Source organism: Rhineura floridana, chromosome 3 (assembly GCF_030035675.1).
Source record: "Rhineura floridana isolate rRhiFlo1 chromosome 3, rRhiFlo1.hap2, whole genome shotgun sequence".
NCBI lineage: Eukaryota > Metazoa > Chordata > Lepidosauria > Squamata > Rhineuridae > Rhineura > Rhineura floridana.
The window spans coordinates 194,992,695-195,052,992 of NC_084482.1; the positions used below are offsets into that span (position 1 = coordinate 194,992,695).

The following is a 60,298-nucleotide window of genomic DNA, read 5'->3' on the forward strand; positions in this document are numbered from 1 at the left end:
TACCCCAAAGTATCTCTCCTTGCCATTGGTCCAAAAATCTGCAGTGGTTGCTATATATGCCACAGCACCCATTTGGTTTGCCAGAGTTTCTCTCATGTGGCATGCTCTCTTCTCAATTCTGTCTCTCACAGTCTTGGCACATATGATGGTGAGATCTTTTGGGAGTCCAGTGCGAACCAGACTAATGAATGATGGTTTGTCCACAGTCTGAAGTGGTAATGTCTCTTCTACAATGAAATCAATGATTTTCCTGTTGAGATTGCTCTGGGTGACAGCCTCCCTGCCGGATCCCCACCTCTCAAGGGTTGTCTGCTGCTGCTTTAGCATTTTGGAAGGAGGGGTGTCATGCATTGGTTCAGGATGGCCACATCTCCTTGACTTTATTGCTTCAATTGCTTTCAGCTTCTCAGGCTGTACCCTCTGAGGAAGAAGAACAAAGCATGAAACTAAGAAAAAATGGAAGAGGCATTTCACAATTTAAACATAAATAGAAAGTGGACACTCTTTGAGGACCAGCATGACAAAGGCTCACCTTCAAATATTTCTTCATATTGGATGAGGAGGAAACAACTGGTCTCAGAGTTTTGATCCTTGGAAGGCAGTAACTGTATCTTACAACAACATTTCTCCCACTCTGGCTCACAAATATACAAAGCTTTCTCAAAGCCAAACTATGGTACTTGCTTTTCTGCAGTTGTGGCTGTTGGCAACTGGCACTGCTTCATGTCCTCCTCCACCTCCTGCACAGGGCCTCGTTTGTGAACTTCACTTTCTAGTTTTGCCTCCTCAGGATCAACAAGCTGTGACTCAAGTGGCTGCACCAACTGGCTGTTGCTCTCAGCAGCAAACAACTGCAACAAGCAGTAATAAATAAGAGATAATGCTCCTATATGGGTGAACTTCAGCTGTAATGCAATGTGAAGTGTGTCCCCATCTCTTCCCCATCCTGCAGGATCCCCCCAGTCAAAGTGGAAATAAGCAGATTGATAGCACAATTAAAAGAGATCCTATCTGCATAATTTTTGCTCTCTGAATAACCCTGCCTGGGCCAGTCTAACCTACTAGCTCAGAGGGTTGTTGTGAGAATAAAATGAAGGGAGGGGGAGAGCCATGTACAATGATTTAAGGTAGGATTCGATGATAATGATTATGATGATAATAAATATGCAGCATTTCAAATTATAGAGCCATGAGAGTGGCTGAATATTATAGCCAGCATGGATTTTTCACATTCTGCAATGTTAAATTGAAAATACCCCCATGCCATTCTGATGCTTCCCATAAGCTCATTTCGAAACAAAACCTTACAAAACATATAGTCCTGACCTCAGAAATACTTGCTTAACAACCCTCTAAATTTTCATGGTGATACACAAAACAGTGAAAAAAAGAAAACAAAGTGATGGGCATTCAAAAACATGTATGAAAAAGAAAAGGGAGGAGCCCAGAATGCCAAAAAATGGGAAAGTCAAAAACTGTATCTTCAAAATAATATTTATTGTATAAACAATTCTAGAATATGCCCAACGCGTTTCAGCCCAATCAGGGCTTTCATCAGGGGCTATAAATGTAATAATAAAAGACAAGAATCAGGACAGACATATTTCAATTGCTCATTGTAATTATGATCTATTAATCTTAAATATAATATCCCAAAATATTCTTTAACAATGAATTTCTTATACAGAACCATAACTTTATGTATAAAAGATAAATTTAAAAGACATAGTTTATATTTGTATACAGATTAAATAGAAAAAAAAATTATATTAAAACAAAGTGATTATATTATTTAAATAATTAAATAACATAAGCCAAATAATTTCAAATTGCTTAATAAATGTATGACATTCATAAATTCATTATAAAAAACTTTTTTGTTTATACTTACATATTGATTAGTTCTGGAAAAAATTTCTTATATTAAAGCAAATTAACTGCAACCACTTATGAGAACCAACATAGATAAAGTATTTGTATATTGATTCCTGAAGGGAGAGTGTATGATATATATAAGTTGATTTGAAATTATACAACACTGTAACAGAGGGGGGGGGAAATTGTTGATTGATTTGACCTTTAAATGTGAGATTAACTACACCTGGACCACCTCTTATGTAAAAAATCAGATTGTAAGGGTTACATAAATAGTTTATAAATTTCTATAAGTTGTTATAAAAGAGGAACAAATGAAAAATCTTCATTTAGCCTATTAGGTATTACTGTTCTTAATCTCAAAATCCATTCTATTTCCTTCTTATTAAGCAAAAACAGGGGAGATGAACTTTGTATTTTTTGCAAAACCCAAAATTTTAACCCTGTGCTGACATAATGAGAACAATGAAGACAATGTGACACCATTGGTGCCCCTATTCTTTTGTTCTTGATATTACTTAAATGTTCCCCAATGCGTATTTTTATTTTCCTGGAAGTTTGTCCCACATACAATTTCAGACAACCACATTGAATCGCATAAATCACATGATCAGTATTACAGTTTGAAAAATAATATAATGTGTATTTTTTCTGATCAATAGGATTAATAAAATAAAAGGTTTTTGAGGTGTGTTTACACATTGTGCAATGGCCACAAGGGTAATGACCCACTGGTGGATTGATATTTGGAAAAATATGAACAGAAGAAGGAGTATGTTCTCTAAAATCACTCCTAATCAAAATATCTTTCAAATTTCTGGTTCTTTTATGTGAAAAAAGAGGTAAATGTTGACAGCCTGGAACATGTTGCACTATGTGCCAATTATTCTTTATACTATTTTGTATTTTGTTTGTTATATGGTTGTATGTTAGATTACAATGCATTCTAGAAATTGGTGTTCTTATAGTTTTTTGCAACACAACAGATCGTTTTTTGTGTATTGCTTTTTGTAAGTTTTGTTCTACTACTGAAGAAGGATATCCTCTGTTAATTAATTGTTGTTTTAAAGTGTTTGAATGTGAGAGGAAATCTTTCTCTAAAGTGCAATTTCTCTTAATTCTCAAAAATTGTCCATGGGGTAAATTATATCTAAGAGAAGGGGGATGGAAACTATCAAAACTAAGGTAAGTATTTTTATCTGTGGACTTCTTATAAATAGTAGTATGAAGATAATTATCTTTTTTACTAACTAATAAATCTAGAAAGTTGATTTCTGTTTTATCCCATTGGTAATCTAATTGAATATTAGTGTCCTTAGTATTTACTAAGTATTTACCCAACACAATGTTAAATTGAAAATACCCCCATGCCATTCTGATGCTTCCCATAAGCTCATTTCGAAACAAAACCTTACAAAACATATAGTCCTGACCTCAGAAATACTTGCTTAACAACCCTCTAAATTTTCATGGTGATACACAAAACAGTAACAGAAGGTAAAGCAAAGTAAATCAGACATATTTAAAGTGACCATCTGAACTATATCAACAGTCTTAATAATGTTGCTTCCTACCTGCCGAAACAAGATCAGCACAGCACATGTTTTGTTTCTATTATGTGGACTGATTGCAGGTGTTGCCATCACTCACCATATGCTCAGAGGCACATGTTACCAAATTCTTCCAAGCTACACAGCAAGTGGATTATGAAAGACCAACCCAAATTGTGTTTGCATTTTGACAAATTTGTAGGGCAGTACAATATCTCAGATAGGAGTTCAGGTCTCCTGCTCCCCTGGTGCATTCACTAAAGCTGCCTAATTTCCCTGCTTTTTAAAGTTTGATAGAAATATATGTGGGCTATAGGTACATTCTTAAACCGTAAAGGTTTTTGCCTATTAGTGAATTAATTCTGTATGAGAAGCATTCCATGCCAAGCTTGGAAAACCAAGGAGGAAGTATAAAATGTAGGCAAAATACTTTTGACAAAATGCCATTTATCTTTTATATCTGTCTATATATTCACTAATAGGCAAAAGAATCTTGCAGTCAGTAATAGGATTACAGGTACTTTGTTTTAAAATGAGCTTATGGGAAGGATCAGGATGATGTGGGTGGTATTTTCAATTGAAAATTGCAGAAAGCGAAAAATCCATGTTGACTATAGTATACAGCCGCTCCTGTATTATTAGTAATAAAGCTGATTGGTATGTAAAGGATTTTTTGTCTTTCCCTTTTCTTTTTTATTATTATTTCAGTATTACTTGGTAAATTTCTTTTCCTTAATAAATATTATTTTAAAAACATTATTAGTAATGATAATTAATTAATTCTGCACAAGCCCCTATGCACTGTTACAAAATTGCTTATGGGGAGGCATGGATGGTTTGAAATGGGTTTACTTTGGAACTTTGGGAGGAAAGAACTATATGGAACAAACTTCCCCTGCCAGCTACTAAGGCACTTGCGAGGCTTGCCTGCCCAAGGGAGGAGGGGAGGGAAACAGGCCACCACTGAGCTGTTTCATGCACTCAATGCAAGCACAGAATTAACATACACACTCTCAGCTAGCAAGCATCGTGGCTCAAGCACCCAGCATGCAAAAACCTTTAAGCATTTCAGATGGTGCAAAGTACCCACGAAGGGCAGTGCAAGCGGCTTCGCATGCTCAATGCAAGCACAGAATTAACACACACACACGTGCTCTCAGCTAGCAAGCATTGTACCTCACACGCACCCAAGCACCCTGCATGCAAAAAACTTTTAAGCATTTCAGATGGAGCAAAGCAGCCATGAACATGAACATGGACAAGAAAGTATTCACACACACCATCGTCACTCACCTCCACAGTTCCTCATCTCCATTCTGCTGCTGCCTCCTTCTCCTCCTGCATCCACATCCTTGTCCTCTGACTTTCTCCCTCCACTCCTTTCTTCATCATCCATTTTTAAGCAATTTTTCCCTCTCCGCTCCACCACTCTTTCGCTCTCCACCTCCTCCCTCAGTGCCTCCTAACACCCACAGAGGACAAGGGAAGAGCAACACTGCTAGAAGCCCATTATTCATCCACAAATCAGAGGAGCAGAAGACTCCCCCTGCTCCCCCCAAGTAACGCCCAAAAGTAATGCTGGAAACATTAAAGTTACAGCTCAAAAGTAATGAAATTACAAGTAATTTGTTATTTGTAACAAATTACTTCCAATCTCTGTCCACACCTATGAGTCCTCCTTTACAGAGGATAGTCCTCTATTTGAAGGGCTGTCTGATCCAAAGATAAAGAAGGGAGAGCAGCAGGGCCCTTGAGGTTGGCCATAAACCGTTCCACGTGGACAGCAGACTGAGCAGGAACACAGGTCACCTGCTCACAGTCTTCCCCACTAGGACAAGGTGGAATGACTTTCGATTTAAGTTATAGTAATTATGTCTAAATTGGCATCTATACATGCACATTGCCATATGCAAACCAGTTTGCTCTCTTTGGGTAATTGGCCACTCTATATCAACCCAAAGATGAAGCATGGCCAATGGTCAAGGCTGATGGGATCTAGATATGGAGGACTGCAGGTTCCCAATCTCAGCCTCTACTGGATCAAACATAATCCAGTAAATGCTGCATAAGCATCATCATTTCCATCAGCATAAGGGCACAAGCTGGATTCCACCCCTATTGTTTATACATTTTAGTATACAAAATTATTTATAATCCTAATGTAATTTGGATTCCTAATGACTTAACATTACCATTTTCTGGGTGCTGTAATGAGGTTAGCGAGGGTTTCCTATAGGCAGTCAATAGATGCACATGTGAATTTGAAAGGCCAAACCAACTTGATTGTTATTACAGTCAAAGACCAGTCCATACAGAATGTACAAGTGCGAAATAGAACAAAAGTAAAACAATGTAACTCGTGTACATAATAAAAGCAAGCAAAACAAACTACCAGCCTCTAAACTTCAATATTGGCTCGCATCTAATTCCCAGCCCTCGTTTCCTATTGCTCAGATGTGGACACAGGAACTTGCCTTATACTAAGCCTTGGCCATTGGTTCATCTAGGCCACCACTAACAGGCAGAAGTTCTCAAGGGTTTCAGACAAGGCTCTCTTTCAACCCTACCTGGGGAGGTCAGGGATGGAATCTGGGTCTTTCTGCATGCAAAGCAGATGCTCTACCGCTGAACTACAGCCCTCCCCCCAAGGCATTTGGGGCACTTCGCTTGGTGCAGTTGCGCTGAGTCCACTGGTAAGGAATCACAGTAGAAAGGCAAGACATCCCAGTACGCCCTTGTATCTGCTTGAGAACTAGAGGCCAGCTGAGTTACATGGAAACACACTGAGTATTCCCTGTACATTTTATGTTTTCAAATGCTGAATTCCAGAAAGAAAATGCCACTTCACACTTTGGAATTCACTGCCACAAGGTGTTTTATTAATTTATTTAAGTATTTTTAAGCCACACTTTCATACAAAATACCACAAGGCAGTATACAGAGAAAAAACACAGTATTGCAATAACAAACAATAACTTTGTCAAACATCAGTTAAACCTGGTTGGCAAAGAATCTCAGGTTTGAAAGGCCTGTCTGAATAATGCAGTTTTCAGAAGATGTCTGAAAGTGAGCGGGGATTATTCCTGCCGAACCTCTATTGGCAAAGAGTTCCACAGGGCAGTGGAAGTAAAGGCCACATCCCTGGTAAAGGCCAGTTGAACCTCAGGGGCATGGGGGGACCACTAAAAGTTCCCCGACAGAAGATGTGGAGATGGGCCACTGGTAGGGATGGAAAGATCTGTCAATTTCAGTTTCTCATTTTTCCAATGTTAAATTCAGTTCTGTACATTTCTGCAGTGATTTGCATTTTTTTTATTGGAAAAAAACTCTCATGAAAATTCTCCAGCATTTTAGTGTGAATTTCTCTAACACATTTTTGTATGGAGCTTTGACTAATTCACACATTTGTGTATGTTATTTTCACTCATATATTCATTTTTATGCACACGTTTCCCTAATATATGCATTTCTGTAAACATTGGTTGGTTGGCGAACTGCATTACAAAATTTGAACAAGTGCGAATTTTGAAGGATTGTCTGTGTTTCGGTTCTCATACTGTTTCAGAAAGTGCAAATTTGATAAATTTGGCTTGAAGTGTGAACTGAATCGAAATTCTCTCCCATTCCTAGCCTCTGGTTTAGATGGGTTCAAAGGGGGATTAAACAAATTTATGAAGGATAGGTTTATCAATGGCCATTAGCTGTGAGGCAGTACAGCCCTGAATACCAGTTGCAAGGGAACTTCACAAAAGGTGAGGAATGGGGGTTCATGGGTTCCCCCCCCCATAATTCAAGCAGTGCCTGGAAAAGTTTGTTTAAAATGATTGATTATACAAGAGTTGCAGCAACACACCTTCTCGCTCCCTCACATTCCTTTCCCAATGCAGTCATCTGGCCTCTTGTCCAACTTCTGTGCTGTACCCCTGGAGTTCTCACCACAATAGGTCAGGAAGAGAAAGTTGATGAAAAGAGCAAGGTTGACATAAACTCCATTGCCAAGTATAGGCATTCGGAGCCTGGATAAGGTTATAAAGGACACCTTATATCAGCTAACAAATGGCCATCTGCCAGCCCACAGGACATCTATTGTCTACCACTAGGTTTAGCAATGTTTCCAGCTAAGTACAATTCGCTCTTACACCAACTGAGAAGTTGGTTTTGTAAATCTGTTTACATAATTGCATCAGACTTGCTGTTTAAGAACTTCAAGGAACTGCCAAGTTCCTCTTCTAAAGGCTGTTGGGGCTGGCAACTAATGTTGAAAAGAGTTCTGGAAGATGGAGGATGAAGAAGGATACATGGCTATTGACCCAGCCACAAGGGCATCAAATCCAACAATACCTCCCAAGGAAACCAAAGGTAATTCACTTTACAAAAAATTGGTTTGTCCTTTTTAAGGACATTGTTGTAACTGAAAAGAAGCTTTTTTTTAAGCCTGTAGCAACTATTTGGGAGGAGTTTGACTTTGTCATGAACCCTGTCCACAGGACTTTATTTTTCTTCAACGAAAGCGTTAAATCATAGATAGCTTTGTGACATTTTCTGAGGATATTGAACAGTGGCGTCACTAGGGTTGGTGTCACCCGATGCGGCCCGCAGCACCTTCTCTCTCCGAGCGATTGCGTGCGCGGCAGAGCACACAGCCGAACGACAGGGCCCGGGAGCGTGCCGCCACCTCGTTGTCTGCCGCCGCTTCCAACTTCTAACAGCCAAGGAAAGCAGCTGGCGCGCCACGCGAACACTCTCATTGGTGCCTAGGGGGTGCCTATGGGGGGATGGCTCTAGGTGTCACCCCCATCTGGTGGTGTCACCCAGTGCGGCCCGCACCTGCCGCACCGCCCTAGTGACGCCCCTGATATTGAATCTGGCAGGTTAATACTTAACCTTAAAAGAAGCTCATTTTAATATCAGACTTGAATATTAGTTAGCGTGCATGATTTAAAGTGTCCCTCAAATGTTAAACTTCACATTTTATCAGAGGGGGTTGTTTTTGTTTTTGTTTGTGCAACATTAGCTGTCAGCCTTCCTCAGCAATCAAGCAAGGTTGGGAAATCATTGAGATTAAAAACAAATCTTGCTGTGTAGGGCAGAGCTAGATCCAGGTTTTGTGGGTTCCAAGTAAGGAGGGACAAATCTGTCAATTTTTGTTCCTCATTTTTCCGCTCTTAAGTTCACTTTACTTCATTTCTTTATCAGTTTTATTTTAAAAAGTCCTCGCAAAGAATTGCAAGCATTGTATAGCACACTGCCCCTAACATACACATGCAGGTATCTGTATGCAATTTCCCCCAATATAAACATTTTACAAATAATTTCCCCTAATAAAATGCAGTTTTGTAAGTTATTACATTGTTATGCACACTTTCCTCTAGTATGCACTTTTTGTTCACTCTTTTTGGCTGGAGAACTGCATCACAAAATTTAGAGCAGTGCAAATTCCAAAGGACAGCTATGTTTCAGTGCATGTATTGTTTCCGGAAGTGCAAATTAGGTAGGTTCACATTAAAGTGAACCAAATAATGAGTTGTCATTAACTAAGTCCTACACAGAGTAGACCCATTGAAATAAATGAACCTGTTAGTCATTTTTATAAACTTCAGTGGGTCTACCCTGAGTAGGAATGGCAGTGAATACCATCCCAAACTTCTCCCTGTCCTAGTTCCAAAGAGCCAGCATATTAGCGGACTATCTTGATCTAAAGAAAAATGTGGGAGCTGGGCTGGCCCCTGATCTCACCTTGGGCTTTGGATATGCTCAGATGTAGCAGCAAAGGCCCCACCAGATGACTGAGCATGCAGACTGCTGGCATCAACAGAGTGGGTCTGCTTCTCCTCTCTCCTTCTGCTGCAGCCTTATAGAATGGCTGCTCTCGTGTGTGTGTGTGTGTGTGTGTGTGTGTGTGAGAGAGAGAGAGAGAGAGAGAGGGCTTGATTGTATAGCTCCTATTTTATATCAGTGTAGCAAATAAAGGATGGGGAGACACCTAATTTACATCTCATGAATTCATTTTAATAAAAACATAGGGCCTAGTTATGTTTTCATTCCACAGGAAACAAAATGAAAGAAGGGAGGAGGAGATACTGAGTGTGGAGAGGGGAATGATTAATACACCCATTAAAAGCATCAGCACAAACATCTACAAGCACTAGAGAAATGGAGAGAAGACTTTTTTTTCTCCACTTTTCATATTATCAGCGGATTGTGTTAGTATGGATTTACAGGGAGGAAACTACGTGATAGCTTCTGTTTGCCTGTAATGCAAATTTAAAGGAGATGTGAGTAGCACCAAACACACAGTAAACCACCGTGAAGATGAGCCCAGAAAGAAAGAAAGAAAGAACCTTTCTTTTTTAAAAAAAAATCTATTTGGGAACTCTTCCATTGCTTTCTGAAAGACTACTGCCCTTGAGCACTTCCCCTGGCCAACCACCATCAGATCACATTTGTCTCCATTGACTGAACAGTAAAAATCACAGCTCCAATGCCTTCTGGTACTACCATGTACAAAAAACATACATCTGATGTACAGATCCTTTTGGATCATATTTTTTACAAGGAATCCCTTCAAAATCACCCTCAAATCGTAAGTCCATGGGAACACATGCTTCTGCAGAGGCTTTCCCTGGTGTCCATAGGGTGTCTTCCCCCACCCCTTCCCTCACTGAAATTGGGTTTGAAAGAAGCAGTCTATTGTAGGCAACATAATAGATTGTAGTGTATGATTGCTTGGAGTGCCCAGAAGCAGGCCCAATGCCAGCTGGCTGGGCACTGGCCAAGGGCCCCTGGTGCTGAAAGCATGTGCCCCATGACCCAAGGCTGGCACAGATCGCAGAGCAGCAGCTACCCTCCCAGACAACACCCCCCACCATTAGTGTGGGGTGATTGTGCAACTTCCTGCAGCACTACAGTGCAGCGTCAGCACACTATGTGTGTATACTTGCCATCACCCAAGATGGCAGCAGACCATCAACTGCCCCCCCATCTTGGGTTATAGCAGGTATGCACATGCAGTGCACTAATCGACTGATGTGGCCAGGCCTTTTTAAGCCCCTGACAGCAGTGTCTTGCCACCACCCATCACCATGGGCCCCTGGGTGTGGTGCCCAACGACCGATGCAGTCTGATGCTAGCCCTGCCCAGAACAGTTTCTCAAGATTGCAAATATGCCCACGGACCCAAAAGGTCAGTGACCCATCACATGGGTCACCTCTGTGCCCACAGATGTGTTCTGTGATTTGATTGTAGTTTTGTTGTTATCCTATGTAAAACTCAAGAAGATCTATGAGAATCCATGCATACAAAAATGTGTATATTAAGAGAAATTAGCACTAAAATGCTGAGGAATTTTCACGAGGACCTTTTAAATAAAAAACTGATGTGGAAATGTGGAGAACTAAACGTAAGACTAGAAATAGGGCGGGAACAGAGAAAGCAAAATTGACAGTGATGCAAAATGAACAGCGATGTTTACGGCAGCAGCAAGTTCGGTCACTGTAGGTTAACAAGTTCTGGCCCTTTCCCTCCTGGAGAAGTCTTCATTGCTGGGTGCCGGACTGTCACTATTTTGCGAATAGGATTCTAGCATATACGTACCAGTACGTTCAGGATGCGGCACTCTAGAACATAAAAATTGCTTCCAAAACGGAAAAAAAGTTTGGTTTTTTTTGTAGTAAGGAAAGTAACAGGAAATGTACTTGAAAGTGTGGGATAATTCCTTGATGCAATTATTACCTCCCTGCAAACAAACCAGAATGAACCTATAATGTTCTGCCATCTGCAGATGGCACACATCTGCCATGTACTACTGGTGCATTTGGTTTTAAAAGGTTCAATAGCTCTGGGCTCCTATCGGGAGGAAGGGTGGGACATAAATCAAATAAATAAACAGTGTTTGAGCCTCTTAGACGCAAAGAGGGAGCCAGTCCAGTTTAACCTGTTGCTTATGTGAGCAAATGCTTCCACACTTTCAGATGTTCTACATATGACCTCTACATATGAATTTTTTTTTAATTCACATTGGTGTCACCTAAATGCTTCTATGTATAGATCTTCATTGCTGAATTACAGGTATATGCACTGAAATCATTGGGCCTCTCTGTACAAGAATCAGTAACAGCCGCAGTGCACACCCAGTGGTGAGGAAGGAGCTACTGCTGATCTTCACCATGTACTTTGATTCCACAGATCCTTCCTCCAATCTTCTCTGGTGGAAAATTGGTCTTGGTATTTCACTGGCTGGAGTTGCTGTTCTCACACTGGTCTTGATCCTTCTCACTTTTCGAGGTAATTCCTACTTTGTTCCTTCTTGTTTCTAAGGGCTTGTCCCCCTCCTCCCCCATACAATTGCTGTAGTTTCTGTCATGCAACCAATAATACCATTTGCTATTCATTTGTTGAACAGGAACTAAACATTTTCCCTTTGCTTCTCCTACAAGGATATGGCATTTTTCCCAGCTCCCTTGCAGCAGATTTTCTATCTGCATCTCCTTCTTTCCCCTTTCTGGACAGCATCATCTGTTATAGATTATAATGTTCTTCATTTTGGGACAAGGGGGATGCATCTATGCTATTAGCCAACCACTGAGTCCATCTGCTATTGGAGCAGGCTTCCCCATTCTGGTGCCTCCCAGTTGTTTTTGACCCCAACTCCCATGAGCTCCAGCCAGCACAGCAAAAGGTCAGGAATGATGGGAATTGTAATTCAGCAACATCTGGAGAGCACCAGGTTAGGAAAGGCTGCTCTGGAGGAAAGAACGTAGATTATGCCATCAACTGCCAGGGCCCAGATTTTAATTGTATTCCACTTAGGGAGCCAACCTTGACTGAAAAGCAAAGTAGATTAATTTCCTTAATAAATAAATAATTCTCAAGCAACAATATTTTGTTGCTAAGGAAATGTGCCTCTTTCCTGATGTGATGTTTATAGCATTAAGTAACTTGCAGGACACCAAAAGGTAGCTTTATTTTACTGAACTGAGAGTCAAACAGGAAATAGGAAGTACAAAGACTATGTAGGGTAAGACTGGTACTGTACTCACACCAGGCAGCAAGCACGTTGGATGATGTTTTTGTCATGTTGTCCTTCCTTATTGTCAGTTTTCTAACCCATCATGTCTTTCAAGTTTTCCAGGGCTCTGCTGAAACAATCTTACAACATCCAGTGCTCTTCCCAGCAGACCTATGTGACTCACAAAACAGGAGTGTGCTGGAATATCTCTCAAAACTCCCAAGGCACAACACATGCAAAACTCCTTCTGCCTCATGTTTACGTAAGTACAGTTCTGTAGGTGAGCATGCAAGTATCAGCTGGGTGGGTCCTTTGATTCTGAAATACAAACATTGATCATATGTCTTCACACCATGGATGGAACCGTTCGCCCCGTGATATTGTGATATTGGCTGCTAACTTGGATGCTGTAGGAAGGATTGAACAAAAATTTAGAGCAGCCTTCCCCAACTTGGTGCTCCCCAGATGTTTTGGGGACTACAGCTCTCATCAGTCGATGGAAGCTGGTGTCCCCCAGACACTTTGGTCTTCAGGTTGAGGCAGGCTGTTTTAGAGCAGAGGTCTATCACAGCTATTAAGGTAAACAAGACTTTACTCTTTCAACAAGCCTTTTGAGACCTATCCCAATCTGCATCTGTTTTGGAATTGCTTTTTAATATGTTCTTAAACCTTCTTTTTAAAATGTTTTTAATCTTAGATGTTTTGAAAGCTTTTTTTTAAGTAACGTTTTTGAAGATGTTTTGTTTTAATGTGTTTTAAAGTTTGTTTTTATGATGTTTTAATGTTTTTGGTGCTTTTGTTTGCCGCCCTGGGCTCCTGCTGGGAGGAAGGGTGGGATATAAATTTAACAACGACAACGATGATGATGATGACGATGACAACAACAACAACAATAATAATAATACAGCAAAATGAAGGTAGGGCTCAGCTGAGGCCCAAGGCCCAAACCAAATCAGGCAGATTCAAAGGGATCTGGACGTTGTTCAAGTCAGGCTGAGACAGTCCCAGATTGCTGTGGGCTGCGTAGCCCAGAGCAATCTGGGGCCGTTGGGAGTGAAGCAGGAATGAGAGGCAGGCATCAGATGGGAAAAGGAGGAAAACCGTGTTGTGGCTGACAGCGAGAGACCTGACTGGCTGCGTCTTCCCAGGAGAAAGTAAGAGTTCTCACTCGGCCTCTCCTTCTTCCTGCCTAACACCCCACCCCCGGCAGCAGCCCCATGCAGGATGCAATTCTGCAGGATGCAAGGTGCTGCTTCTTCACAAGGGGCTTCCCTGTAGGAAAGGTGTTTGTGAGCAGGCAGCACCATGCACGACGGAATATTCCGCTTACCAGCTGGTAAGTGGAAGATTTATCCTGCACAATACAGGCTGCTGCTTGTTCGTGAGGGGCTTCCCTGCAGGCAAGGTTCTTGTGAATAAGCAGGATCAAACCCTTCTGCTCCTGGTAGGGAGACGGGGGAAGGAGACGCAGCATGTCCTCCCACCCCAGACTGTATGTTTAAGGATTAAAAATGTTGGTGTGTGTGCAGATATTTTGCGTGTCCAGGACTTTACAATTGAAGAGCAAGACAAGATCCACAGACAAAGAACTTGGTTTAAGAGTCCTTTACTCGGACATTAAGGCATACAGCAAGCAAATCACTCACTTCTCTCCAGCTACAAAAAAAACCCTAATTAAACATTAGCCCTGCTCACCAAATTGATCTGAGGCTGCATGTGGGGTGGGGCAGGTGGCCCCCGGGGCATCCCAGGGCTACTCTACCCAATCTAGGGCCCCTGGGGTGGGTTGGGGGGTGTCTCTACTACAGAGCTTTAAATGCAAGTACCATTTTCAGAAGTAATATGAGGCTGAATATCAGGCGCTGGGAACAAACAGCAGGGATGAGCTGGACCCTTAATTGATTTGATTGAGAGCTTCCTAGAGGCATTTGGCTGGCTGTCCATTGCTGCTGCTACAATTCTCAACTAGGTGACTCTTTCATTGAATGCAGAAGGGCTCCAGCTGGACCACAAGAACAAACTGACTAATTTGATTAATTTCTGATCAGAAGGGTGACACTACATCTGAGCAGCAAATAACTGAATAGATGGGATTATTTATTTTAAAACTTTTACACCCCACTCTTCAGTTGGACATGATGTCAATGTGGCTCTCCATGGAAAGAATTCCACAGATGTGGTGCCACCACCAAAGAGGTCCTTAACCTGATTTTCACCTGCCTCACCTCCAAAGGCTAAGGGTATCTGGTAAAGAGCCTCTGAAAACTACTTCAACAAATTGATTCAACATTTGGGCAAGTTATATAATTAGTACCTGCAAACTGTAATGGCTATTTTAATTAAAATTAATAACGGAGTATGTGGGAAAAATCATTTGAACAAGTTCAAATTTGAACAAGAAAGTAGATTCAGATTCCATTAGATGTTTTCATGCTGTGTGTTCAAATTATTTTTGATCCAGTACTCCTTGATTACTGTTAGCCATATTTTGTAGACTGACACTCTACAGTGTGTGTTGTTATAAATATGGTCATATTCATTGCAGTTCACTTGGCATGTTGTGAGCCACTTTGGGTACAATTGTGATGGCACCTTTCCAGCCACCCTGGGTCCTGTGCCACATGGGGAAGAGAGATCTGGCCACAACGACGTCTCCCCACCCTTTCCATGTTCATATAATACAGTCTAAAACAGTCTATATAACCAGAGTCTATTCAAACAGTTCATGTCAGCAAATAGTCCATTTCTTTCACAACAATATTTATTTATTTATTATTTTATTTATACCCCGCCCTTCCTTCCAGCAGGAGCCCAGGGCGCCAAACAGAAACACTAAAAACACTTTAAAACATTATAAAAAGACCTTAAAATACATTAAAACAAAACAACGTTAAAAACATTTTAAAAAACTTTAAAAACATATTTTAAAAGGGTTAAAGATATTAAAAGACATGTTAAAAGCAATTCTAACACAGACGCAAATATTGTGCGAAAGTGACATGCAAACAAAGGGATGACAACAGTGATGATTCCTGGACCCTAAATCATTAGGGAAGGGGCCATTTTGGACCAGAGGCACATTGCAAATTTTGAGAGTCCTAAGGGCACCAGGCACAAAATGGCTGCCATGGGTGGCATGGCCTAGCACATTATAGCTGTCATTAGGGTGCCATTCTCATGACACAAAATCTGAGAGAGTAAAACCATTGCTGATCCCCGTGCCCTCCCCTGACAACCTCACGTTTACCATGGGAAGCCAGCTATGTCCCACTAGTCCTGTGGAAACACAGCTGTTAAAGGCACAAGAACTCTGCTTTCCCCGATGCAAATCCTAAACCAAAGCATAGGCTGCTATTACTTCTGAAGTAGACATATATTTATTTATTACATTTATATCACACCTTTCTTCCAAAGAGCTCAGGGTCATACACATGGTTCTCTTCCCTCTCTATTTATCTTCACAACAACCCTGTGAGGTAAGTTAGGCTGAGAGACAGTGACTCGTTCAAGGTCACCCAGTGAGCTTCATGGCTGAGTGGGCATACCATTGTATGCCACGTACTATAAGTTAACTGTACAGTGAATTCTTAATGAGTGCCTGGACATCAGCTCCTGCACATCAGGAGACATACCTAAGTCTCTTTGCAAAGTTTTCACATTTTGCATTTGTCATTTGGGGAGAGATTCTTTTACATCCACTGGCAACACTCTCTCAGAACTTGAAATATGCCCACTAGTCCAAAAAGGTTGGCACCCCTTTTTCTAGGAGTACCTAATCTCAGGCAAACCCACCACAGGACAGATGCATCCAGGTTACTAGGGAAAAAAGAAGGGCAAACTATGGAGATCTCAAAGACTGCTAGAAAATAAGACAGAAGCAGGAAAACTTCACTAAAAGGGAGGGGGAAACAGCAGTTCTTTAGGACCCCAGGGGTTCTTATTCCTAGTGTCCTAACAACTCACTTATCAATCACATCTCTGACTTCACTCATTGGCTAAAATCACTGACAGGTGGGAGCATCCAGGTCATCTCATTTCACAAAAATTGCTTAAAAGGGTACCTGAACATTTTGCTTCGTAATTTTTTTTCTAGGAGGGATAGAGACTTAAAAAAAGAATGAAAAGCTCATAGTCTGGGGCCCTTTCTTGGGGGCACCAATGAAGGCACTGTGTTGGCAACACTGGATATAGGGCTTTAAACATGGAATCTTACTCTTTGGAAACAGGCTGGCAACCAGTTAAAAAAAAACTGGCAAGGTATTTCATTCAACTTGCCCCATTCAATAGTCTAGCAGCTATATTTTGGACCAATAGTAGCTTCCAAATCATATTCGAATACAGCTCCACATACTGCACATTACAGTAATAGAACATGTTAGACTTGCCATACAGCCCACTTGGAAAATCATGGGTTACTGCCACTCCATTTGATTCATTGGACTTCCACTGCTGCAACAACATACTTAAATGAGCAGGATACCCCTTCACAGAGAAGAAAAAACCCAGCATGTATAAAAGATTAGCCCAAGGTCACATGAAGATCAACAAGCAACGCATTTCTCACAAACTGTGCAACATGATTTGTTGGAGAGACACCAAATCCTCTTGTCTTGAAATTTTATGTATCATACTTTGCTGGTTTGCAAATACTTCTAAAATCACATGTTGCCTATTTTTGTATGAAGGCTAGGACTGGGGAGGGCAGTTGTGAGAGAACTAGAAAAGGTCCTCAAATGCAAAGATGTAACACTGAACACTAAAGTCAGGATCATTCAGACCATGGTATTCCCGATCTCTATGTATGGATGTGAAAGTTGGACAGTGAAAAAAGCGGATAAGGGAAAAATCAACTCATTTGAAATGTGGTGTTGGAGGAGAGCTTTGCAGATACCATGGACTGTGAAAAAGACAAATAACTGGGTGTCAGAACAAATTAAACCGGAACTATCACTAGAAGCTAAAATGATGAAACTGAGGTTATCATACTTTGGACACATAATGAGAAGACATGATTCACTAGAGAAGACAATAATGCTGGGAAAACAGAAGGGAGTAGAAAAAGAGGAAGGCCAAACAAGAGATGGCTTGATTCCATAAAGGAAGCCACAGACCTGAACTTACAAGATCTGAACAGGGTGGTTCATGACAGATGCTCTTGGAGGTCACTGATTCATAGGGTCGCCATAAGTCGTAATCGACTTGAAGGCACATAACAACAACACATTTTCCAGGAATTAATGACTCATAGGAATTTATAGAAATGTTGCTTATGCAAAACTGAAGTTGCAACAACAGTTGAGCTTGTCACCGTCTTGTTCTGAAAATTCCAAATATTATCATCCGCATATGATGGTAGCTTCTTAAATCGCCCCCCTTTAATCATAAAAATACAAAATGCTGTTTTTAAACCCTCTTTCAAAGCCCAGCATTTAAAATTCAGCTTAAAATGTTGAGAATCTTGTATGTTTGCAATTTCCACAAAGTTTAATTTCAGCTTTGATCTTTCATCTTCACACATAGCTTCTCCTTCTGGAGTTTGCATAAATCTGCCAAAGGACCCTGTCTCTGCAGTAGCCAATGAAACGGCAATCATCCCTGTTGATATTGAAGTCCTGAATTCTGAATGGGACTTCATTGAGATCCAATGGCACCACACCAACAGAATTCCAGATAGCTTCATTCTGAATCTTGACTTCAGGTCATGCAAGCCAGAGAGCAACCCACAGAAGTGGTGGTAGCGTCACTGCCAACTTACTGTAAAGGTGATGCCAACACATCTGTTCAGAGCATCAGTCATGAATAATGCTTGGCTGGTCATCTGGAATGTAAAACAGGAAGATACTGGGAGATACCAAATCACAGTGTAATCCAAAGACATGCAAGATGCCTGTGGTTTTGTATACCTTTCAGTGACTGGAGGTAAGAGCGGGCAGAGAGCTACGTGGTGGTTTAATACACTTAGAGTTGGTTACACATTCAACAGAATGAAGTGGTAAAGATTTTTTGGGATTGTACCATTTCAACCTGCAGGGTGGAGGATGGATGTTTGAATGCTCCCCCATGCAAGGGTGGAAGGAGAAACTTGAACACAGAAAACAAGCATCAAAGGGAGATCAAATCCTTTCTCTGACTTGTTAGTTTTCTATGTGCTTACATGGGGGAGGGGTCTCAAATGTATCAACTGGCTCTGAGAGGCAAGGAGCTGGGAACCCCAGTGCCAGAAACCTATTGAGGTGCACAGAAAACATCAAATTTTATTATTTATTTATTAAATTTATATCCCGCCCTTCCTCCCAGAAGGAGCCGATTACATAAAGGAAGCCACAGACCCTTCAGATCTGAACAGGGTGGTTCATGACAGATGCTCTTGGAGGTCGCTGATTCATAGGGTCGCCATCAGTCGCAGTCGACTTGGAGGCACATAACAACAAACAATTGCAGGGTGAGGGCAGCCATTGTTTCTTTGTCCCATTAGTCCATGGTGCAACCCGAAATCAGTTTTGCAGGGTGCACCTAATTAAGTGTGAATGACGTTTCCTGCACTCCATCTTAAAACTGTTGCAAACGACAAACTTTGGGACTTTACATCATATCCAGCCTTTTCTTTTTGCTCTTCCTCACAATTTTGTTGTTGTACACCAGCTCTGAAGAATAGTTCTGGGGAATCCAAAAGCTTGCTCACTAGCTTGTGGCATTTTATTTGGTTCCAATAAAGGTATTGCTGTGCATTTAGGAAGCAAATGTGTAGAATGTGATAACTCTGACCTATATAAGTCTAGCCAATGCAGTTGATACAACGCACTGTGATCAAACATAGCATGCATTTTTAAGCTTTATAAATAAGGTTTATTTCCCACATAGCCTGAGAGTACAGGCACAGATCCCATGAGTTTGGGGGAAGGGGGCACGTAGCCTGGAATAAGATTTGGGAGATGTAACCAAGTACAAAATGTCATATTAGAATGCGAGGCTCCTAGGTGAAATCCAAAGAAGGCCACAATCCAAAGAACAAGAGGAAGCCAGAACATGAGCCAGAACTTTCTTTGATGTTCCCTCTGCAATAGCACCCACATTTAAAGAGGCAAGCCACTATTCCTTTTTTAATGGAATTGGTCCTTGAGCTTTGAGGAGATTGTTTTGTACTCCTCCTTCTCTAAAGAAGTAAGGCTGGCATTAAATAGATTCTCCACCAAAGGTTCCAGTTTCAGTGGGAGGAAATTAAAATCTTAAAGACGATCTCTTAAATTCAATGGGACGTACTCCCAGATGAGCATGTATATGATGACTGCCTTACACCTCAAACCTGTGCATGTTCTCAAAAGTAAGTTCCACAGTAGCCAATGGGACTTTGTTCCAGGTAAATTTGCATAAAATTACAGCTTTAGCTTCCCATTAAATTCTGCAAATGTTTTGCCTAAGCTGGAACCTGTAAACATGCCTCAGATGTCACTTTGGTTGCGGTTCATTCAGTGCCACATCTTATTTCCACACTAAGATAGCAAAGTCAGCTCATTTGTTCTGCTCCATGGATTTTTTTAGCATACTTGCATGTAAATATTGTCTCTTCATTCTGCTCAGGGGGAAGGGTGTAGCTCAACAGCAGTGCATCTGCTTTGCATGAAGAACACCTCAGGTTCAATCCCTGGCATCTCCACAGAGGGCTGGGAGACAGGCATGTCTGAAACCCTGGAGATCTGCTGCCAGTCAGAGTAGACAATACTGAGCTAGACAGAGCAGTGGTCTGTCTCAGTACAAGGCAGGTTCCTATGTTCCTAACGTCTCACTGATGCAGTCTCTGCTCCTCTCTTCCTTTCACTTATGTTAGGAGCTGGTAAAGTAAACAGAAATCCACTCTTGACATAGAAGAATGTTGGGAGAATTTTTCCAGCTATTGTTGGGAGAGGTGAGTGACTATCCTGAGGAAGCTTTCACAGTTTCATGCTTGTTTACTTGGTTTTTTTAAACACCTTTTATATGCCAGATCCTATAGTATGTTGGTTATATTTCAGACCTGAAACTAAAAACAAAGCAACAAAATACCACTAGAACCCCTAGTAAACTGGGGAATAGCTCTTAACCTCTTGCTGGGAGGAACTCAACTTCCAAAGGCAAACCCAACACACAAATTCCCATGCGTATTGTATGAAACACCAAGTGGTCATGAGGAGGCAATTCAACTTTCCCCCTTTGATTACACCTGTCTGATGATCATGATAAGAACAAAGCCTATGAGATTGTTTTTGTACTTTGCTCTCTCCCATAGCAAAAGAGGCAGCAGATGGATTAACAGAACTAGATGAAACCATCTCAGAACAAGTCAGAAGCAGCAATGCAAGAACAAAAAAAGGACAAATCCCTCTTCTCCAGAAGTTGTTCACAGCATTTGGCCATAAATGAGTTTCTTTGTATGCATGGGTGAGAGAGACTGGAGCCAGTGTGATCCAGTGGCTGGTAACTGTAAGCTGGACTTCAGTCTTGCAGTTCAAGTCCCATCATCCTTAAGTAGCCAAGTCACTACTGGAGATGGGTGAGAATTCTATTAAATTCAAATTTGACACTGGATTCCCAGTAATTATGGTAGGCTAACGTTAACTTCAATTATTATAGTTGCAAGGCTGAGGCTGACACAGATAGTGACTGCCTAAGGACATCTAGTGAGTAATGGATGAGGCAAGATTTTAACTGGGACTTCCGGACAGCTTGCACAATTATAGCCCAATCCTACACCTGTCTGCTCAGAAATAAGTTCCACTGAGCAATACAAGAACCAGAGCTTGGAAGTAATTACTTGTAATTCATTACTTTTTTGAGGAACGAGTGGGTAATTCCTTTACATTTTGATTGTAATAGAACTAGGAGTAATTTTATTACTTTTGTGGAGTAATTGTAATGTTTCCAGCATTACTTTTGGGCATTACTTGGGGGGAGGAGCAGGGGAAGTCTTCAGCTCCTCTGATTTGTAGATGAAAATCATGTGCCGCAAACTGGGCTTCTGTGCAGCATTGCTCTTCCCTTGTGCTTTGTGGGTGGGTAGGAGGCAAACAGGGAGGAGGTGGAGTGTGAGACAGGGTGGAGTGGAGAAAACAATTGTTTAAAAAAATGGATGGTGTTGGTGAAGAATAGAGTGGAGGGAAAAAAGAGCCAGAGGGCAAGAACATGGATAAAGGAGGAGAAGGAGGCAGCAGCAGAATGGAGATAAAGAACTGTGGAGGTGAAAGATGACGGGGGGTGTGGGTCGGTGGGTGGGTTTTGTGTGTGTGTGTTGGTTTGACATGCAGAAGTCTGAGTAGTGGCCTCTGCCTCTCTCCCCTCTCCCTTACCAGCGGAGAGATCACCATTGCCCAGTGGAGAGACCGCCATTGCTATCTTAGGGATAAAAAGAATTATTCTACTACCTCTGTGTGTGTGTTTGTTTTTAATGTTGTTTTAGGCAACTTAGTGTGTAGCAGCCAAGGCCAGCACCTTGTAGGCGTTTTTTTTTAAGTAACTGAAATATAATTGTAGTGATTACTTTTGAGAAAAAGTAATCAGTTATTTTCAGAGCAATTGTAATTGTAACGGTAATTACTACTTTTTTGGGCCACGTAATTGTAACTGTTATTTATTACGTTTTAAAAGTAATCTTCCAAGCTCTGACAAGAACAAAAAAGGACTAATCCCTCTTATCCAGAAGTTTTTCACAACATTCAGTTCTCCACATTTCTGTAGCAATTTCTGATACACTTTTATACACTTCCAGCTTTGCTGGATTGTTCGCAGAATCTATCTCCAGTCTTATGCATAGCTTCTAACTCTTGTAAAATGAAGACGTCAGCTTTGAAGAAAACACATTTAATTGTTCTTTACTCTGAATAATTTGTTTACTTTACCTCTGGGGCCCACAGTCTCAAATTAAACCTCTCCAATAGACAATCAGGTTCACTAGCATATTCATGGTGTCATGTTTTCCTCTTCCTTGCTCTGTCAAAATTCCCACTGAAACCATTCTGCCCTAAAGCACTGATATAGTTGCATATTAGTTTCCAGAAGCTAATTCCTTTCTAATTGTCAGCATCAATCTCTCTTGCCCACAGCAACGGGCCTCAGCTGTTAAAAAACCACAGCTGTTCTTTCTCCATTGGGGCATACACTCTGTTTCTCCCTTGATGCTGACTTGCTGGTAGAGATTAACAGACAAGGTTTATTCACAAAAGCACCACCTAAGCTGTTTTCCATTATCTTCTGGGAGGCCTCTCTTGGGGGAGGTTACTTATTTTGATCTGATTTCATCAAGTTTGCTTGTTTTATCAAAAGCTTAGAAGTTAAATTAGCAGCTTTTTTTAAACAAGACGACAAGGTGTGTACTGCAATGCTGCACGTCAGACAAATACACACCATACATTTAAGCATATTTTACAGCATGTCCCACACACGCACAAAATGAAGCCTAGGAACTGTAGTTTGATGTAGGGTGCTGGGAATTGCAGCTCTGAGGGTCAACTACAGTTCCCAGGGGTTTGTTATTTAAATATGCTTTAAATTGTTAACTTGTAACTGCTAAGTTTGCCAGCTTTTGTTATCAGCTTCTGCCCTGTGCCTTTTACAAGCAGCTTCACGTGCAGACAAACACCTTTTCCTTTTCAAAAAAATAGCCATGTATGCAGCATAAATGTAGATGTACTGCCTTCCAGTCGATTCTGACTTATGGCGACCCTATGAAGAGGGTTTTCATAAGGCCAAGAGGCAGTGACTGGCCCAAGGTCACCCAGTGAGCTTCATGGCTATGTGGGGATTCAAACCCTGGTCTCCCAGGTCGTAGTCCAACACCTTACCACACTGGCTCTCATATGCAACACAGCAAAAGTCAATCATACTTCATTTATTTATTTATTATTTGATTTATATCCCTCTCTTCCTCCCAGCAGGAGCCCATATGTTCTTCTTCATAAGGACATAAGAAGAGCCCTTCTGGATCAGACCAGTGGCTCATCTATTCCAGTATCTAATTGGACTCTTCTCACAGTGGCTGAAAAAAAGCTACTAGAAAGCCCATATGCAGGCCATGCTATAGCATTCTCCCTCTCCTCATCCCTAGCAATGAGTATTCAGAGACATACTGCCACTGATATTGGAGGTAGCACATACCCATCATGACTACAAGCCATTGCAGTGGTCCTTTAGGGTGAATGGGACACTACCCCACCAACCTCCGTCTGCCCCTACCTGCCTGCCTTCTTACTTACAAGAAGTCCAGTGGTGTCAGCTTCCTCCTCAGTCTCATTGTTGCCCTTGTAGAACTCAGCAGGGAGGAGGATGGGGGCAAAATTAGCTGGCTCTTTGGCTTCGTCTCCACTTACTGTTTGGGCTTCCTGCATTCTGCCCCACCAGTCCTAATGGGCACCAACCACCACTGGGCCACTGACAGCCTTATCCTCCATAAATTTGTCCCTAAATACCTGAAGTAGCTATGGTCATATTATTATATCTATGTATTATTGCCCATTTGCTTGCTGTTTTACCAAGTTAAAAGAAGACAAGCCCCTGTCCCAAGGAGCTTGCAGCCAAACCTCCTGATCCCTTATATCCTTGCCCAATTGCTTTGGGGGTCTCTGTTCGTGTTCCCCATGGTCCAGAGGCATTGCTTGTAACTACCCAAAGCCATGCATTCAGTATTGTGGACCCAATCCTGTGGAGCCCCCTTCCAGCTGAGATTAGACATCCCTGCTGAGCTTCAGGTGCTTGACAAAGACTTTCCTATTTCAGCAGGCATTTTAAGATAGCTTTTCTTGGAAGACAATCTTACTCAGCCACGAGTGATTGCCAATGAAAAACAATGAATGAAAATAAGATGGTTTTCTGTGTTTCTATATAAATACATAAAATAAATTCAATGTTTTTTATGAACAGGCTAGGGAAGATAGTAGCAGAGTGGATGACGGGGAAATAATATCCATTCTGTCTTTACAGTAGCCCAGCAGCCCCAGTGATTTTTAGCACAGGTCACAGCTCTGGGAGTATCTCCTGAGTGGAGGAACTAAAGCCCAGGCCCAGCCTCTGCCCTCTGAGCAGCAGCAAATGGTGACACACACACGCTCAAGTCAAGGTGCACAGTACTAAAGGCCAGTCAAGTCATTTGAGCACCGGAGGCAGGAGATCCAACAAGCACACCTCTCACTCTCTCTTATGAAAAATGCAACAGTGAGAAATTAAATTGCAACCAATTTGCTGCCCTTTCGTGACACCCAAAACCAGTTGGCTGAGGCAAGCTTGGAAAAGTTACTTTTTTGAACTACAACTCCCATCAGCCCCAGCCAGCATGGCCACTGGATTGGGCTGATGGGCGTTGTAGTTCAAAAAAGTAACTTTTCCAAGCTCTGCAGTCATTTCATTCTACCTCATGGGAGGGTTGGTCCTGTAAGGCTCCAAGTGGTAACATATGCAAAAGCAACAGTCAGCCTCCCCAGAGGGAATTCTACTGCCTTTCAGTATCAGGAATGGCTAAATGCTCCTAGTCATCACTGCTGTAGGAACAAAAGCAAAATTGCCAGGTCCCAGAGGAGTCTGACTGTAAACAGAAATAGTCAAAGCAGTAAATTGGAGACACAGCTGGCAACCTCCCATGTAGCTATTTAGGCCTCTCAGGAGCCCTTAATGACTACTGTTATTATTTATAACTGCTCTTCACTGAATATTTCAGTTCTAGAATGGGGAGCAATTAAATAAAATAATAAAAATGTACAGAAAAAATATAACAATATACAAAGAGTCCATAAAAACAAGTGCAATAAATAACATAAGCAAATGAACAACTCCATCATAAAACAAATAAGATTAACCTGCCGTGAGGACAACACTGAGAGTTTTCAGTTGAACTATACACCTGGATAAAGAAAACAAAACATCCAAACCGCTAAGACAATTGAATGTCCTTAGCACCAGTTACCACTCCATGTCTCTCTCACAGAGAAGACCCACTCTGTGCCAACAGGCTCTCACGCTGTGACTTATCAGCACCTTTACACCTATCACCCCCACTCTCTGGCCCATCCAGGCGCTCATCCTGAGTAGCATGAATTGTTGCCCACAAGCATCCATACTCAAAACCTCCTGCCTCCTTCCCCACAGTATCAACAGAGCAAATAAAACAAACACGAGTTTCTCATAGCACACTGATAGCTTATGGAGCACAGATACATTTTATTGTTATATTTATCATGGAACGCAAGGTGGTGTGTGTGCATAGGCCTCCCAAGTGGTCTCCCATTGAGACCCAGCCCTCCTTAGCTGCAGTGTGCTTGCTAAATCATGTGCCCTCAGACCATAACCTGGGACTTCCTGCAATGGCAACCGTATATTTTTGTTATCCTCTCCACTTCTGCTTTTCCAGTATGCCTCTATCTGTTCTGATCACAACAAGGAAAGGACATTTCACTTCCCTCTCCCAAGTTCCTTTTTCCTGAAATACAGTCCTTCTAAATGAGCCCGAGCCCACGCACTGGAAGAAATTAGTCTTTTCTCAAAGTGTTGCCCAATAGGCTGACTTGTGCACTCAGAAAATTGAGGCCTAGTGAATCATTGAGGGCAATGAAGTTGACGGTTGAGGGAACCAGTGACTCTAGGAAAGCTTACATCAATAAAGTCCCTAATTCTTGTGAGGCAAGAAATAACTATATGGCAATACGTTCAAGGTATTACTGTTAGTGTATAAAGCCCTGAGCATAGGGTTACCATATTCCAGTTCCTCAAATATGGACTGGCTAATTTGCATATTATGTAAATCATTTGCTAATTACACAAATTAAATCTATTAATGGTTGCATTGTCCAGTTGTTTTGTTTTTGTGCCTAGTGATTATCACCAAAAACTAAGGAAGGATGTGAGGAATCTTTCTTTAAAAGAAAAAAACTTAAATTTTCAGCCTTAAATGCCTAGACTCTAGTTTCCAACACTATGGAATATTTATTTATTAAGATGATTTATATCCTGCCCTTCCAGTGTCAAAAACAGAGCTCAGGACAGCTTGCAAACATAATAAAAACAACAAAAAATATAATCAATATAAAAACATAATAAAACACAAAACAGAAACAAACATAGAACAAGTCAAGTCAGTATAAAATCCAGCATAACACAGGAAGCTAGCAAAGCATAAATTAAAAGCAATATTATGACCAAGAAGTTGTCTGTACCAACAATTAGGAAATGTGAAATGAACCCTCCACTACAACTTGCAATGCAGATAGCAATAAAGATTTCAATATTATCATTTCAATCAGTCATCTTATGTAAAAACAATAGAATCTGAACATGTGAGGTGTCTTTAGTACACTGATTCTCACATACCAGACCAAGGAGAGGGAAACAGCCTTCTACGATAAAGGCTGGAACGTGATGGAGACTTGAGTTCTGGCACCTCTTTTAAAAAAAATAAAATTAAAAAATGCAGTGAATTCTAGAGACCTGGCAAGCTGTGCTAGCATTAGACAGGGCAGCTGTTCTATTCTTATAGGTCTTAAAGGGGGGAAAGCCATTCCTATTGGTCTTAAGTGGGGGGGAGTACTTTTTAGCCTTTTCTGAATTGCTGAACAGAGGCTCTGCTGGGCAACAGGGTGAGCAAGGCTGCATTCCAATGCAACTTTATTTGGCAGTAAGCACCATTGAACAGGGTGGGGGCAGGGTTGAAAAATGCAAATGCTAATACTGCAGTTTTTTCTACAGAGAAAAAATCTCTCAAGAAATTTTATATCTTGTATTTGTTCAGGGGAAGAAGCCTTTGGTGGATTCATACCTTTTATTTCATCCTCCATGATGGCAGGCAGACCCTCCCATTGCATTCAACACTTAAAACATATACTTTGAGATACAGAGGCAATTACAATGAAAGCTGCTTCTCCTTGCTGGCTCAATCAGAAAGTCTTTCAATAAGGGGTGGAGCTGCATGTGTTGATCAACCGCACATGTGCAGTTTTCTAAGTTGCCTAGATTCTGCATATGCAGCAGGTAGACTAAAATTCTTGATTTTTCCAGAACAGCTGTGGTGTTCCTCATTGGCTAAGAAAAATGGAAAGTGGGAATAGACTGATTTCTCACAAAATGGGCAGAAAACTGCCTCCACATTCTGCCTTGTATCTCTGGATCCACAAGGGCTAGAGACTTGCTTTTTTTAAAAAAAAAAAAAGGAAAGCTGGGAATCCGGGCCACCAAATTGGCTAAGGATGCACGGAGTAGCATGGCTAGAATCCAAGTAAAACCCAGCTAACCAGGCGATATGGCAACCCTCCTATCTAAGTAGCCTAGGAATGTGTCATCTGAAGGATTGCCTTGTCTCTTATGCACAAGCCAGATCACTGCAATCATCTCAAGAACCTCTCCTGACTATCCAACAGTGATATCATATTCATTTTATTTCTATACAAACTAAGGCTTTTATTATTTAATTATTATGTATTTTAAAAAGTTATGTCCCAATTTTCACCTCATCTGGGTCTCACCACAGCTTTTAGCATAATGGCACCAGTACTTAGGATCACCATTCCTGTTGAAATCAGACAGGCACCTACAATTCTGATATAAGACATGTACCTACAATGTTGAAAACATTTCCGTTTCACCAAGCATTTTGAGAGTCTTGGTCATTTGTTCTGTATTTTGCAATGTCATAATTTTGTGATGTTTTAATGATCCTACTGTACAGCACTGTGATTGTTCTCTTCGCCCAGGCATTTTAGCTAGTGTTTTAAATTGTTTTTATATTGTTTTAAATTTTAAAATTGTGTTTTAAATTGTTTTTAAAATATGTGTTTTAAATTGTATATTTGTTTTAATGTTTTTGATCGCTGTAAACCGCCCAGAGAGCTTCGGCTATGGGGCGGTATACAAGTGCAATAAATAAATAAATAAATAATAAACTTATGGTTTATAAATAAACAAGGCAGCTTTTGTCACATGTCACTCTGCTTTTTCCACTTCCCCCTCCACACACGAGTTATTTGTGCTGTGCTGCACTGGAAACCATTTTTGACACTCTGCAAACCTTCGGAAGTGGCTTGTCCAGTGGAGCACACTCAGGGCTATTGCTTATTTAGCCCAAATATGGTAAATAACTGTTTAAAAAGCAAACAGCAACACCTTTGCAGCTTCAGAAGCCATTATGCACAACTGGGACTTGCTATGTGACTGCTAGTTGTGCCCCCAATCACGAAAGTATACCTCATTTTTATTCTGAGCTCATGGACCAAACTTACCATTAGATGCCTTGGTCAGCTGATTTTGAGTATCATGAAAGGGCAATAAATTGTTGGGTTGTGTCCAAAGCTAATCCTACTCAGAGCAGACCCACTAAAATTAATGGACCTAACGTAGTTATGTCCATTAATGTTAATGGGTCTCCTCTGAGTAGGACTAGCATCAGAGACAACCTTTAGTTATTTAATTTACTATGGGTAGCATTCAGTGCTAGTCCTACTTAGACTAGACTTATTTAAGTTAAAGAAAATGACTAACTTAGGTTCATTAATTTCAATGAGTCCGCTCTGAGCAAAACTTAGTTGTACAATTCTATTATTTTATGTTGACTACCAGGGAGAAGTGCTTTTGTGATGTTTTGCCTCAGATGCCAAAATACCTTGGGCTGGCCTTCAAAACTATGTGCATTGACCTGGGAATGGGGGCACCATTTACTGCTCCCTCTCAAACAGAGAAATAACTCAGGTCAGCCTGACCATAAAAAGGCAATGTTTAAAAACTTGCAAGATATTTTTCCCTTCAAAAAATTAAGGTGTATATGGAGAAACTAACATGCTACCTTAAGTCATTAAAAAACCTAAAGATAGTACATTCATTTGCAACAACAGAATTACTTTATTTCTTTTGTTAATTGGGAAGATGGTGAGATACAAGTCCCAGCCAGATAGATACATATATGGGACTCATAAAAGTATCATTAACATTTGTAACAACTGCCCAGAGTTGTGACATGCTACTTTAGGTCACCTTAAATGTAAGAGGAATCAAAAATATAATATAGAAATCCTTCTCCTTACCCAGGATTTGATGTTATCATAGTAATAATAATAATAATAATTTAATTTTTGTGTCGCCTATCTGGCCAAGGCCACTCTAGGCGACGTACACAATTAAATTCCAGTAAAATACAATTTAAAATACGATTTAAAATACATAGCAATACAATACAGTCGACAATAAAGGATTAAATTACAGCATAAAACAGTATGTAAACAACGGGCATTCAGTAATAGTGATAAAAGCTTAGCCCACCCCGGAGGTCCCGAAGGCCTGTCCAAAGAGCCAGGTTTTTAATGCTCGGCGAAATGCATCCAGGGAAGGGGCATGTCGAAGATCGAACGGGAGGGAGTTCCAGAGAGTGGGGGCCACCACTGAAAATGCCCTCTCCCTAGTTCCCACCAACCTAGCTGTTTTCGTTGGTGGTACTGAGAGAAGGCCCTGTGTGGCTGATCTAGTCAGGCGGCTAAGTTGGTGGTACTGGAGGTGCTCCTTCAGGTAAACTGGGCCGAGACCGTATAGGGCTTTAAAGGTTAATACCAACACCTTGAATTGGGCCCGGAAAGCAACTGGAAGCCAGTGTAGATGAACTAACACCGGCGTAATGTGATCACGGCGGCAGCTATTTGTAAGTAAACGGGCCGCCGCATTTTGTACCAGCTGTAGTTTCTGGGTCGTTTTCAAGGGTAGCCCCACGTAGAGCGCATTGCAGTAGTCCAGTCGAGAGGTGACCAGTGCATGCACTACCAGTGGGAGCTGATGAGCAGGGAGGTAGGGTTGCAGCCTCCGTATCAGGTGTAACTGATACCAAGCTGCCCGGCTCTTTGGCCTCCATGGGCAGCTTGGAGTCAAGAATAACCCCGAGGCTGCGGACCTGATCCTTCAGGGGCAATCTTACCCCATTGAGTTCCAGGTCAACAATACCCAACTTTCCCCTGTCACCCACAAGCAGTACCTCGGTTTTATCAGGATTGAGCTTCAGCCTGTTTCTTCCCATCCATCCACTCACGGATTCCAGGCACTTGGATAAGGTCTCTACAGCCAACTCCGGTGAAGATTTAAACGAGAGATAGAGCTGCGTGTCATCAGCATATTGGTGACACCGCAGCCCAAATCTCCTGATGATACCACCCAGCGGTTTTAAATAGATGTTAAATAGCATGGGAGAGAGAATAGAACCCTGTGGCACTCCACAAGTGAGAGGCCAAGGGTCTGAAATCTCATCCCCCAATGCTACCTGTTGATGCCTGTTAGAGAGAAAGGAACGGAACCGCTGTAAAACAGTGCCTCCTATTCCCAACCCTCCCAGGCGATCTAACAGGATACCGTGGTCAACGGTATCAAAAGCCGCTGAGAGATCCAGGAGGACAAGGAAGGTGAATTCTCCCCTATCCATAGCCCTCCTCATATCATCAACCAAAGCGACCAAGGCTGTTTCAGTACCATGTCCAGTCCTGAAACCCGATTGGTATGGATCCAAATAATCCGTTTCCTCCAAGTGTGCTGACAGCTGATTTGCCACCACTCGCTCAATGATCTTGCCCAAGAATGGTAAATTCGAAACAGGGCGAAAGTTGTTCAAAACTTGGGGATCCAAGGAGGACTTTTTTTTTTTTACAATAATTTTTATTCAAATTTTCATAAAACATACAAAACAAAATCATAAAACATTCAAAGACAAAAATCAAAACAAAACAAAAATGATTAAACAAAAAAATAAAATGTTGACTTCCCATTTGTCGCAGATCAAATCAGTTATAGGTCTACAATATATAACAATCCTGTCTCTTAAATTATATTATAAAATCACTTTCCTCCAGTAGTTATCTTAATTAATCATCAAATCTCATAAACATTACTTTATTCTTTCCACAAAAAGTCAAAGAGAGGTTTCAATTCTTTAAGAAATATATCTATCAATTTTTCTCCAAATAAACATGTCGATTAATCCATCTCGTTAATAATAATAATAATAATCTTATTGTCATAACCATAGTCCAAATAAACATATCGATTAATCCATCTCATCAAAATCTGTTAGGTCCAATAATTTCAATAGCCATTATTCCATTATCCATATTAATTCCATCTTCCATCTTCAATAGTCCTGTTAAGTCCAGTAATTTCAGTGTCCAATCTTCCATTATCAGTATTCCATAATAATCTTGCTGTCATAGCCATAGTCTTATAATAAGAGTCTGATGGGAATTTCCTCTATCCCAAATATTTTCTTGCCATCAATTCTGAATAAGTTGCTGAAATATTGTTGTAAAGTCATATCTCTGTTCTTCTTTTTTACAAAATGCACTGGCTCATCTCTTGAGAGTTTTTCCATTGTCACATGGCTGCAGTTAATTCCATAGATTTTCTCTATATCAAGCTCCATCACGTCATTCCAGTCCAGAAGATTATCCAAGCCATTGATAACTTTATCTCTAATATCTTCATTAATTTCTTCAGAGATAACGTTAAATTCCAAACAGTAGATTTTATTTCTAATATCCATAAACTCCAGATCTTTTTCCAATTCCACATTTGTTCCAATCTCCAGGGCTTGTATCTTCCCTTTATTTTTTCTTTTCTCATCTCTGATCTCATTCTCCTCTCTCACAGGATCCCCTATTTCTTTAAGCTCCTGCGTCATTTTGCTCAGTTCAATTTTCAGCTCCTTACTGCCCTGTCGCAGGGTTTGTTTCGTTATCTCAATCTCATCCATTATTTTCTGAAACATAATTACTTCCAGATTCTCAGCCACTTTCTTGATTGCCATTTTTAAAACCACGAAAACAAAACAAAACAAAAATAAAGAAGAACCACTTCTTATTTCAGCAACAATTGGGTTAATATTCCAGGCTTGATGACATCACAGTATAAACAGAGCAGCCTGCCTTATCTCTCTATGTTCAAGAATACAAAACAAATTTAGTTCCTAGCATCAAAACAGTTAGTGGCGTCGTGAAGAAGCAGATTCGTCAAAATAAAATAGACCAAAAAGAGAATAGTCCCAGACAATATAATGTTCCTCGGAATAGAAATCCCTCTTCTGTTTATATCTTTAGAATGCACTTCCAGGACAGCTTTTTGCAATAGAAACAGAGATAAGCTGTTAATTTCGTGAATAACAGAGAAGAGTTATAGCTCACCCAGAAGTTCTTTAAAGCTGATTCATTTGACAAATCTCTTTTTGCTGCAACAATTTAAGCCAAGTAAAAAAAAGAATAGAAAGAAGGGTGCTTGCCTGTTAGTCTGTTTTCTCTTTGAAGAAAAGATAAACGTATCGCATTAATCAGATAGAGCTTGTTCGGAAGTCCGTCCGGCATTGCTGGCTGGACCTTTTCTCATAAATTAATGAAATCCAGTCCTCCCAACAAAAACAGGCTTTTGAGGTTGATCTCTACGTTTCTCCCTGCCCGGGAGAAATTTCATCAGTCAAAAAAAAAAAATGTTCTGACTGATTTATATCTGAATAAGCTTCTTTTGAGGCGGGAGCCCGTCTCAAAAGCAGGCACAAGCGAAGTCACCCTTCCCGGAAGTCCACGGGATCCAAGGAGGACTTTTTCAAGATAGGTCTTACAATTGCCTCCTTGAGGGCCGGTGGCATTACACCCTCCTTCAAGGATGCATTTACCACCGCCCTAATCCCTTCGCCCAATCTTTCTTTACAGTTCACAAGGAACCATGATGGGCCAGGATCAGTCAGACAGGTGGTACGCTTTACAGTTGAAAGTACCTTGTCCACATCCTCAGAAGGAAGAGGCCGAAACAGATCCCATGAAACCGGATTGCAGCTGGCCAACTCAGGATCATCTACCGCATCCACGGCGTACGGAATCGAGTTCTTTAGATGTTCGACTTTATCCGCAAAGTGCTTTGCCAATTTGTCACAGGAAGCCTTAGAATGTTCCAGGGGTTCCTGAGCGACTGGACCGACCAGGCTACGGACCACCTGGAACAGCTTCCTGGGACAGCACTCTGCGGATGCAATAGAGGCAGCAAAGAAATCCTTCTTTGTTGCCTTTATCGCCACCTGGTAGGCAGCTATTGCTGCTCTAACCTGTGTTCGGACATCTTCAGAACGGGATTTCCGCCACCGGCGTTCTAGTCGTCTCACCTCCTGTCTCAGACTACGCAACCGGGGTGTGTACCACGGTGCTGTCTGAGTTCTATTCAGGGGGAGAGGACGTTTCGGAGCCACCTGGTCTAATGCACTGGTGATTCCCTCATTCCATTCCATCACCAGTGTTTCGACCAGGCGACCTTCAGCAGGTTCCCATTCCCCAAGGGCAGTCAGGAATCCATCAGGATCCATCAGGCGCCTGGGGCGGACCATTTTAATAGGTCCTTTGCCCCTGCGGAGGGTGTGTGGCATTGAGAGAACAAAGTTCACCAGATAGTGGTCTGACCATGACATGGGGGTCGAAGAAATAGCTCCCAACTTCAGACCACTCCCCTCCACTCCCAGGACAAATACAAGGTCGAGAGCATGACCGGCTACATGTGTGGGCTCAGTATTACTAAGGCACAGTTCCCAAGAAGCCATGGTTTCTAGGAAATCCCGAGGGGCTCCAATGAGAGTGGTCTCGGCATGCACGTTGAAGTCTCCCAATACTAACAATTCTGGGGACAGTGTTCGTACATCCGAGACCACCTCAAGCACCTCGGTCAGGGAGTCTGCCGTGCAGCGGGGCGGGCGGTACACAAGCAGGATCCCTAAACTGCCCTTCGGGCCCAACCTCCAGTACATGCAGTCAACAAACTTGGTCCTTGGGAGCGGAGGCCTGGTGAAAACCAGAGACTCCCGGTAGATGACTGCCACACCCCCTCCCCGCCTTCCGACCCTCGGTTGCTGCGCATAATGGAAACCTGGTGGACACATGGCCCCAAGAATGGGTGCTGAGGCCTCGTCCAGCCAGGTTTCCGTGATATACACCAGGTCTGCACACTCATCCAGAATCATATCATGGATGATAGATGTTTTTTGCGTTACAGACCTGGCATTACACAGCAGCAGTCGAAGGTCGGTAGGAATCCTGCGTCTCCCAGTTCACTTCTGGGTTTGGGCAGACCCGGAACAGGGGATGGATATTACACATCTATCCCTTGTTCCTCTAACCTGACGTGGTCTGCCCCTAGCATCAATCCAGTGCCTGCCGCCCAACCTTGGTATGACTTGGTCTCCATCCTTCTCTGACACCTCCCCCCTTGGTTTACACATGCCCCTATCCCTGTTGCCTGGAGGACAGGCCTACCCTACTAATAACAAAAAACAAAATCCACCCCAAACCCCCGGAGACTGCTCGCTGCTCTATTAAGAATGCAGCACTAAAAATTCAAATCCCAAAATTCTCCACATCCATACATTCCAGTATTTAAATGTGAATCAAAATTATTCACTCATACAATCAACCTAATGTATTACTACACAATCATACATCAATCACCCAGCACACTATTTAATTTTATGGCTCTACTAATAACAGATGGTATCAGTGCCATGCAGATAGCCGTCGTGATGATAAAACCCCAATAATGCCATTGCGAGATGGTATATGCATCCAAAGCCAGCCAGCAAAACAGACAGCAACGGCCAGCAGGGGGCAACAACAGCAACAATGGCTGTGTCGGTGACGTAAGGTCGTGATGAAGATGATCCGGACGGCGACACAACCCACAAGATGGGGCAGTGGTGACGACAGTGACGGGATGACGATAAGGCCCCGGCGTCTCGAACAGCGGCAAAGCCAGCCCATAGATAGTACAAAGTCACAGCGATGGCACCCAGCAGCGACACAGTCTGTAATAACAGCTGCAGCGTCTGCAGCTCTCACATAAATAAGTGGGCGGCGACGATGACAGCACACCCGGCGAAGGGGCGAAGAGGCGGAGTCCTAGGTAGCGACAAAGCACACCAGCGGCCAGATGGCACAGCGGCAGCCCAAGGCCGCACAACAGTCCCCCGCAAGCGGCCTCAAGCACAGCAACACCCACGGCGGCGACAACGACACAGCCTACAATGGCGACCGTGGCAACGAGCAGCACCCGCACGCAAGCAGCGATGCCCACAGGCAACACTCACACGCAAGCGGCGGGCGGCGGCTGCAGCGGCAGCACGAGGCCGCAGTGATGATGATCCTCCGGGTAGCAGCACAGCCCACAACGGCGGCTGCGGAGCCGGGCAACGCCCGCACGCAAGCGGCAGGCGGCAAAAAGCAGAGCCAGCAACGTAGGGCCGCAACAACACCCCAGCAGTAATGCGGCAGCAGGGTCACGACGGCACCAGGTAACAGCAATAACCACAATTAGATGATAATAAATAAATAAATAGATGATAATAAAAGGCGGTGGCATAAAGTTGTTTAGGTCTTTTCTGTTTTCTTTCTTAGAAGAATTACGGAGCTCCCAACTGAGTGTCCGTCTCAGCCGCCATTTTTCCTGAATAAGCTACTCGTGAAGTGGAAATGTCCAAGGTGCACCTTGTCAAGGCTCCAGCCAGGTAGCCGTCAGGTTCTGCTGCAATGTTTCACGCTCATAGTGCTGAGCCGCTGGCAGCAGTCATAGCAAGCCAGGAGCCTAGAACCGGAAGCATTGGTACATATGGTTATATTGTTCATATGTGTTAATGCTATATATGGCTGTCTACTTAGTACACACACATAGCTTTTCAATCGCACAGGGGTTGTTTTTTCACAATGCACTTTTGTACATAGCAGTTTGTTATCATGTGAATTCTCCCTTCCTCCTGCACAACTCTTAAATTGAATTGAATTGAATAGAAACTTTATTTTTACCCCGCCCTTTTTCCAAACTGGAACTCAGGGCGGCTTACAAATAAAACTACGTGTAGTTAAAAACATAGAAACACATACAATTAAAATGCAATTAAACTATGCACAACCTAAAAACCATAAAATGCACTTAAAAATCTAAAAGCAATTTAAAATAATACAGATAATAATATAAAACATTAAAACAAGCCTTGTAAAGCCCAATCCTAAACACCTTCTATCCCAAAAGCTGTCGGAATAAAAAAGTCTTTACTTGCCGACGGAAGGATGGCAAGGAGGGGGCCATTTGTGCCTCCCAAGGAAGGGAGTTCCAGAACTTAGGAGCAGCCACTGAGAAGGCCCTATCTTGCGTCCCGACCAATTGCACTTGTGAGGGTGTTGGGACTGAGAGAAGGGCCTCTCCTGAAGATCTCAGGGCCCGGGCAGGCTCGTATAGGGAGATACGGTCTGACAGATAGCCTGGACCTGGGCCGTATAGGGCTTTAAAGGTCAAAACCAGCACTTTGAATTGTGACTGGAAACAAACTGGCAGCCAGTGGAGCTGTTGTAACAAGGGAGTTGTATGTTCCCTGTAACCAGCCCCTGTTAATACTCTGGCTGCAGCTCTTTGTACCAGTTTAAGTTTCTGAACAGTCTTCAAAGGCAGCCCCACGTAGAGCGCGTTACAGTAGTCTAAACGGGATGTAACTAAGGCATGCATCACCATAGTCAAATCAGGCATTTCCAGGAACGGGCGCAGCTGGCGCACTAGTCTTAAATGGGCAAAGGTTGCCAGGCTTAGCCTCCAAGAGGTCTTCTGTATCTTCCAAAGTTGTGCAGGGGGAAGGGAGAATTCCACCTTGTGGTTTTTCCCATTACAGGGTTGCAAGAACACCTGCACTTGGCTGACTTTCTCTTCTCCTAAAAATACAGGATCATTCTCAGGCCCTGAGCCTGGCAACCCTAGTGGCTTTAAAGCAAAGTTGGGGAGCCTATGGCCCACCATCACCCCAGCCAGCAAGGCCTATAGGCAGAGATGATGGGTGTTGTAGTATGGCAACATCTGGAGGGCCACAGGTCCCTCCCCACTTTAAAGTAACTGGACATGATATGAGAAGTACAAAAAGAAGCGGACTTCTAGTGGACTTTTAATTTCTGTTTCCTTTTTACCTCAACATCACTCACCCCGTGCCCAAATTGCATTTCAATCTGCAATATGCACACAAGGGGCTTGCTCAGATTCAGCCATATTCTTTAATGTTCTTTTTCTCTCCTTTTAGCACAGATCAACATAACCACAATTGTACTTGAGGAAGGAGGGATTAGCTACATTTAGCTACATTAACATAAAGCCGTGGTGATAAGTAAGCAAGATAACAAAATCAGCTCAGTTTCCTGAGTCGTATGTGGGCATAAAGAAAGCTTCTCATTTACACAAAGCCCTATTGTCGTGTGGCAGTTCACCATGGATACAGCAGTAATTTATGCAGATGTAAAGTTACCTGACGGTTTCTCATCCAGAAGAAACATAGATTCAGCTCAGCTGCCAGGTGTGTTGAATTTATTTCAGCGTATTCTCTTGAACAGTGTCTATGTGGCAGTAAGGGCTGAGGGCAAGGTCAGAGGGGGGCACAAGAGGGCCATTTGGCCTGGGCCTCAGATACTTGCTTTAAAAAATTGCAGTTGCTCAGTTTCACAACTTGTTTTTATGTACGTCTAAGCAAAACATGGCACACTCTCTCAGCTTAGAGCTGCAAATTAAAGCAAATAAGAAATGTGATTCGGAATGGCATAATTTTTTTTGTTAACTGATGTAGATTTTGTCATATTAACAAGTTTTAAATGTTCATAAATATTAATAAAAATATATTTGTTCTGATTGTGTAGCGTTCAGAACAGCATTTTTGCAACAATGGTACAAAATTAGACCATGATGAACGTTTTCTCTCAGATCAGCTGTTTATATAAACAAACTCTTTTTAGTGCTTTATTTTGTTTTCATGTGTCATATTGCTTATTTATTTATTTATTTATTTATTTGATTTCTATCCCGCCCTTCCTCCCAGCAGGAGCCTGGTTGTCGTTGTTATGGCTAGGGGCCCCAAAAGCTAGAAGTGGCCCAGGCCTCTCTGGACCTTTCAGAGGGCCTAGCTGAGGACAGTAGTCAGTTTTCTGAAATAAACTTTCCACTCAATTCTCAGAGCAATTTTAGACATATGTGTAAAGTGGTGAGACAGCATGCAAAACTCTCTTACCATATTTCTGAAGTAACGTCCGCCACAAAAAGGGGGGTGGGGAGATAAGCAATGTATTTCTGCATTTAGAGTTTGGGCATTTCCCCAAAACGAGCTATGCATTGAATGCTGCATCTGAAACGTGGAAGGAAAAATTGTTGCACACATATTTTAATCAAGGCGTGGTAGCCAATTTTGTTCACAGTTTCACATGTGAAGGAAAGAAGCAATACATTTCTATGCACATTTGATGTAGTTATTATTGTATGGCTACCTCATGTAAATTCTGGAAATGTAAAGAACCACTGAGGTGAACGGGCTCTTTCAGAATCTTACCCCTCCCCAACATATGACCCGATACTGTCCAAGTGCATGTGTTAGATATATTTCCTGCTGAGAGCAGATTGACATGAGCATTAGACCAATGTTACAGACATTGCACTTTCACTGTCTTCCTGTGCTTTTTCAGACATAGTTCAAGATACTGGTTATTATCCACAAACTGGAACCAATACATCTCCTCATGGGAGCATCTTCACTCTATTTCATTAGAATCAACAGGGAGGCATGCCCTTCTATTGGGGATGTTAAATTATTGGGATGGAACGCGCACACACTCATTTTCTGCATCTGCTTTCTGGAACTCTCGTCCAAATGAAGTCCCCTGAACCATCTCTTCCTGCCTTTAGAAGCATGTGGAAACTGTTCTCTTTAAGTTTGCATGTGGGTTGGGAGTTGGTTTGTGCTCTGCTGTTTAATACTTTTACTTTACATTGTTGTTGGCAACAAGGCCATGATTTTATTGAACTTGATTTTCTGTATTTTGTTGTACATTGGTTCTGGAGTTCTCCAAAAAATTAGTTGAGAAACAAATACGTTACTGCTATTTACTTATTTGCTTACTAATTTATTTCATTACATATTTCTATGCTACATTCTGGCCAAGAGATCCCCGAAGTGGCTCACAAAACTAAAAGCAAAGTACAATTAAAACCACAACAGCACAAATAAGAGAACAGCAATAGTAAAATGTAGATGTAAAAGTAAATGGCACTAAGCTTAATAAAGGAGGATGGAGAAAAGGGGAGAGCACTGAGTGACCAAAGGAAGCCAAAGAGGCAAAGCAGAGTCAGCCCTACTATTAGGTAAAGTGAGAAAAATAACTCTGATGATAGATTCCGGGTGGCGGGAAGGGACAGTGTTGGTGAAGTGTTGGAGAACAGAAGTGTGTGCGCCACGCAGCCTTTCCTGCACCCCTAAGCTAGCCTGCGGCCCTCAGCTGTAGTGAGCGACACTTTTCTGTTGCCAGTATTAAGTTATGTTCAACTGACAGTCTGGCTGGCTTCAGCAGTACGTGGAATGGGGGGCTGCTATTTTGTCCTTCAGGCAAGCAAAATTTGAGGAAACTCATTGGGCCTTTGGGTTCCAGTATTACTATTTATAAATGTAAACTACTCTGAGGTGTTTTTTTTTAATAATCAACTAGCATATAAATTTCAATAAATACATAAATAATAAAGATTAACATTTCAGTACCTTTTTAAGGCCATGCCTCTTTTTTTCTTTTTTCTTCTTTTTCTTTTCTTTTTTTTTCTTGCCAGGCTTAATAAAAACAACAAAATTACTAGAAAATCTCATTGAAACAAGGTTTTTTTTACAAAACACCTGATGGAAGAAAGGGAGGGAGTTCCAGAGCTTTGGCAGCTCCAAATACCTACCAACCTAACCTCAGATCCCTCTCAAATGGCAACATACTCCTATAGGACTAAGTAAATTACATTTTTAATATCCTGGACCCCAACCATTTAGAGCTTCAAATATCATAACTGGCATTTTGAACTGGTCTCAGAAACAAACCAAGGGACAATGAAGGTTGAACAGTACTAGCATAAGCTTATATGCTCCAAAGAATTAGTCCCCAGTAATACCCTGGCAGCAAGATGTTGCCCCAGTTGTAATTTCTGAACTCTCTTCAGTGGCAGCTACTGAGAGAAAGGCTTTGGCTCAGTGACAGAGGACGCATATAAGATCCAATATGGGAGAGATGAGAGAGGCCATGTGTGTCATAAGTAGCTTGGAAGAATTTGGTAACGTGCCTCTGAGCATATGGTGAGTGGTGGTAACATCTGCCATCTCAAAAGATGGAGAATTACATTTTGATGTTTGTTGGCATTCTTCTTATTTTGCTTCCTTTCTGTGTTACTTCTATTTCTACAGAGAATCTAACCTAGAAAATTATATTTCTCTCATTATTTATCCTAGAAATCTCTGCTGGTCAACGACCAAAATAAATTAATTATTATTATTATCCTAGAAATCTTTGCCAAATTTATTTTTATTAATTTCAAAGCCTTTTTATTGGTCAATGTCATATGATGGTGAAGACAGCCTTTTGTGTTTCAAACTGGAGGTTATGCTCTATTTCTATTTTGGGTGCATTAACAGTTGAATATGAAACTGCAGTTTGATGTAAAATCAGACTGATTACAATTAGGGTTGCCAGGTTCTTGACCTGAGACTGATCCTGTATCTTTAGGAGAAGAGAAAGTCAGCCAAGTGCAGGTGTTCTTGCAACTCTGTAATGAGAAAAACCACAAGGTGGAATTCTCCCTTCCCCCTGCACAACTTTTAAAGATACAGAAGACTTCTTGGTTGCCAGGCCCTGCCTCCAAGAGGTCTTCTGTATCTTTAAAAGTTGTGGGGGGGGAGGGAGAATTCCACCTTGTGGTGTTTCCCATGGCAGAGTTGCAAGAACACCTGCACTTGGCTGACCTTCTCTTCTCCTAAAGATACAGGATCAGGCCATGGACCTGGCAACCCTAATTACAATATGTTGCTACTTAGGCAATGACTCTAGCTGTTGGAAAAAACAAACTTGGCCTGCCCAAGATGCATGTTTTTAGCCTGCTATGCTTTTTGGAGCTTTTTTTTAGTGTTGGAAAGTGTTGCTGTACTTCACATATTCACAGGAAGAGAAGCAAAATAAAATGATTTAACATAGGAAACTTCACTTCAAAGTAAATCAAACATATTTAAAGTGACTATCTGAACTGTATCAACTGTTTTAATGTTGTTGCTTCCTTCCTGCTAAAACAAGATGAGCACAGCATGTCTTGTTTCTGTTATTTGGGCTGATTGCATGTTACCAAATTCTTCCAAGCTACGCAGGAAGTGGATTGGACTGTGAAAGACCAACCCAAATGGTGTTTGGATTTTGACAAATTTGTAGGGCAGGGGAGGAGGAAAAAGGAAGAGAGGAGGGGAGGAGGAAGGGAAAGGAGAGGAGAAGGAGAGGAGAGGAGAGGAAAGGCAGTTCCGATCATTTGCATGCTTATTGACTTCAGTGGATTTACTCCATGCAACGATGGCTAGGATAGGTAAAACCAACCATGGGAGGAGGGGAGAGAGGGGAGTGGGAGGAGGGGAGAGAGGGGAGTGGGAGGAGGGGAGAGAGGGGAGCGGGAGGAGGGGAAGGGGAAGGAAGGAATTGGAAGGGGAGGGGGAAGGGATGATGGAAGCGAAAGGGAAGGGGCAAAAAGGAAGTGATAGGATGGGAGGGGGGCAGATTTGATAATTTTCATGCTTATTGAGTTCAGTGGGATTTACTCCTGTGCAATCATGCTTAGGATAGGTGAAACTGACCTGGGGGAGGGAGCAGAGGAGGAGGGCACGGAAGGGGAGGGGAGGAGATTGGATGGTGAGTACTGGCAGAGGGGAAGCCCCTTACCTTTCTAAAAGGAAAACATTGTGAACAGTGTCATTCTTTTTCAAGGTTTCCCCTACCTTTTGATTCTACAACAGGCACAGGTAGCCTCCCACTGAAATTTAAACCAAAGCTGTCCCTCGCCACATCCACACCAGGCCTTTATTTTACTTTACACAGTCATGGCTTCTCCCAAAGAATCCTGGGAATTAGTGTAGGGTGCTTCTCCCAAAGAATCCTGTAGTTAGTGTAGGGTGCTGAGAGTTGCTAGGAGATGCCCTGTTCCCCTCACAGAGCTTCAGTTAGAGCAGCTTACTGTTAAACCATTCTGGCCACTGGAACTCTGTCAGGTGAATAAGAGTCTCCATTTAGCACCCTTCACAAACTACATTTCCCAGGATTCTTTGGGGAAAGCCACGGCTGTCTATAGTGAAATAAAGGTCTGGTGTGGGTGTGGCCCCCTGATTAGGCAAGCCAAGCAGTTATGAGTCTGGCTTTTAGAACACTGACAGCTGGTTCTTACTGAGCATGCCTAACTTTATCATTGACTTCAATGCTAAAAAATTTAAATTAATTAAAAATCAGCCAGGCATTTTTTTTTAACTTTTAAACTGTAGAAGATGAAGGTCAGAGTATGGGGCAAGGTAAGTAATAGGATTACAGATACTCTGTGAACGTGGCTGATTTTTAATTAATTTCAACAAGTTATGAGAACTCTAACAGAAAAAAAGTCCAAAATGGGTCTGATTTTTGTCTCTCTTGTTACACTTTGAACTTTCAATTCTCTCCGATTGTTCTTTGTATCATCATGAAAATTTAGAGGGTTGTTAAACAAGCATTTCCGAGTTCAGGACTATAGATTTTGTAAGGTTTCATTTTGAAATGAGCTTATAGGAAGCATCAGAATGGCATGGGGGTATTTTCAATTTAACATTGCGGAATGCAAAAAATCCATGCTGACTATAGTGGCTGTGTAATTTACAAACATGCATTATATTAGGGAGACATGCTTGCAAAATGTTCACATCTGTGAAAACTGCTTACAAAAATGTGTTTATTAGGAGAAATTTGCATTAAGATGCTGATTAATGTTCCTAAGGGTTTTTCTTTAAATGAAAAGCAAAAACCTGCAGAAAAGTGGAGAACTTAATTTAAGATTGGCAAAATGAAAAATTAACAAAAACAAAATTGGCAGAGCCTTGTGTCCCGAGTCATAGGCAATCACTCTGTGCCATGGACAGAAACAGTCTGTGGCACCCCTAGGCAGAATGAGGAAACCCTGTGTTGCTATTGCTGGGTTTACAGTCAGGTCTGTACTCCTGCCTGCCTTTCCCATGCTTGTACATCTTACTGTTTTCTGGCTTAATAAATTAGAAGAAGAAGCACACGCATGCATGTACACACACATACACAGTGATAAGGACTGGATACATATAGATAGGTGCACCAGAATAACACTACCTTTTACTTTTGAGTTGGCTTGCAGCGAGATTGCCCAAAAAACTGTCCACCACTGATCTGAGAAATTTAGTGGCTGTTCCCTCATCACAGTCTAAGGGAGCAGAAGTCATGTTCCCAGCTGGATGAAGATTTAAAGTAGCCTGGGCAAGAGAGAGTACAGTACACTTCTGCATGTAGCAGAAGGGTTCAGAGAACAGTTGATGCACTGATAACTGGTGAAGGCTGGGCTAAATAGCCATTTGATCCTGTCCAAATCAACAAATTAACACACACACATCTGTTTCTCAGTGGTCTTTTTTTGTTCCAGTCCTGTCGGCACTTACCACCTGAGTTCACTATTAGAGGCAGTGATGCATGTAAAAAGCCCCAGGTTCATTCTCTGGCATCCAGGTATGACCTTTCTTGAGAGTCATTACTAGACAGTGCAGTCCAGGGGTTCCCGAAGTGTGATCTGTGGACTGCCAATGGTCCACAAGCTTCATTCAGGTGGTCCACAGAATGTATGCATTAAATGCTCATACGGATTTTTAATTTTATTTCTGGCTTTTATTTCTTATACTGTATTTTATGGTATTATAGTTTGAATTCTATGGAATACAAATTGTAACACAATAAAATACAATATAAGAAATAAAAGTAGCAATAAAAATACAATTAAAAATCATAGAGAACATTACAATTGCTACAATAGGAGAAAAATGATTAAGTGGTCCACCACAACCAACAACAATTTCCAAGTTGTCTGTCGGGGGGGGGGAGAGAGTTTGGAAACCCCTGGTGTAGACAGTACTAAACTAAATGGACCAATAGTCTGACTTGGTATAAGACTCATTTTAATGTTCCTGTTTTATAGCAGAACATACTCTGGTCAGGGCCCTACAATACAGAGTACAACATGTCATAAAGCTTGATCCAAGCATGCCTTGAAGCAGTGTCCCCAATCTTTTCATCTGCATTTTTGCAGAACACCGACTATGCCCACGTTGGCATGGAATTGTGCTGCAGGTTGGATGGGCTGGAAACATAATCTTGGTGATGGCAGTGATAGTGTTGGGAGTCTTGGGTAAGTATGTTAACTTGCATGAGATTTCATTATTAAGTTGGGCATTTTGTCTAGCAGAGGAAAGAGGGAGCATCAAACAATAAAAGGCACATTCTCCCATACTAACTTGGCTGGGCTTTAAGATTAGGAACCCCTGTTCTCTGTCCCATTATTCACAAAATTGAACAGCTAGGTACAAGATGCAGAGTCTTCTCAGGGGTGAAAATTCATAGGCCAAATGCAGGAATCAGCGGTGCTCTGGGTGTTTGAAATGGCTACGGCTAACCATCTGGAAATGAGCGCAGCAAGGACTGCTGAAAGCAGGATTAGCACCAGAAATCGTATCAACAATGCTGACCTCAAGAAAATTGTCCACAATACACATTTACCAGTACTAGGGTTGCCAGGTCCATGGCCTGAGACTGATCCTGTATCTTTAGGAGAAGAGAAAGTCAGCCAAGTGCAGCTGTTCTTGCATCTCTGTAATGGGAAAAACCACAAGATGGAATTCTCCCTCCCCCCTGCACAACTTTTAAAGATACAGAAGACCTCTTGGAGGCCAGCAACCAAGTCTCAGGCCATGAACCTGGCAACCCTAACCAGTACACATGGGGGGGGGGAATAGTCTCATAGTGTAAGAAGAAAAGAAACAAGCCACAAAAGTGGGCCTTCCAGAGGAGTTGGCCTTCTTACAAGATGGCCCCAAAATGCAGCTGACACCAAACATACTGAGATGGCAGGCATCAGCACCAACAGCGGTACTATTGGCATCAGTGTTGAAGCTTATGCATTCACATCCTTATCTGAAGCAATTTCTGAGAGGAGCAGCACTCTCCAGTCCAGCACAGATTCCCAATGTGGAATCTGCACACAGTACTAACAGCGTTCCAGAGGCCTTCCTTCAAGCCTTTTTCCCAATCTTAAGTTAAGTTCTTCAATTTCCACATCAGTTAGAGTGGGCAGGGCAGCAACTCGGCCTAATCCATGTTCCTTCATAAGACAATACAAAATAGATGTACGTGCCTCAGCATCTGCCTGTGGGAGATGGCTAGGGCTGCCATATTGCCCGGTTAGCCGGGTTTTACCCGGATTCTTTGCATGCCAACCGGCACCCAGCTAGCCCCTTAGGTGGCCCGGATTCTCACCTTTAATTTAAAAAAAAATTAAGTTTCCAGGTGGTCTGGTTCTTGAGATATAGATAAAAACATCAGCCGCCCCCTCGACTGTTAAATCTTTCTTTATGCAGTAGTACTATAGCACTTCGTAGCTTTAACCCTGCCCGTTCAGGATTGCAGCCAATCAGAGAAGCCAGGATTGTGTTTCAGTTTCATTGACCTGAGGCAGTGTCTAGAAAACAAAATTGTGGTGTCCCCCCCCCCCCGTTTATCTGAAATCTCATAAATTGGGTAAGTATATACATTTCAGTTTCTTTTCCTCTTGTGTGCAGGAGTCAGATCTTGGGCAGTGTGTTAAAAACCTTCCCAATACTTGCTTTTTGTAAAAGCAATGCTAATCCCATATGTTGTTTATCACTTGAGGTTGCATGTCTGTCCCTGTTTGAGTAAGCCCCACTGAATATACTGGGACTTGCTTCTGAATAAATAAACCCAGGATTGCACTATAAATATCTTTACAGTTTGTGTAAATAATACATATATTTGATAGTCATGCTTATATAAATATTTCTTCATTTATCGTATTTTTGGTTAGGAATCCTGACTGGTTGTGAGATGCTTAGTTTTCTGCCTTACTCATAGGAATCTTGTTGTGGTTGGTATGGTGTTGCATTTAAGAAATCATGGTACGAATTGGCCTGAATCAGTATAAGGCAGATTCCTTGGTTCCTAAAAGTGGGAAGAGAGTCAAGGGCCACAGTGACTACAACATTTATTTATTTTTATTTACAACATTTATATATCGCTTTATTGTAAAAAATGTCAATTTGGTTTACAGAAAGAATTAAAACAATAAAATTATTGGCAAAAGCGTTAAGGACAAATACTTAAAAACATTCAAAATAATAAAATGAACAATGAGTTAAAAACAGATTTAAAAACACAATAGCTTCCACATGCCTGGAGAGGCTTGCCTCAAGAAAACTGATTTTAGCAGGTGCTGAAAAGAGGCGTCTGCCTAATGTCAATAGGCAAGGAGTTCCAAAGTGTAGGTGCTGCCACTTAACAGGACTGATTTCTTACAAGAGCAGAACAAGTACTATGTGGCACTCATAACATGGAAAGCACAGCTTGAACTTGGCCTGGTAGCAAATCAGCAACCAATGCAGATTTCAGAGCAGAGGTATTATGTGCTGATAGGATCTCACTCATGTCAGCAATTGTGCTGCAGCATTCTGCATTAACTGCAGTCCCCAGGTCAGGTTGTGCTGCATGGGGATTTCTGTGACCTTGGCTGACTGTCTGCTAGGATTTTTTTAGTTTGGGTTTTTGGTTATGAATCCTGACTGGTTGTGGGATGCTGAGTTTTCTGCCTTACTCATGGGAATCTTGTTGTGGTTGGTATGGTATTACATTTAGGAAAGTGATACTGCCTTTTGTGTTGTTTTTTTCCTGTTTGCATTTCACTTATCTTTAACCTCACTCCGTTACAGCCATAGAAGCAACAGCAGCATATGCAAGATAATTAACTCCCATTAGTGATAAGAGCAAGAATTTATAATTATTATTTCAATTAAAACAAGAGGCTTATCAATACTTTGAAGAGGACCAGATATTTATTTTCTTTCTGAGCCCAGGACTGGGTCTTTCATGATGCCCGGTGGGGGGGTGGGGGAGCAGGAGAGTAGTCAATAAGACAGACATCCTGGCATTTGTAATCCAATTAGCAAGGTATGTGTGGGGTTGTTGCACACTTCCAGGCCCAGTTTCATTTTGAGTATGGAGGTGGAACCTGTGTAGATGTGGTTGATCAAAGGGATAAGAAAATTTGAGTTAAGCAAAGCTCTGCTTTTATAAAACCTAAGAAACATACAGATACTTTGAATGTCTGAGTGCCTGCACCAGTGGAATACTGGAGGAACTTGTAAAACTTGCTGCAACAGTATTTAGAACTGAGCATGTGGTGTGAAAGACTCCTTTTCCTAACATTTTGGCTTCTTGTTTTTCTCCACCCACCACATCTTTGAAATATATCGTATATGGTTGACTGTACTGCTGCCCTGACTTACTTTATGTTTGTTGCTATTTTGTGTTTTTATTATGTTTTTATATTGATTGTGTATTTTTATTGTTTTTATTATATTTGTAAGCTGTGCTGAGCTCTGTTTTTAACAGCAGAAGGGCAGGATATAAATCCTCTTAATCAATCAATAAATACTCCATAGTGTTGGAAACTAGAGTCTAGGCATTTAAGGCTGAAAATGTTGCTTTAAAAAAAAAGATTTCTCACATCTTTCCCCAGTTTTTGGTGGTAATTCCTAGGCACAAAAACAAAACAACTGGACAATCCAAATATTAATATGCAAATAATATGCATAATGTGCAAATAATATGCAAATAATATGCATAACATGCAAATAATTTGCATAATATGCAGATTAGCCTGCCCGGATTTGTGGGACTGGAATATGGCAACCCTAGAGATGGCTCCTCCAACACATTCTTCCTGAGAGATAATCAGCCAGCCCCACCCAGGACATGAAGCGTTGGCTTTAGAATATCTCACTTGGTGGTGTCCTAGTGCTACTTGAGAAGGTATCTTTGGTACTCACCTGAAATATGTTTCTGAGGGGCACTCAGAACTTTCAAAGGAAGTTCAAAATGTGGAGAGTCATGTGCTGTAACTATAAATGTATACTAACATGTATACTAATTCTGTCAGAAGGTGAACTGAGGCTTCAAGGAGAGGAGCTCTCACTTTTTTCCTGCCTGTTCAAGCTATTGGTAGATAATAACATCAGCATTGTGTAGTGCGATTTTCTCCTAATGTACACATTTTTGTATGCAGCTTTGCTCTATATAAACATTTTTGCAAACCATTTTTTCCCAATATATTAAAAGAAATTTAAGTCCAGAGTTATCTCCACTTATGGGTATTTGCTATAACCAAGAATTAGAATTTCAACCTCATTAGGCGATGTACCATTGTAGACAAACTCTGGTTTAACTGAATGAAATAATTTACTGAATTTAGTATTTTTTAGTCTTGTGAAGAAAAAAATAATGAAATGGGGCAATAGCACCAGATAGGCGACTTAGAAATAAATTTTTTTATTATTATTATTAATATTTTCAAGTTAGGCATATTGATCACTGCTTGTTAAGGAAATAAGGCCCTTTAAGAGATATAACTCAATACCTTAACCACACTCTCAGGTTCAGACAACATGCTAAGCCCAACTTGCCATGCCATGCTGACCTACAAAGCCCAGGGAAGAGCAAAACAGCTGCTGTCTCCTCCTTTGGAGCCAGCACATTCATGTATTCACAGCATACTAAGCCATATTTTGGCTTTGTGTTACAAGCAAACGCAGCAACTTACTTCTTCAATATCTCCTTACTGATGATGGAAAAGACCTATTCGACAGTATGGAAGCTTATTAAGGCCTACTGCAGCAGTAGATGGCCAAGTGTCCTCTTTTCCAACTGACAGTCCAGTATTTGAAGTGCTGAGTGGGATGGTATCTGGTTTCTCTGTACGTCTGATAAAATTATATTATGTGAAATTGTGAATATTTCACGGCATCCAATTTTACTGGACATACAGACAAGGGGCTGCTTACTATTAACACAGGATGACTGTGTGGCCTTCTTTATCTTGCTTTACTTTGCTTTGTTTTACTTAACCTCAACAGCCAAGCTGCCTCATGCCTACACAGTGCAGCCTCAAATCTCCCTAGAAATGATCCTACCGTAGTTCCTGGGAACAATTCTCCCTGATGAGAGTTGTGCTTGAAAATATATTTGGTTGAATCAAACTTCCACTCATGCAACAGAACTTCCTCTGTCTCTTATTTATTTATTTATTTATCTCCCACCCTCCCTCCCAGCAGGAGCCCAGGCCAGCTCTTCCTCCTCTGCCCCCAATACTATCAAGAATGTTAATTAAACTTGCGACATGGTAAGGAACACCTCCAGTACCACCAATTAAGCCGCCTGACCAGATCAGCCACACAGGGCCTTCTGTCAGTACCACCAACAAAAACAGCTAGGTTGGTGGGAACTAGGGAGAGGGCATTCTCAGTGGCGGCCCCCACTCTCTGGAACTCCCTCCCGTTCGATCTTCGACATGCCCCTTCCCTGGATGCATTCCGCCGAGCATTAAAAACTTGGCTTTTTGAACAGGCCTTCGGGACCTCCAGGGTGGGCTAATCTTTATCAATATTACTGAATGCCCGTTGTTTATACACTGTTTTATGATGCTGTATTGTATTTGCTCTGTATTTTAAATTGTAATTTTACTGGAATTTAATTGTGTACGTCGCCTAGAGTGACTTCGGCCAGATAGGCGACACAAAAATTACATTATTATTATTATTATTATTATTATTATTATTATTATTATTATTATTATTCTGACTGATTCATGTATGGATCTGGGCTCTTTTCCCTCCCCAGTTATGAATAAAAATCTACAGTATCCTGAAAAAGAGGCTGAAGCAGCCAAATTGTCCCCAAATGCATATCAGCACAGTCCTGCTGGTGTTGAAGGAAGCAAAATGCTGGAGGATTTCAGGTCTACCTTGAAACAAAAATTATGTGAGGCATCAACAGGTAAATACATATTATTTTTAACCACCAGGTCCCAAGTTATTGCTACATCCGTATGTCTCTTGTCTGGCTCTCCTGTGTTTTTCAAGTAAATTATTATTACCAAAAACTGCATCCTTAACCTATAGTGACAACTAGTGTTCATTTTCAGAATTTGCAGTCCTGAAAGCAATTTTCAATTGAACTGCAGCTGCCTGTCTCTATTACTTGTACTTCAACATTCAGTTAGCGGATACACACACATAGTGTAAGAGTGACACCTTTCTTGTTCAGGAGGCTCATATTTATGTTAGTCTGAGGAGGGGAATACTCTTGACATTTGTAATAAGTAAGAATACTTATTACTACATTCAGTGAACTTTCCATTTCTCTGCATTTATCAGAGTCACAAGCACCAAGCACCATGGGGACAATCTTTTAAAAAAAACCACCCCCATGCTGATGGCTGGGGTGTGTGCGTTCGTATAGTGCATAGGGCCTTTCTATCTGCCTCTGCTGGTTGAGATGAACATCACCAGGGTGTCCAAATTTCGTGCATGTTTTCAACAGCCTCTCCACTCTGTTGGAGGGGCTGTGGAAAGATCGGAACCTACTTTCATCTGTGGAGGGAATGAGGAAGAATACAGGACTTTTGGTCATTGATGCATGATGAAATGTTATTAATATCTAAGGAACACTTTGCATTTTCCCCAAAATTGTTATTATTAAACATTTTTGATGATATACATTCAAAACTGCTCTCTAAAGAACTCATGATCTACATCGCAATGGAAAACAGCAAATAGTCTTTCAATAGAACATTGGTATAATTCCTTCTGGAATATTGCCATATTGGAAAAGCTTACACATTAAGTGTAATTAAGGCACCAGACTCCTTCTATATAGCTTGGCATTCATTTATTGAATATACTTCTTAAGATACATTTGTACATTTGTACTGTATTGCCCCCAGCCGAGAAGCTTTTAGGTTTGAGAGATACCAAGGATCAATAAGTCAGATTTTAAGTTTTCTTACAAGGAGATTTATTGAGTAACTTTCAGCATACACGCGTACCCAATACGTGGAACAGACGGCAAGGCTCTGCACGAACGTTGACCCTCACTGAACGCCTCACTGGGCATCAAGAGTGACTTATATAGCAAAATAGTTTACAAGGCACAATGATGATATAAGTGATTAATTGCTATAAAGCATTAAAGCATTGCTTCTCAGCACAGTACATGATTAATTGTCCTATATCAAGCTAAGCATCAAAAGTGATTCTATGAATACTATCTTTAAAGCATCACAGCATTTGATCTTGAGGCATCATAGCACTTGATTGATTATCTTTTCGTACATTCAAAGTGATGAGACATTGCGCTAATTGGCACTACTAACAGGCAGATCATCTTGACCTCTTAGAGCTACTCTCCTGTCAGCGTTAGCTCACTAGCCCTCTTAGATAAGGCTTGGAGCTCCTTTTCTTGGCAGCACATCAGACAGTAGCCCCTCCGATGGACCAGGTGAGCTATGAGCTAAGCTAGCTGTACACATTGACCATACCTTGACCATCTACCAAGCTGCCAAGAGAGATGCTAAATCATTACAGATGCTGACAGATACTAAGGCTGAAAGGAGAGAGAAAATCACACACAAGTTTCCATGCCTAAAGCAGCTTTATATTTGCCCTTATAATAGCTATATATTTGCCCACCGGCCTATACAACATTGTCCATCTATGGAAGCCTGACAGATATGTAAAAATATATAGCCGTTGCAGTTGTCCTTCAGAAAGTTAATGTGAACTATTTTCCTATCGATTAGATTGTACACTGGTTTTGTTCTTGGTTAAGTTCCTTGAGAGATTTTGTTCCCTTCTTTCTTTGATTTTGTTAAATTTTGTTTGTATTTGATTGTATTGGTGTCTGATCAATGTGAATAAGAAGCTTTACGTCGTATGAGGAAAATATACCTGCAAAGAAAATAAATAAAAAGTTTATACAAAAAAAAAAATTGCTGGGGGAGGCTCTGCTGTGGTAGGCAGGGTGCTACCACCAGTGAATCTGCTGCCACTGGTAGCCAGTGGAAAGCCTTGAACTGGGGCTGATCATGCCCAGGGTGTTAGATTGCCTAAGGGGCTTTATCCTCAGGCTTTTCACCTGACCTGCCTGTAGGGAGCACAGCAAAAAAATGCATGCCCCTCCATCTTCCTCCCTGGCTGGTGCAAACAACAGGCTTTGGATGCAGTGGCAGATCTGCTGTTCAGCTACTCCCAACAGTCAGTGGCTTGGATTGCTCTATGTATACCTTTGGCCACATTCTGTGTTCTTCTGTGTCTTCGTTCTTTGAAACTGACAGAATACCATTAATATTTTTTCCTCTATTTCCAGAGTTCAGACATAAAGGTGTTGTTTATGTGTTTATGTTGGCAAAACAGAACCACACGCACCCAAGAGGCAGGTATCAGCAGGTTTGGGGGAACCCCAAGGTTTGCAGAAGTACAAACAAGGGGGAGGAAATCCTATAGGAAGACACCAGAAACAGCCCAATGAGGACTTAGCATGCTTGGTGACACCATAGAACATGGGGAGATGGAACCAGGGGAAGGGGAATGGAGTATCCCAGTGGTGGCTGGTACCCATTGCAACTGATGGGACAGAAGGTAGGAAGCCCAACAGTTATATGCCGAGGCAGAGCCAATGACAAGCAGTGCTAATTCATTCTAGTTTTCTCCACATCTTCCTCCCTGGAGTTCTACAAGGGCAACCCTGAGTCTCTGGAGGAAGAAGCTGACATGCAGCACTGCCCTTTGTGGACTGGTTGTAAGTAAGAAGGCAGGCAGTTGGGCTTGGAGGCATCAAGGCTGAGGTTGATGGGGGGCAGTGCCCCCATTTGCCCTGACAGATCAGCCTCCACTGGAGTATGAGCTGTCTGGTTGGATCACTGGGCCATTCATGCTGAAACATTTTTTATTTTTTATTTTGTTTTATTTTCCCATTCAGTTAACTCTCTTCACCATTTTAAATCAACTTCTTTCACTTGAGGGAAAGAGTTGGGTAGAGGAGAGTTTTGTGAGCTCCAGAGATATTCAATTTAATAGATTCATAGAATAGTAGAGTTGGAAGCGGCCTACAAGGCCATCAAGTCCAACCCCCTGCTCACTTTGCTGACTTTTTTTTTAAACTCCTTATACTATTGTGACTCTGTCTATTCTCCTGTCAATAATCAATAACATCCATATAACCCTATAAACTGCTTTGAGAGATCTGCTACAAGAGCAGTTTTGACACTGAATGAATAAATGCTGTCCTGAAAGGTGCAGATGGCCTGGGATATAAATCCATTTTTTTAAAAAAAAATGTTTTCCTTCTTAGAGGGTGGAAGATGCTACTTGTGCCCCATGACATGGCTTCTGCACAAGAATAAATGCTACTGGTTTTCTGAATCAATCCAGCCCTGGGGAAACAGCAAGGAAGACTGTTTAGCAAAGAAGTCTCAGCTACTAGTGATGGATGATCAGGAAGAGGAGGTAAAAAAAAATCACTTCAAACAAAGAATTTTTACTCTTTCATCCTTATTATTTATTTGTTTATTTAATTTGTATCCTGCCGTTCCTCCCAGCAGGAGCCCAGGGCGGCAAACAAAGCACTAAAACACTTTAAAACATCATAAAAACAGATCTTAAAATACATTAAAACAAAACAGCATTAAAAACATGTTAAAAAACTACCTTAAAAATGCTTTAAAAACATTATTAAAAAACATATTAAACAATTCTGACACAGATGCAGACTGGGTTAGGTCTCAACTTAAAAGGCTTATTGAAAGAGGAAAGTCTTCAAAAGGCACTGAAAAGATAGCAGAGATGGCGCTTGCCTAATATTCAAAGGGAGGGAATTCCACAGGGTAGTTGCCGCCACACTAAAGGTCCATTTCCTATACTGTGCAGAATGATGAACCTCCTGATAAGATGGTATCTGCAGGAGGCCCTCACCTGCAGAGTGCAGTGATCGACTGGGCATATAAGGGGTAAGACGGTCTTTCAGGTATCCTGGTCCCGAGCTGTCTAGGGCTTTGTACGCCAAAACTAGAACCTTGAACTTGGCCCGGTAGGAAATGGGCAGCCAGTTAGGCAATTCTTTCAGTAGCGGGGTGACATGTTGGCAATACCCTGCTCCAGTGTTAGTCCTTGAACTAGCAGGATCACTATAAAAGTGAGTTCACACATACCACACTGTAATTTTGAAGGGGCACTGAAGTACACTGATGGAAAACTCCATGCTGTGACATCCATTATGTTCATGTGACTTCCAAGTCATAAGAAAACAAGAAGAGCCCTTCTGGATCATGCCTGTGGCCATCTAGTCCAGCATTCCCACAGTGGCCAACTAGATGCTTAGATGAAGGTCACAAGCAGGACACGAGTGTGATAGCACTCTCCCTCTGCTGCTGCTGACCCACATCACAGGTGATTAGTGATTATGGGGCCAATAAGAAGTTGCTTTTGTGCAAATTCTAACAAAGGCAATGCACGCAGGGTTCATTGTGCCTGTAAAGTCTATAGTGTAGGCCAGCCTGGCAACCAAGAGGTCTTCTGTATCTTTAAAAGTTGTGCAGGGGGAAGAGAGAATTCCACCTTGTGGTTTTTCCCATTACAGTGTTGCAAGAACACCTGCACTTGGCTGACTTTCTCTTCTCCTAAAGATACAGGATCAGTCTCAGGCCCTGAACCTGGCAACCCTAGTTTTGACAGTAGACCATACAATAGCCCTGTGAGGCTGGTTTTCATCACTCATAGCATGCATTCATAGGCAAGGAGTCATCTCCTCATTTTTTGGTTGTTTAAAAAACTCCTCTTTTTTATATTTAGAAAACAAAAGGAATATAAAGTGCTGATGAACATGTGCAGAATGTATTTCGCTCATCATATTTTGGAGGGGAATGGAGTAGTGACTCCCCAAAAGGAGGGAACAGGTAGAGTAAGCACAAAGCCCTAGAGTAAAAAGAGATCCCAAAGAAAGTTGTGTCTCCTCTCCCTCCCCAATCAATCAAAATCTGGTGAGACTGAATGCCCCCAGCAGTGGACCCTTCTTACTACTTCAGCAGCCCATGTGATCTGAGAAGGGCCAGATGTAGAAAGACTAGATATGCTGCTCTAGGTGCAACAATCCAAACCCTGGTTATGTGGGAGTAAGCCTTTTCGTCGAGTAAATTAATTCAACACACAGAAGTGTAGGGCTTTCAGTAAGGTGTAATAAATGTTGGAAGGCTTAGACAGAGATCCTTGTTAATACAATTAAATTGCATTCTATAGGAATTCATCCAGAAAAGGAAACCAGTGCCAGTATGGATTGGACTTAGCTTCACATTGCCACATAAGAAATGGATCTGGGTGAATGGCTCTCTTTTAAATCAGACACTGTGAGTACGCAAACACCTCTGGGCACCTCCAGACTGGTGTTTTATTGCAAGCGTATTCTGCGACATGTTCTTGACACAATAATAGTGCATTAGTGGTGGTGGGTTTTCTGCTTTATCAGTTGTTCTATGATGCTTCCCCAATGCCACTACATTATAGCTGTCTGGAGGGGGCATAGCGCAACAAAACCAAACTAGAACATTTGTGGTATAAAAAGTTAATGGCATTTCAGCAGGAAGTTGGAGGATATGCACTGGCTTGAAATGAAGACTCGTGACTGGCCCAAAACCTTTGCAGATGCAAATGATATTATTTTATTAATTAATAAATTACATTTTTATCCCATATTTCCTCCCAGAAGAAGCCCAGGGTGGCAAACAAAAACACTAAAACCACTCTAAAACATCTTAAAAATAAAAGACTTCAAAACATATTAAAACAAAACATATTTTTGTTGTTATGTGCCTTCAAGTCAATTATGACTTATGGTGACCCTATGAATCAGCGACCTCCAAGAGCATCTGTTGTGAACCACCCTGTTCAGATCTTGTAAGTTCAGGTCTGTGGCTTCCTTTATGGAATCAATCCACGTCTTCTTTGGCCTTCCTCTTTTTCTACTCCTTTTTGTTTTATTGTCTTTTCTAGTGAATCATGTCTTCTCATGATGCGTCCAAAGTATGATAACCTCAGTTTTGTCATTGTAGCTTCTAGTGATAGTTCTGGTTTAATTTGTTCTAACACCCAATTATCCACTTTTTTCACTGTCCAACTTTCACATCCATACATAGAGATCGGGAATACCATGGTCTGAATTATCCTGACTTTAGTGTTCAGTAATACATCTTTGCATTTGAGGACCTTTTCTAGTTCTGTCATAGTTGCCCTCCCCAGTCCTAGCCTTCTTCTCATTTCTTGACTATTGTCTCCATTTTGGTTAATGATTGTGCCAAGGTATTGATAATCCTTGACAAGTTCAATGTCTTCATTGTCATCTTATTATTATCCCAGCCTTCCTCCCAGTTTTCATTCAAAGGAACTCTGCTTACCTTTCCTACTGGCCACTCTACATGGAACATACACCAAAGAGTCCTGTAGTGCCTTAAAAACTAAGATATTAATTTTGGCACAAGCTTTCATGGCTGAGTCTACTTCATCAGGGGAATGAAGTATTATCCATATAATCAAAATGCACATTATCTTAAGCATATGTATTAAAAAAGTGTGCTTAAGACTGGCTCCTTTATTTTATGTGTTTTTTTTTTACTATTTCCTCCCAATGATTCTCCTTTATTTGCACCTTCAGGAGCAAATAGTAATGGGGAAAGGTGCTTTCTGCTAGGAAAATGACTCAGAGAGGAAAAGTTTAATCTCTCCTCCTTGCAGGCCATGGATCTAGTTGGATCCAGAGAGAGGAGTCAGCAAACTGCAACAATTTCAGGAGGAGTAACCTTGTTAGTTTGTTGCAGGAAAAATAAGAAAAGAACCCTGTGACACTTTAAAGACATATTTATTGAGGCATATATTTACATGGGCCAGAGCTCATTTCACTAATGTAAGTAGTCATATAGGATAAGGCTATCAACAGCTACTGTACTGGTCATGAAGGCTGTTCTACCTGCATTGTCAAAGGTGGTGTGCCTCAGTAGACTAGATCCTGGGAATTACAATGAGGAGAATGTTGTGATATCCTGCTTGAGGGCTTCCCATGGGTATCTGGTTTGCCACAGTGAAAACAGAGTGCTGGGCTGATTCAGCAGGGCTCTTCTTATGTTCTTAAGTCTACAACTTATTTCGCCTATGTAGATGTACTTCATAGATCTGATTAAGATGGCTGGCTCAAATGTGCCATGCCAGATTTGCTAAGAAATGCAACATGTGTATATGTTGCTACGCTCTTGCTGTCTATAACACCCTGTCAGCAATGTGATCGTTATTATAACTGCTGCTGCTATATATATTACTGTGTGTGCTTCTGAATATTCTTTTGTCATGCTCAGGAAGATTAACAACACTCATGATACAGTATGATTGGTCACACTGTTGTGAAAACTCCCAGAATGCAGAATCCTCTGCTGAAAAATAGCTCATACTGACCTTGAGGGGAGAGTACGTGTGGTTTCCTGGTGGTCACCCATCCGAGCATTGACCAGACCCAGGCGTGCTTAACTTCAGCCAAGTGGTGGCCTGATATGCCCTCAGAGCATGCAGTAGGATTTTAATGTATACATGCACATACACTGATAGTGGTTTTATCCTTCTGTCCATAGGTTTCCAACAATACAACCTGAGGAAGACGGCTGTGGTGCCTTATCAGTGAATAAGATATTTCCTGAGCTGTGCACTACAGACCTTAACTGGATTTGTCAGAAAGAATCTGTACTCATTTGAGTTTCTTCATGTGAGTCCATAGAATACAAAATAACCCATGTATTAGAATCTGCAGCCCTCCAGATGTTGTTGGACTCCAGTTCCCATCAGCCTCGTCCAGAATGGCCAATGGTCAAGGATGATAAGAACATAAGAAGAGCCTGCTGGATCAGGCCAGTGGCCCATCTAGTCCAGCATCCTGTTCTCACAGTGGCCAACCAGGTGCCTGGGGGAAGCCCGCAACCAGGACCCGACTGCAAGAACACTCTCCCCTCCTGAGGCTTCCGGCAACTGGTTTTCAGAAGCATGCTGCCTCTGACTAGGGTGGCAGAGCACAGCCATCATGGCTAGTAGCCATTGATAGCCCTGTCCTCCATGAATTTGTCTAATCTTCTTTTAAAGCCATCCAAGCTGGTGGCCATTACTGCATCTTGTGGGAGCAAATTCCATAGTTTAACTATGCGCTGAGTAAAGAAGTACTTCCTTTCGTCTGTCCTGAATCTTCCAACATTCAGCTTCTTTGAATGTCCACGAGTTCTAGTATTATGTGGGAGGGAGAAGAACTTTTCTCTATCCACTTTCTCAATGCCATGCATAATTTTATACACTTCTATCATGTCTGCTCTGACCCGCCTTTTCTCTAAACTAAAAAGCCCCAAATGCTGCAACCTTTCCTCGTAAGGGAGTTGCTCCATCGCCTTGATCATTCTGGTTGCCCTCTTCTGAACCTTTTCCAATTCTATAATATCCTTTTTGAGATGAGGTGACCAGAACTGTACACAGTATTCCAAATGCGGCCACACCATAGATTTATACAACGGCATTATGATATCAGCTGTTTTATTTTCAATACCTTTCCTAATTATTGCTAGCATGGAATTTGCCTTTTTCACAGCTGATGCACACTGGGTAGACATTTTCATCGTGCTGTCCACTACAACCCCAAGGTCTCTCTCCTGGTCGGTCACCGCCAGTTCAGACCCCAATGATGGGAGTTGCAGTCCAGAAACATCTGGAGGGCTACAGGTTCCCCACTCCTCTTTTATATGATAATGACAGAGCAGCAACCATACAGATGTGAAGAAAAAATTGACTTGCTGGATGTTACATTCATTCAGAGGTCTTAGGTAGCTAACTGTGTCTTTTGAAATAGATTCAGCCACCTGTTACAGTGATGTTTTGCACATTAAGGAACAGGATAACCATCTTTCACAATGACACCTAGCCCGGTCTACACTGCCATGACATCCTGGTTGAAAAAAATTCCTCTCTTACAACTGAAGAACTGAGACGCTTTCTCGGGCTGCTTTTCAAATTCTCTTGCAAAATTCCTTTCTTTTTAGATGCATGAAACAACTAAGAGGGGTGACTTGTAAGTGAGGAAACAGACTGGCACATGAGCAAGCACATCATCAATATTTTTGCTACCCATATTTTTCTTTAAAAAAATTATTATACAGAAAAAACTGAAATGTTATCATTTTGCATTAAATATAACATACAAGATGACAAAGAATAAAAAGAAAGTAAAAATATACAAGTATTAAAAGATTGGGGGGTGAATTCCATATTTAAACATCAAGTAATATATATGATAATATATATGATTGTATAGTAGCTTGATATTTATTGTTCCAGAAATCAACAAAGACCATAATCTCTCTGTGTAGGATCTAGAATAACTTACTGTAAAATAGGTTAACATTACAGTCCTATGCATATCCATATCTACTCTGAAGTAAGCCCAATGAGTTGAATTGAATTTATTCCTGAACAAATATGTACAGAACTGCAACTTTACTTTGTTAAAAAGTAAAGACTTTTCTGAGCCAATCTGAAATGTGTAGCACATGTGTAAGTGATTATTTCCAGTATTTTGCTGTGCCTATTACTGTAGCTACCAATAAACAAATATTTAATTTTTTGTCTACTGGTTGTATTTCATCCTTTAAGGTTATGTAATGCCTTATTAAAGTTATCTAATGGTCTGATGTTAACAGATAAGTCATAATGTGAGATATTAAAAATAAGATTTCTTCCCAGAATTCCTTAATTTTGAGGCAGAGTTAAAAAAAATTGCAAAAAAGTCAGTGTAAAGAAGAGTGACGTTTCTTGTTTGCACTCTGCTAAACGTGGTCAGAAGCAGTTTTGCAAACAGCGATTGTG

The 60,298-nt window shown here is 41.5% G+C and overlaps 1 protein-coding gene and 1 long non-coding RNA gene across 4 annotated transcripts; both read left to right on the forward strand.

The window, feature by feature from the left end:
- Positions 1–7,672: 7,672 nt before the first annotated feature.
- Positions 7,673–60,026, forward strand: LOC133380946 (killer cell lectin-like receptor subfamily B member 1B allele C). Of its 3 annotated transcripts, XM_061619206.1 has the most exons (8): positions 7,673–7,784; positions 11,610–11,708; positions 12,548–12,694; positions 44,560–44,658; positions 50,211–50,366; positions 53,721–53,875; positions 55,661–55,767; positions 58,033–60,026. In XM_061619206.1, the coding sequence occupies exons 1-8, from the start codon at positions 7,703–7,705 to the stop codon at positions 58,151–58,153; spliced, it is 966 nt and encodes a 321-aa protein (XP_061475190.1). In that variant the 5' UTR covers positions 7,673–7,702; the 3' UTR covers positions 58,154–60,026. The 3 variants fall into 3 exon arrangements, with proteins under 3 accessions (XP_061475190.1, XP_061475191.1, XP_061475192.1); XM_061619207.1 differs by lacking the exon at positions 44,560–44,658; XM_061619208.1 differs by lacking the exon at positions 55,661–55,767 and having other exon boundaries at positions 58,033–58,147.
- Positions 12,793–28,140, forward strand: LOC133380947 (uncharacterized). The gene is made up of 3 exons (XR_009761589.1): positions 12,793–13,011; positions 20,258–20,335; positions 20,696–28,140. It is a non-coding gene; the product is annotated as an uncharacterized LOC133380947 (long non-coding RNA).
- Positions 60,027–60,298: the final 272 nt, after the last annotated feature.

Coding starts and splice junctions, on each gene's coding strand:
- LOC133380946 (XM_061619206.1), top strand. CDS start 7,703: ATGGAGGATGAAGAAGGATACATGGCTATTGACCCAGCCACAAGGGCA. Junction 53,876..55,660: donor TGGATGATCAGGAAGAGGAG/GTAAAAAAAAAT, acceptor TGCATTCTATAG/GAATTCATCCAGAAAAGGAA. Junction 55,768..58,032: donor TCTCTTTTAAATCAGACACT/GTGAGTACGCAA, acceptor TTCTGTCCATAG/GTTTCCAACAATACAACCTG.